Source organism: Ovis canadensis, chromosome 6 (genome assembly GCF_042477335.2).
Source record: "Ovis canadensis isolate MfBH-ARS-UI-01 breed Bighorn chromosome 6, ARS-UI_OviCan_v2, whole genome shotgun sequence".
In the NCBI taxonomy this organism is placed as follows: Eukaryota; Metazoa; Chordata; class Mammalia; order Artiodactyla; family Bovidae; genus Ovis; species Ovis canadensis.
The window spans coordinates 113,802,399-113,873,892 of record NC_091250.1 but is presented as its reverse complement, the minus strand read 5'-3'; the positions used below and the strand labels follow the sequence as shown (position 1 = coordinate 113,873,892).

General features: G+C 43.6%; 2 protein-coding genes and 1 pseudogene across 9 annotated transcripts; 2 read left to right on the top strand and 1 right to left on the bottom strand.

The window, feature by feature from the left end:
• Positions 1-13,097: 13,097 nt before the first annotated feature.
• Positions 13,098-50,297, bottom strand: ENOPH1 (enolase-phosphatase 1). Of its 6 annotated transcripts, none has more exons than XM_069594549.1 (7): positions 49,921-50,282; positions 24,825-25,029; positions 24,457-24,558; positions 22,519-22,721; positions 20,607-20,739; positions 17,632-17,755; positions 13,098-14,203 (listed from the first exon to the last, which is right to left on the bottom strand). In XM_069594549.1, exons 2-7 carry the CDS (start codon positions 24,912-24,914, stop codon positions 14,064-14,066), a joined length of 792 nt encoding a protein of 263 aa, XP_069450650.1. In that variant the 5' UTR covers positions 24,915-25,029; positions 49,921-50,282; the 3' UTR covers positions 13,098-14,063. The 6 variants fall into 6 exon arrangements, with proteins under 6 accessions (XP_069450650.1, XP_069450651.1, XP_069450653.1 ...); XM_069594550.1 differs by lacking the exon at positions 49,921-50,282 and adding an exon at positions 28,327-28,449; XM_069594552.1 differs by lacking the exon at positions 24,825-25,029 and having other exon boundaries at positions 49,921-50,297.
• Positions 49,262-57,161, top strand: HNRNPDL (heterogeneous nuclear ribonucleoprotein D like). 3 transcript variants are annotated; one of them, XR_011257837.1, is made up of 9 exons: positions 49,310-50,950; positions 51,748-51,916; positions 52,013-52,174; positions 52,641-52,772; positions 52,921-53,035; positions 53,571-53,741; positions 54,043-54,134; positions 54,507-54,611; positions 55,341-57,161. XR_011257837.1 is itself a non-coding variant. In XM_069594541.1 (8 exons), the coding sequence occupies exons 1-7, from the start codon at positions 50,508-50,510 to the stop codon at positions 54,111-54,113; spliced, it is 1,263 nt and encodes a 420-aa protein (XP_069450642.1). In that variant the 5' UTR covers positions 49,262-50,507; the 3' UTR covers positions 54,114-54,134; positions 55,341-57,161. The 3 variants fall into 3 exon arrangements, 2 of the variants coding, with proteins under 2 accessions (XP_069450642.1, XP_069450643.1); XM_069594541.1 differs by lacking the exon at positions 54,507-54,611 and having other exon boundaries at positions 49,262-50,950; XM_069594542.1 differs by having other exon boundaries at positions 49,642-50,950; positions 54,507-57,161.
• Positions 57,162-70,245: 13,084 nt separating this feature from the next.
• LOC138442845 (growth hormone-inducible transmembrane protein pseudogene) overlaps positions 70,246-71,494 on the top strand; it is a 2,122-nt pseudogene continuing 873 nt past the window's right edge.

Genomic DNA, 71,494 nt, shown 5'->3' with positions numbered 1-71,494 from the left:
TTTGAACACGGGCCCTTTAAATCCATTGCACTGAAAGGGACAAGTTGTCTGTCCACTGCTTGACACCGTATGACTCACTTGGCAACTTTCCAGTTCCTGTGGCTGCCTAGCAAATTACCGCAAAATGTAGTGGCATAAAAACAACTGTGTATTATGCTCACCGATTCTGCGGGTCAGGAATTCAGACAGCGCACAGCAGGGACAGCTCATTTCTGCTCCATGAGGTCTGAGGTCTCAGCTGGAAGCCTTGAGGGCTGAAGGCTCAAAGCCTCTGAAGGCTGGTTTATTCATATGTCTGCAGATTGAGGCTGGCTGTCCGCTTGGGACCTTTTTTTGAAAATATTTACTTGGCTGAACTGGGTCTTAGTTTATTTATTATTATTTATTTATTTATTTGGGCTTCCCTGTTGGCTCAGAAGGTAAAGAATCTGATTACAATTCGGGAGACCCAGCTTTGATCCCTGGGTCGGGAACATCCCCTGGAGAAGGGAATGGCAACCCACTCCAGTATTCTTGCCTGGAGAATCCCATGGACAGAGGAGCCTGGTGGGCTATAGTTCATGGGATCACAAAGAGTGACTAACACTTTCACTTTATTTGACATGAAGGATCTTTAGTTGTGGTATGTGAATTCTTAGTTGCAGCATATGGGATCTAGTTCCCTGACCAGGGATTGAACCCAGGCCCCCTGTATTAAGAGCTTGGAGTCTTAGCCACTGGGCCACCAGGGCAGTCCCAGCTTGGGGCCTCCTTTCCTCTCCCCAGGGTCCTCTCCACCTGGGCTAATTTGGGCTCTCACAGCATGGTAGCTGGTTCCCCAAGGCAAGTGTCCAACCCCTAGCTCCTGAAAAAAGTCTATAGAGGCTGTATCCTTCTCACAGTCTAGCCTGGAAAGTCCGAGTGTCACCTCTGTGGGCCTCTTTCGGTTGGAGCTGTCATAAGCTCCCACCCAGACTCAAGGACGGAACAAAGGTCGCCACCTTCTTGGTGGGAGGAGTGTCAACGTCATATTGTTGAAGAGCACGGTGGAGCAACAGCAGTGAGAATGAAAGGGTAAGGGAAGGCTTCCTGGAGCAACAAAACAGTGTGTCTGACTCCAGACCAGAAGGTTGTATGTTTACATCATGTTGGGGTCAAAGTGTTAGTGTTGGTATGACAATATGGGGCTTCCATGATGGTTCAGATGGTAAAGAATCTGCCTGCAATGTGGGAAGACCCAGGTTCGACCCCTGGGTCGGGAAGATACCCCAGAGAAGGGCATGGCAACCCACTCCAGTATTCTTGCCTGGAGAATCCCATGGACAGAGGAGCCTAGTGGGCTACAGTCTATGGGGTCACAAAGAGTCAGACATGACTGAGCAACTAACACACAAGGAACCTCAAAAGTCTTTCCCTCCAAGGGATTTCCCTGGTGGTCCAGTGGCTAAGATTCCAAGCATGCAGTGCAGGGGTCCCAGGTTCGATCCCTCCTCAGAGACCTAGATCCCTCATGCTGCAACTAAGAATTCACGTGCCTCAACTAAGAATTCACACGCCGCAACTAACACCCAGTGCAGCCAAAGAAACACATTAATTACAAAACAAGTCCTTCCCTCCAAGGAAGCGCAAATAAACTGGCAAACCCTGTCAGAATCAACTTTTTCAAAATCCTGGAAAGTAAGTAAAACCTTGCAGCAGCCCAGAGGGAAAGGCGTAAGGCAAAAACAGCTGAATCTCAGTAAAAACAGAGAGGATGGTGGTGTTTTAACTCTCTTTGGTCCCAGCCCTGCTCCCAGGCTCAAGGGTGGCCTTGACAGTAACAGCCTGTATTTCTGGTACAGGTAAGAGCAGAAAAATGGACCCCATTTGTTGAGAGTTGTGGCTGTTCGCTTTGAGCTATGTGTTAGTTCAAGCAGCAGTTAAAAAAAAAAAAAAAGGCATAGACTGCTTGTTGAAGTTTATTTTTTCACAGTCTGGAGGCTGGCAAGTCCAAGATCAAGGTTCTGGCCAATTCAGTTTTCGGTGAGGGCTCTCTGGGGTCTCTTCCTCCTCTTGTAAGGACATAAATCCCATTGGATTAGGGCCCCCCTGTGTGTGTGTGTGTGTGTGTGTCTTAGTCGCCCATTTGTGTCTGACTCTTTTCAACTCCATGGACTGTAACCCACCAGACTACTCTGTCTACGGGCAAGAATATTGGAGTGTATAGCCATTCCCTTCTCTAGAGGATTTTCCTGACCCAGGGATCGAACCAATGTCTCCTGTATTGCAGGCAGATTCTTTACTGAATGAGCCGCTAGGGAAGCCCAGGGCCCCACCCTGATGACTTGACCTAACCTTCGGTTTCAGTTCAGTTCAGTCACTCGGTTGTGTCTGACTCTTCGCGACCCCATGAACTGCAGCACGCCAGGCCTCCCTGTCCAATGCCAACTCCGAGAGTTTACTCAAACTCATGTCCATTGAGTCAGTGATGCCATCCAGCCATCTCATCCGCTGTCGTCCCCTTCTCCTCCTGCCCCCAATCTTTTCCAGCATCAGAGTGTTTCAAATGAGTCAGTTCTTCACATCGGGTGGCCAAAGTATTAGAGTTTCAGCTTCAGCATCAGTCCTTTCAATGAATATTCAGGACTGATTTCCTTTAGGATGGACTGGTTGGATCTCCTTGCAGTCCAAGGGACTCTCAAGAGTCTTCTCCAACACCCCAGTTCAAAAGCATCAATCCTTTGGCACTCAGCTTTCTTTAGAGTCCAACTCTCAAATCCATACGTGACTACTGGAAAAACCATAGCCTTGACTAGACGGACCTTTGTTGGCAAAGTAATATCTCTGCTTTTTAATATGCTGTATAGGTGACTTCCCTGGTGGCTCAGACGGTAAAGCGTCTGTCTACAATGCAGGAGACTGGGGTTCAATCCCTGGGTCAGGAAGATCTCCTGGAGAAGGAAATGACAAGCCACTCCAGTACTATTGCCTGGAAAATCCCATGGACAGAGAAGCCTGGTAGGCTACAGTTGATGGGGTCGAAAAGTCAGACACGACTGAGCGACTTCACTCACTCATAGGTTGGTTATAACTTTTCTTCCAAGGAGCAAGCATCTTTTTAAATTTCATGGCTGCAGTCAGTTACCTCCTAAAGTTCCCATCTCCAAAGGCAGTTACAATGAAAGTCAGGACTTGAACATATGAATCTGAGAGGGGTTGGGGGCAGCAGGCGGAGGGTCTGGAAACACAGTTCAGTCCATGACAACCATCTGGTGGCTTCTTGGGGGGACTGGCTCAAAGCATTCGCCTTTATCTTGCCTAACTAAGAATTCCGCCAGGGTTGAGGCAGCTACCCTACCCAAGGGCAATTGTCAAAAAATGTGCCTGGTGGTGCAGTGGATAGGAATCTGCCTTCCAATGCAGGTTTGATCCCTGGTCTGGGCAGCTTCCACATGCCCTGGAGCAATTAGGCCCCTGTGCCACAACTACTGAGCCCAAGTGCTGTAACTACTGAGGCCCCTGTGCCTAGAGTCCGTGCTCTGCAACAGAGAAGACACTGCAATGGAAGCGCACGCACGCAACAGAGCAGCCCCGGCTTGCCGCGACGAGAGAAAGTCCACACCGGAACCAACGAAGACACAGTGCAGCTGAAAATTAACAGATGAAAAAAAGAAGTTTAAAGTCAGTGGATTAGGCACCGCTACCTGGAGTACTGTAGAACACCTGGGACTAAGGACATACTGACTAAAAAGCTTGAGAGGAAAGGGTGGAGAATGAGATACTTCAGCAAATAAGGGCTGTGAAGAGTGCTGACATGTTCCTGGTGTTATGGGTTGAATTGTGTTTCCCCAAAAAGATCTGTTCAAGTCCTAATCCCCAAGAGCTCAGGACGTGACCTTATTTAGAAACAGAATTGTTGCAGATGCAGTCAGTTAAGATGAGGTCATCCTGGAGTAGGGTAGGCCCCTAATCCAATCTTCTGGTGAGCCTGTAAGTCAGTCTGTGAAGACGCAGACACACAGGGAGAAAGCCACTGGAGGCAGAGAGATCAGAGTGATGCCTCTGCACGCCAAGTAACGCTGAGCATCGGCAGCTGTTGGGAGAAGCCAGAGACAAGGGGCAGATTCTCCTTCGGTGCCTCCAGAAGGAACCAGCTCTGCCGACACCTTCATTTCAGAGTTTTGGCATCCAGAACTGTGAGAGAATAAACTTCTGTTGCTTTAAGCCACCCCATCTGCGGTTCTTTGCAGCCCTAGGAAACTAATACAATATTGTTGTTGTTTAGTTGCTAAGTTGTGTCTGACTCTTTTGCAACCCCATGGACTGTAGCCCACCACGGGATTTCCCAAGCAAGAATATTGGAGTGGGTTGCTATTTCCTTCTCCAGGGGATCTTCCCAACGCAGGGATCGAACCCATGGCTCCTGCCGCATCCCCTGCATTGCAGGCAGATTCTTTCCCACTGAGCCATTAAGAAAAAATATATTTGTTGTTTCTAACTCCTTTTTTTTCTCTCATATCTGGTTTAAAGGACAACTGCATAAAGAAGTGATTATAAATCTGTGTTCATGGGCACACAATAAAGATGTAATTTGTGACAGCAATATAGCAGAGGGATGGCAGAGAATGGAGTTATATATAAGCAGAGCTTTATATCTATTAAAATTAAGGTAGTGCTAATTAGAAATGGATTGTTGTAAGATGTTAATTATCACCACCCAGAGAAACCACTAGGAAAATACAATAACTCAAGAACATAATATAAAAGAAACAACAAGGAAATTAAAATGGCAACTAGGGAATACGTATTTAACACAAAGGAAGGCAATAAGGGAGGACTGAGGAACAAAAAAGATACAAGAAAGGCAGAAATGAATTTTGAAGTATATAATGCAGTATTGTTGACCATAATCACCAGTGTTACATGTCAGACCTCCAGAACGTATTCATCTTCTAATTACAAGTTTGCACCCAATAGAAAAACGACAGAAGAAAGTCCTTCCAGTAATTACATGAAGTGTGGAAAACTGAACTCAATCAAAAAGCAGGACTGGCAGAATGGATTTTTAAAATATAACCCCACTATACACTATCTACACAAAACACATTTTCAAGACAAAGGTAAAAACAGATCAAACATAAAAGGGTAAAAAAAGACATGCCATGTACACAGTAACCAAAACAGGACTGCAGTGGCTATACCAAGTTCAGGTAAAGAGAGGTTCAGACAAAAACTGTTACAAGAGACAAAGATGTTTACTCGCTATAAGGAAGAGCCAATCTAGCAAGAAGATTACAAACATATACAGACCTAAACCAGAGCACCAGAGTAAATGAAGCAAAAACAGACAATGAAAACAAGAAATGGTTCAACAATAATAGATGGAGAACTGAATACTGCACATTCCACAATGGAAAAAGCAACTAGAAGGCTCAATACTATACAGCAGTTAGACCCAGTGAACATCCACAGAGCACTCACTCCACCCAACAGTGGCAGAAAACAACATTCTTCAGGGCACAGAGAACGTTCTCCTGGATAGACCCCATGTTAGGCCACAAAACAAGTCTTGATGAATTTTAAAAGATCAAAACCATACCGAGTTCTCCAAGTACAATGGAATGAAATAAGACATCAGTAACAGAAGGAAATTTAGACAATTCACAACTGTGTGGAAATTCAACACCACACTCTTAAAGGATCAATAAGTCAAAGGAGAAATCACAAGGGAAACTAGAAAACACTTTGAGACAAATGAAAATGAAAACACAAGATAACCCAAACCTACAGGATACAGTGAAAGCAGTATGCAGAGGGAAATTCACAGCTATAAATGACTGCATTTAAAAAAAAAAAAAGAAAGATCTCAAAGCAGTAACCTAACTATTCACTTTAAGCAACTAGAAAAAGAAGAGCAAACTAAACTCAATACAAGCAGAAGAAAGGAAATAATGAAGATTAGAGTGAAGATAAAACAGAGAATTAAAATACCCCAAAGTTTGTTCTTTGAAAAGATCCACAAAGTTGTTAAGTCTTTAGACCTCATATTCTCTCTTCAGCTTAAACTAATCTTACTTTAAAAGAAAAAAATTATTTATTTTTGCTGTGTGGGGCCTTCACTGCAGCACGTGGGCTTAGCTGCCCCTTGGCATGTGGGATCTTAGTTCCCCAACCTGGGATTGAACCTGCATCCCCTGCATTGGGAGGCAGATTCTTAACCATTGGACCACCAGGGAAGTCCCTAAATTCATCTTATTTTTATTCCTACTACTCCCCTGAGACTGCATCTGCCTAATCCTAGCACCACTGCTGTTCTCAACTGACTTGCTGACCAGCACTTGACACGTCTGAGCACTCTCTTCTTCATTTGGCTCACAAGTCACTCCCTGACTTTCCTTCCTCTGTGCTCAATCCTTTTCCAGCTCCTTTTCTGACTTCTCCCCTTAGCTTGATCTGTAACGTTAGAGCCCAAGGGTTTGGTCTAGACTTTCTATCAACATTCTTCTTACATGTTATATTTTTAAAGGATAAATGACTTAGGTTTTGATAGCATCTTCAGAATGAACTCATTAATCTGATTTCCAGCCAAGGCAAGGCCCTCAGTTCTAGGCTTAATTTCAACTGCTTGCTGGTCATGTCTACACTGGCATTTCACACTTTACATGCTACAACCCCTCAAGCTAAAAAATAGAAAAGTTTCTCTTCCAAATCCAATCAATAAACAAGTGCTATCATTGATGCCTCTAAAACACACTCTCAATGTGTCCACTTCCATCTATTTCCACTTCTGCCATCCTAAGCCAAACCACCACCATCCTTGACCTGTATTACTGCAATAATCTTGTCTTAGATCTAGCAAATTGTCTCTCAAGCACCATTTTATTCACAAACTGGAGACATTATAAACCTAAAAACATGTCCCAGACACTCTAATGTGTAGGAGCTCTAGGTTAGAATTAGATACTGTCCATTAAATGTACTAGCACAAAGTTAATAAAGAGAAGCAAGACTGAGAGGCAACCTTCCTATTGGTATTGCTGTTGGTAAGCAAGGTGGCAAATTACCAGTGTTTGGAAGAAGCTGTAACAGGCTAACTTGGTGTTCCAGTGTCTGGCCAGCCCTGAGCAGCAATGTCAGTGGTGGCAGGAGTCTCAAACTCTGGACTCAACTACTGTGGGTTTCCTTCCACCCTGTAATCCAGCAGTACCACCTGCCACTCCTCCTCCTCTAGTCCTTCCCACTGATTTCACAAATGTCTCGCTCTGTGTTTTAAATCCCTCTCTGAATAAAACACCTAAAGCGGCTTTTGCCTTGGCATTCAACTCTGATACATCTAATTGGTTTTCCTGCGTCCACTCTTGCCCACCTATGATCCATTCTCCATCCCACAGAGAATTCCCTTAAAAATGTAACTCAGGGCATGCCATCTCCCATTTAAAATTCTCTGGGAGCTTCCCACCACCTGCAGAAAACAACCCCAACTCCTTATTGTAGTACCAAGGCCTGATGATTTAGCTCCACCCACTTCTCTGATGCCATCCAGCTACTGGCCTGCGCTCAATTTTTGAAATAAGCCAAGCTTTGCCCTAGATATTTACGACATGCTATTCCATCTTCATGGGATAGTCTTCCTTCCAGCTCCTTACTTATCTAGTCTTTCATGTTCAGATTAGATGTTACCTTCTTATCATCTTCCTTATAAAAAGCCACTGTGTGCTATTTTCTCTTCAGGGCACTTGCTCGTGTCTAATTTTCTATCATGTATTGTTTATTGACTGATTCCTCCAAAAATGAACATACTGAGGCTTCCCTGGTGGTCCAGTGGTTAAGAATCTGCCTTGTAATGCAGGGGACACCGGTTCCATCCCTGATCAGGGAAGATCCCACATGACTCTGGACAGTAAAGCCCACAACTGCTGAGCCCGGGCACCTAGAGCCCAGGAGCTGTAACTAGTGAAGCCTGTGTAGCCTAGAGCCTGTCCTCCACAAGAGAAGCCACCGCAATGAGAAGCCTGCACACCTCAACTAGAGTAGCCGCTGCTTACCGAAACTAGAGAAAACCCTCTGCAAGCAACGAAGACCCAGAACAGCCAAACATCAATTAATTAAACTTTTTAAAAAATGGATGTACCCTGAAAGTAGGGATGGACTTTATCCCCTTACAGCACACTGCAGATGCTTAATAAATATTTGTATGAATAACTTGGGTAAAATCTGCAGAGTTAATTTTACTTCTGTTAGAGTGTCTCCAATGCTTTGGCAAAAACTACAAATTATTCTTAAACATGAGGTTGAAGATAACAGCAGTTTACCATTTGGGCACAGGTGGTGGAAATAACAAACTCTACTGGCACATACTACATTCAACTTTGTACTCCAAGGTTTGTGTTGTTTTTTTTTTTTACCCCAAACAAGTTCATTTTAACACTGCATCTAGAAAAAACAGTTATCCAAAATCACTGATTTTTTTTTTAATGTAACTTAGGGAACAAAGAAGGAAGAGAAATATTAGTGGCTAGATTTCATTCAGTATTACTGCTGTTTTTTCCCAAACTACTCTGACTTCTGTAATATCATGTTATGAATTTAAGGATAAATACTGTCATGGCTTTAAGGATAAATGCACTTATTTTGGGAGAAGGAAATGGCAATCCACTCCAGTGCTCTTGCCTGGAGAATCCCGTGGACAGAGGAGCCAGGCAGGCTACAGTCCACAGGATCACAAGAGCCAGACACGACTTAGCAACTACACCAGACCATCATAGCTCAGTTGGTAAATCATTTTCCTGCAATGTAGGGGATCCAGGTTTGATTCCTGGGTCAGGAAGATCCCCTGGAGAAGGCAATGGCAGCCACTCCAGTATTCTTGCCTGGAGAATCCCATAGGCAGAGGAGACAGGCAGGCTGCAGTCCACAGGATCGCAAGAGTCAGACACGACTTAGCGACTACACCACCACCGCCACACTCATCTTGGGGCTTCCCTGGCGGTTCAGACAGAATCCTCCTGCGATTCAGGAGACCCAGGTTCGATCCCTGAGTCAGGAGGATTCCCTGGAGAAGGGAATGACCACCCACTCCAGTATTTTTGCCTGGAGAATCCCATGGACAACGGAGCCTGGCGGGATAGTCCATGGGCTCTCAAGGAGTCGTACACGACTGTCTGACCAACACACACACACACTCATTTTCTCTCTTAACGCTACCTCCCCGTGCGCGCGCGCACACACACACAAAACACACACACCCCTGTTCTCTCTCTTAATGCTACCTCCTAGCGCCATCTGCTGTTTTCTCGGGAGGACGCACTTGCTAGTCCCCAGAGAAACAGCACCATCTGCTGGACAAAGGCTGCCGTTGCACCTGTCTTGGTGAAAAGTCACCAGTTAAGCTTAGCAACTCAAGCCAGCCTTGCTGAAGGCCAAACAGGAAGCCCTGCTACCCCAGAAGTGCTGATTAGAGAAGCCCTTTTGCGTGAGGCTTCTCTAAGAAACCAACTTTATCGATCCAAGATTGAAAATCAGTGCTCCTGTGGGAGGGAGCACAACTGGGCTTCGTGGCTCAGATAGTAAAGAATCTGTCAGCAAAGTGGGAGACCTGGATTTGATCCCTGGGTCAGGAAGATGCCCTGGAGAAAGGAACGGCTACCCACTCTAGTATTCTTGCCTGGAGAATTCCATGGACAGAGGAGCCTAGTGGGCTAGCGTCCACGGGGTTGGATATGACTGAGCAACTAACACAAAACAGATCCGGATTAACAGGAATAAAAAGAGCCACAGCTTTAAGAGGCCTTTGTCCCCTGATATCTCTGCAGGCAAAAGTGAAAGGGAAAGTCAGTCAGTTGTGTCCAACTTTTTTGTGACCCCCATGGACTTCTCCCCATGGAATTCTCCAGGCCAGAATACGGGAGTGGGCAGCCTATCCCTTCTCCAGGGGATCTTCTCAACCCAGGAATCGAACCTGGGTCTCCTGCAACTGAGCTATCACGGAAGCAGGCAAAACGCTTAGCAAATTTAGTAACTTTGTCTCTTTCTGGAAATTCCAGAGGTGAGATTTTTCTCCTTTTCCTGTTACTAAGGATCATGATTTGACTCAGACTCAGCTTCTAGCTCACTCCCCATTCTCCGGGTATTTTTCTTCCTCAGAACCAGCCTATTTGATAAATCAAGTTCTTCTAAGATCCTCTTCCATCACATTAATTATGAATGCATTCCTTAGGACCTCAGAAAGATCCCACTCATCTTTTTTTTACTCCCTTCCTTCCCAGCCCACGCTGACAAACTGAATCTGATATTTCAGTTTTCTCTTAATTTTTTAATCTGTTTCTATCAACTACTCACCATAAATTAGTGTTTCTGGTACCCGTTTTGAAATTTTTTAATTGGAGGATAATTGCTTTACAATATTGTGCTGGTTTCTGCCATACAACAATGTGAATAAGGTATACACGTGTCCCCTCCCCCCTGAAGTTCATGCCCACCCCCTCATCCCGCCCCTCGAGGCTGTAACAGAGCACTGGGCTGGGCTCCCCGTGTTATGCAGCAGCTTCCCGCAAGCTGTCCATTTCACACGTGGCAGTATATATGTGTCAACGCTACTCCCTCAGTTCATCCCACCCTGCCCTGCCCCACCCCACGCCTACAAGTCTGTTCTCAATGTCTGCATCCCTATTCCTGACTTACAAATAGGTTCATCGGTACCATTTTTCTGGATTCCATGTATATGTGTTAATATGATATCTAGTACCCTTTTTATTATGCATAGTAAATGCTTCTAGCCGCAGACTGAATGCTTGCGTTCCCCCTTCCAACCCCAAATTCTTATATTGAAGTTTAACCCCCAAGGTGATGCATTGGAGGCAGGACCTTTGAGAGGCCTTTGGAGCCAAGAACGGGATTAGTGTCCTCATAAATGAGGCCCAAGAAGCTCCTCCACCCCTTCTACATGCGGTGACAGCGACAAAGACAGCCAGCGGCGAGGGGACAGGCCTCTCCCCTCGTCTCTCATCTTCTCCTGCAAGAACACCAAAATCGCAACGAGCTGCTGAACCACCATCAACAGGAGGATGTTGGAACCCACCAAACAAAGATATTCCCCTGTCCAAGGACAAAGGAGAAGCTGCAACAAGCCAGTAGGAGGGGGCGCAATCAGGTTAAAATCAAACTCCATACCCGCTAGAGACTCTTGGAGGACACAAACAAAACCTTTTGCATACCAGGACCCAGAGGAAAGGAGTTGTGACCCTGTAAGAGACTGAGGCGGACCTGCCTATGAGTGTCCAGGAATCTCCTGTGGAGGCGTGGGTCAACAGTGGCCTGCTGCGGGGACAGGGGCGCTGGCAGCAGCCGTCCTGGGAGGCACAGTATGTTGGCGTAAGTCCTCTTGGAGGAGGTTGCCATTAGCCCTACCATGAAAGAAAAGTGAAAGTTGCTCAGTTGTGCCCCACTCTTTGCGACCCCATGGACTTCTCCAGGCCAGAATACTGGAGTGGGTAGCCCTTCCCTCCTCCAGGTCGAACCCAGGCCAGGGATCGAACCCAGGTCTTCCCCATTGCCGGTGGATTCTTTACCAGCTGAGCCACAAGGGAAGCCCGAGCTCTACCACTGAGGTATCATATGGCAGCTTGATACCAGGACTGGGCAGCCTCAGGCACAACTACATGGAGGGAGCACAGCCCCACCCATCAGCAGAAAACTGGATTAATGGTTTACTAAGCATGACCCCGCCCACCAGAGCAAGACCCAGGCTCTCCCCAGATGATGAATTCACCAGCTCCTCGGTCTTGGACTTCCCAGCCTTCAGAACTGTGAAAACTAGTTTTGCTGTTTCGAAGCTACCTAGTCTCTGTGACTTTGCTAAAGCAGCCTAGAGGGACTAAGCCACTCTCCAGCTTAATTCTCCACTGGCTAGAAACTGAGCATTCTCCTTTTCATTTCTTTCTAATCTAGTCCCTGGTGTATAATTTTCTCTCATTCCTCCCCTACTTTTCCAGTTGTTTCTCTACTCTCATTAAGAGATCCCCTTTCTTTTGTCTTCTCATAAGCTTTTTCAGAATCTGTATGAAGTTCATCCTTTAATTACCATTTGTGGCTTTACTAACACAAATTACTCCCATTTCTAAGATTTACTTATAGTAGTAACTCTTCTATATCTTCACATATCTTGCAAAGACCCTGATGCTGGGAAAGACTGAAGGCAAGAGGAGAAGGGGACGACAGAGGATGAGATAGTTGGATGGCATTACTGACTCAATGGACACAAGTTTGAGCGTAGTCCAGGAGATGGTGAAGGACAGGGAAGCCTGGCGTGCTGCAGTTCAGGGGGTCACAGAGTTGGACATGACTGAGCGACTGAACAATATCTTCACAGTCCTTAGATTTCTTAACTAGCTACTACAACATAGAAACTATTGACATAAAACCTTTTATGTTCCCTGTCCTCTCCTATTTGCAAGCCTACTAAAAGTATTACTCCAGAATCATTTTTCTTGATTTATTAGGAGAACAGTTGCCTCCTTCAAGCATTATCTTATATACCTCAAACATAAGATTCTCAAAAATCTTAAGAAATCCACTTATTTCTTGAATGTTTACTATCCAAATGAAATAATAACTACTAAGGTTACATATTGGAGAAGGCAATGGCACCCCACTCCAGTACTCTTGCCTGGAAAATCCCATGGACGGAGGAGCCTGGTGGGCTGCAGTCCATGGGGTCGCTAGGAGTTGGACACAACTGAGTGACTTCACTTCCACTTTTCACTTTCATGCACTGGAGAAGGAAATGGCAACCCACTCCAGTGTTCTTGCCTGGAGAATCCCAGGGATGGGGGAGGCTGGTGGGCTGCTGTCTATGAGGTCGCACAGAGCTGGACATGACTGAAGCGACTTAGCAGCAGCAGCAGCAAGGTTACATATATATATATATATATATATATGTATATATATATATATATATATATATATATAAAATAATAGTCAATGATTTTCTACTGGCATTCCATTAAAATGCATACACGCATAAACACCCATATCACAAACACACACTCAAAATGAAAGCAAAAGCTAAACTAAAATTCTTATTTATCCAGTCTCTCTTCAGCTACTTTTCTGCTTCTGGCAGTAAGCAAGCTTCCATAAAATTGAGTGAAGAAGAAAATGCTTTTATTAATCACATGAAACTGACATGACATCCCATTAGGCTGAACCAGGATAAATAAAGCTGTTATAAAATTTACATTTCTTGTATCCATTTCATATTAGATATCAGGGCTCTAGGTCTTTTGGACAAATTTCAGTAAACCATTTATTTTTTAAGAGTAAACAGGAATTAACATCTGTTCTCAAACTGTGCTAAGAAGTAGTTAGCTGGGCATCTCTGAAATCTGTAACAACGGGCAGGATTAGGGCTGTTTGGTTAAACCTTAGGAAGCACATTTCTATTTTAGCTGTTACATTAGTGCATCTTTTCCACTGGTAAGACAAATGCTTGCTATGGGTACCACAGTGATCAGCAAGTTTCTTAAGTAATAAACACTTGGTTAATCAAGACTCACATGCATTTTCTTTCCCAACTCTGCTCTCTTCTGGAGCAGAAACAAATAACAAATAGCTTTGTCATTTGTAAACAGAGAGATTAATAGTTTCAAATTAGGTTGTTGTAATCTTAAACTCACAATTTAAAAGGGGAAGTAGATTATTATTAGGAATGTCTTCGAAATACTTCTAGTTTCAAAATAACAAGCCTTCTGAGAAACCACTCAAACCAATCTATTTTGATCCATGACTTAATAAACATTAACACATTTGACCTGTTCAGTCATAACTTCTTCTCTCAACTATACGTCGCCCTGCATAAGGGTTAGAGTTGTGGTCCCAAACAATGTCTACATATAGAGCATCTTTAAAATAAGTCTCCTTTTCACTGAACTGAGATTCTTTTTTCCACTATGTGCTTGTGGAAGGAAATTTGAACATGCACACACTTAACAAACCCTCCGTGTGTGTTTATCTGTATTTTTTAAGCAGACGCCTTTCACCATTAGAATGAAACCAGACGACAGGGACGACGCTGTGCAGACAGTCTGGTCTCCCTCGGGGTTCCTCCTCTAGGCTGAGGAGGGCAGGCACAGCTCACTGAAGGAGGTGATGAGGCTGAAGTGGGTCTTCTCATCATCAGTCAGCCCTGCGTTGCCTGGTCTTACCACCACAGCTACATGCACGTCCGCCTCCTCAGCAGCGCCGGCCTCTGCGAGAAGCAAAATGCGTGTCGGAAACAGCAGGATAGGATGCTTGGGATTTGCTTCAAAGCGATCAGAGGGAGGGGGGAATGCAAGAAACAAGTCTTGGGACTTCCCTAATGGTCCAGGGGTTAAGACTTTGCCTTCCAGTGGAGGGGGTTCGATCCTCGGTCAGGAAGCTAAGATCTCACATGCCTTGTGGCCAAAAACACCAACACAATAAAACTGAAGCAATATAGTTAAGAAATTCAACAAAGACTTACTTAAAAAAAAAAAAGCGTTCGTCTCAAAAAAAAAAAAAAAATTATTAAAAAAAGAAAGAAATCTGGTCCAAATTCTGTAATTGTTGAAGCTAAAAAACAGGCACACGGGGACTTCCCTGGCGGTCCAGTGGCTAAGCCTCTGAGTGCCCAGTGCAGGGGACCAGGGCTCGATCCCTGGCCAGGGAGCTAGATCCCACATGCTGCAACTAAGTCCCAACACAGCCAAATAACTAAATAATCTTGGGAAAAAAAAAATAGGCACATGGGGGTGGAATTATTGTTTTAAATAGCTCTAAATTTTTCCATAAAACATTTTTTTCAAATACGTAACTGCACTGACAGACCAGGAGGATGGTGTCTCTTAGACTTCTGAGCTTTATTAAGTGCTTATGAACACACAAAGACAGAGCCATGTCCTGCCGACAGCTTTCTTCTGTTCCCTCCCATCAGTCCTCCAGAGACCTGAGCTGTTTCCCAGAGGGCAGGCTGTCAGGAATAATTCCAGTTAAACAGATATGGGACAAATGGAACCCCAGGATCTAATCAGGCTAAAATACCTACTTATACCTGGAGCCCAAAGATGTCCTAACCCCTGGCTAGACTGCCCACCATTTTTGCCTGGCAGATTCCTTCTCTTTGAAATTCAGCTCAAGTATTCTATCTTCTAGAGCCACCACCATCTGTATTAGAGCATCCTAGGTGCTCCTTGTATTTAGTTCCATCAGGACAATATGAGGGACATCTCAAGTGGCGCTAGTGGTAAAGAACCCACCTGCCAATGCTGGAGACATTAGAGACGTGGGTCCGATCCCTGGGTTGGGAAGATCCCCTGGAGCAGGAAACGGCAGCTCACTCCACTATTCTTGCCTGGAGAATCCGATGGACAGAGGAGTCTGGAGGGCTACAGTCCGTAGGGTCGCCAAAAGTCGGACATGACTGAAGCGACTACGCATGCACAGGATAATCTGACCAGACACGTACTACCTGCTGTCTCTCTTCTCAGTGGACTATGAGTGCTTTAAGATTAGTGACAGCATGGATATGCTTAGTCACTCAGTCATATCCGACTCCTTCCAACACCACAGCCCACCAGGCTCCTTTGTCCATGGGGATTCTCCAGGCAAGAACACTGCAGTGGGTCGCCATGCCCTCTTCCAGGGGATCTTCCCCAACCAGGGACTGAACCCAGGTCTCTCACATTGCAGGCAGATTCTCTACCATCTGACCCACCAAGGACGCCCATAGCATGGATGGGTAGAAATAAAAACAGGACTAGTCAGAACTTCCCTGGTGGTCCAGTGGTCAAGAATCTGCCTGTCAATGCAGGGGCCATGGATTTGATCCCTGATCCAGGAAGATTCCACATGGCGCAGGGCAGCTAAGCCTGTATGCCACGGCTACTGAGCCTGTACACTCTAGAGCTGGTGCTCTGCAACGAGAAGCCCCTGCAGTGAGAAGCCCGCGCAAGTAACTAGAATAGCCCCCACTCGCCGCCACTAGAGGAAGCCCAAGTCAAGCAACAAAGACCCAAACAAACAAACAAACAAACAGGACTAGTCAAATGAAACCAAGTAAGCTACACATTGCGGGGGCTACTATCTCCAACATGTCTTGGGTTACAATCCCCTCCTCCTTTTGTTTCTATCTGAAAGATAATAGCTAATACCTTACATTAAATTAGCAGCTACTATATGCCAGGTACTATGCTAAGACCAGAAACAGGAACAAAACGAAGGTCTTGTCTTCATGGAGCTTCCGTTCCCGTCTTAATCCTTCCAACAGCCCTTAGGTAATTAGCACTATATGCCCATCCCCATTCTACAGATACGAAAACTGAGAGCTAGCCAGAGGCAGAGCTACCGTTTGAAATCGTGTGTCAGACTCTATGGTCTATGCTCTAGAACGAAGGTCAGCAAATGATGGCCTACCACTTGGTACCGTAAATAGTTTTACTGGAAACAGCCAGGCCCACTCACTTCTGTACTGCCTATGGCTGCTTCTGCACTTCGAAGACCAGAGTTGAGTAGTGGCATGGCCTGCAAAGCCTAAAATATTTACTGTCTGGCCCTTTACAGAACACTACTATCAACTCCTGCTCCAGAGCACTACTGCTCTGAGTGGTCCCCGGACCAGCAGTGTGGCAATCACCTAGAAGCTTGTTTAAAATGCAATGACTCAGGTCCTCGATGTGCAACTACTGAATTAGGACCTGCAATTTAACAAATGACTCCTCTGCACAGAGTGTGAGGAAATTTCAAGGAAGGGAAACTGGCAAGAGTGGCAGCACTGCACGCGGACGTAAAATCCACGTGCAAATGGGGGAGGAGTAGAGACAGGACTCAGGCCTGCGGCCAGAGACGGGCAGACAGGGCAAGAATCCGAAACACGCTCTCTGGAATTCAGATCTGCTGTAATAAGAATCCCCGGTAGTTTCTCAACCGGTGGGAAACAGAGCAACAGAGTGCATTAATTAAACAGTGACAGGCTTCCCTCATGGCTCAGATGGTGAAAAATCTGCCTACAATGCAAGAGATCTGGGCTTGATCCGTGGATCGGGAAAATCCTCTAGAGAAGGGAATGGCAAGCCACTCCAATATTCTTGCCTGAAGAATCCCCATGGATAGAGAGGAGCCCGGCAGGCTACAGTCAGTCCATGGGGTCGCAAAGAGTTGGACACGACTGAGCGACTCGCCAACTTTCACTCTAAGCACTAAGAGTAAATGGGGCAGAGCTGTCTCTTCTATGTTCCCACCTTCTGTGAAAGGACTGTCACCTCCCAGAGAAACAGTGCTCCACACTCCCCTCCTCAGATGCATTCACTCAGCAGCAGAGGCGCTGCCTTCCATGCACCCCGAGTTTCCAAGCACAGTTCCCAAGCACCCCTGCCTCAAGCACAGTCCTCTTGACCAGCAACCCAGATTCTCAACCAAGCTGAGTCGTCACTGTCCACGTGGGACTTGACACAGGTCAGTGACCGTTTACATTACATCTCCTACCAAGATCACCACCGGGCAAGTCTTGTCTGTAAGCATCTACTTGCACTGCTTCCTTTAGAGACCTGTCTCATTTCTCATGGCTCCCCATGGAAACCTTCTTTATGAAGGCAAAGGGTTTCCAGTGCCAGGCTCAGCTCCCAACCTGGAGTGTACAATGCAAGAAGTCAGATTACTCACCTCGGGAAACATCCGTCAGAAACAAGATGTTGTTGGTTGAACAGCCAATGCTGCTGGCGATCTTTCGGTAACTCTCACTCTCCACTTTGTGTCCAATCTTGGTATCAAAGTGACCATCCACAAGCTGAACACACAGGAGGAGAAACAAAGATGCTATGAGCACATGTGCAACCCAGCCCCTCTGGTTCTCATCCCTTTTCTTTGAAATACTCAACAATCATAGTCACTTCCTCCACTCAAGAAATATTCCCTGTAGGCCTACTTCCTAGAGAACTCTGTGGAGGCTATGAAAAATAACGCAAGGTTTTACAGAAATAAACATCTGGAAGAAGAAAACTACTGATTCAATGTATGTAAGATCATTCTGTAATCTTTTCAGCTTTCTTTCATTTTCAATTTTATATCCAAAGTCTTTTACATATATATGTCCTGCTGCTGCTGCTGCTAAGTCGCTTCAGTCGTGTCCAACTCTGTGCGACCCCAGAGACGGCAGCCCACCAGGCTCCCCCGTCCCTGGGATTCTCCAGGCAAGAACACTGGAGTGGGTTGCCATTTCCTTCCCCAATGCATGAAAGTGAAAAGTGAAAGTGAAGTCACTCAGTCATGTCTGACCCTCAGCAACCCCATGGACTGCAGCCTTTCAGGCTCCTCCGTCCATGGGATTTTCCAGGCAAGAGTACTGGAGTGGGGTGCCATTGCCTTCTCCGATATATGCCCTACTTTCTACCATTATAATACTATATGCACTCCAACAACCTATGGACTGGGTTTCACCTCTGATGAAAAGGTTCTCCACATTGTCCTTTTGATGCCAGCATGAACGGATTTCTCTAACCTGCCATAATTATTAGTAAGCTGTTATCTTACTTCCAAGAAACTTTGATTTTCTAAGACATTTTGAAATTATATCCAACCCAGTATTTTATCTAGCATTTTTGAGCAGTAATAGTGGCAGGCTTCCCAGGTAGCTCACTGGCAAAGAATCCACCTGCCAATGAAGTAACTGCAGGTTTGGTCCCTGGGTCAGAAAGATCCCCTGGAGGAGGAAATGGCAACCTGCTCCAGTATTCTTGCCTGGGAAATCCCATGGACAGAAAAGCCTGGTGGGCTACAGTCCACGGGGTCACAAAGAGCTGGATACGACTGAGCACACACACATTATATAATGCGATCTCTTGAATATTTTCAGAACTTTACCCAAACTAAAGATAAGCCTAACTAAAAACCCTCAAACTAAAAACAATCACTCAGAGAAATTAAGGTGTATTAATATTATGATTTTTCAAGTTAAGAATGGTTTTGTATATTTTCTTTCTCAAGTCTGTCTCACAATGAGCAAGTGGAGAATATTCATTACTGAACCTAGTAGGTAATTATTATGTCCTGTCTCCTATGACCTGATTGTTTTATCAGAGATAGCAGAAAAGAAGCTTAAATCTGTATTCAGAGGAGACTAGTTACCAAACAATGAAAGGGTTTTATCAATGAAAGCATTTAATATTTGATTTAGAACTAAGATGAAAAGAAGGAAGGTAAAATGAGACTGTGACAATCTCCAAAGCCAAATCTTTCTCTGCATATGGTAAAGGGTCAATAAATATTTATTTTAAAAAAAATAGCTAGCTGAGTAAATCATTGTGTAACATTAAGTTTGGCCTGTATTCAGTTACTCAGCATTTCTTTCCCTTTCGTAATGACCATCCCGTCCACCAGGGGGCGCAGAGACAGTGGGAAAGAAAAGGTAGCCAGGCCTTTCTCAGGTACAAGAAGCGTTCATAGGTGGCCTTAAATTATTTTGTGCAATAACATGGCCAGTTTTCTTCGAGAAGAATGAGGATTCTGCTAAAATAAAATCTGTCTCCAAAGTACTGGAAACAAATGAAACCACCGTGTCCTCTCAGGCACTCAAGAATCTGTGTGCCCTTTTCTGAGACCCAGGGTCAGGAAGATCCCCTGGAGAAAGAAATGGCAACCCACTCCAGTATTTCTTTCCTGGAAATCCCACGGACAGAGTCGTCTGGCGAGCTACCCAACACGGGGTCACCAGAGCTGGACATGACTTAGCGACTACACCACCACCACAAAGGAGATCCAACCAGTCCATTCTGAAGGAGATCAGCCCTGGGATTTCTTTGGAAGGAATGACGCTGAAGCTGAAACTCCAGTACTTCGACCACCTCATACGAAGAGCTGACTCACTGGAAAAGACTCTGATGCTGGGAGGGATTGGGGGCAGGAGGAGAAGGGGATGACAGAGGATGAGATGGCTGGATGGCATCAATGACTCAATGGACATGAGTCTGAGTGAACTCTGGGAGCTGGTGATGGACAGGGAGGCCTGGCGTGCTGTGATTCATGGGGTCGCAAAGAGTTGGACACGACTGAGCGACTGAACTGAACTGATCATACATCTTACCTGACACCTTCAACAACCAAAAGCCATTGGTTTCCCTTCCTCTGGGCTGACAATTTTCTAATAATGACAAGATAGCTGGTTTATAAGCTAACTCAGAGGTCTTATCTAGCTGCAATAAATAAATGTGTATGTGGATGGATATATAGCTAGATAGGTCGATCTATATACATATGTGGATACATATAGCTAGTTTTAATACTAGTCACCAGAATCACGTGGGGTGGATATTTTTAAATGCACACGCATGACCCTCACCCCAGACCTTCCGAGTGAAGATGTGCCACGAAGGGGAGCCCAGGGCTCTACATCCTTAACAAACTTCCCAGGTTCCTTACAGGCAGCTAAGTGTAAGAACTTCTTACAAAGTGGTACAAAGCCTGGGACCATGGCTACAGCTCACCCTTCCATAATGTATTCCCCATTTTTTCCACTTTTTCCAACTTGTACAGCATATGTAAAGGCAATTACCTAATGCTGACTTAGTTTCTAACTGTAGCACTCACAGTCACTCTTTTATGCTTTGACGGTGTCCAAAAAACAAAGTAATCGGGCCAACTACCTCAAGAATGTCCCCCTCTGTAGAATGCCCGAATAATAGTTTCTGCGCCTCCACACTCCCTGAAGAATAGACATACACCTTCATTCCAGCCTCTCGCCACTTCCTGACAGCTGGAACCACGTCTTCAAAGAACCTAGAGGGAAGAACACGGAGGTGAAGTGCAGCAAGAGGTTATTCCAGCCGGATGAAAACCAGTCACACAGTTGCCACGAGTTTCTCTATTTGTGTACAAATGGACACCAGGGAAAGCACTCCACGAGGCTGTGTGAGCTCCTGCAGATGTCATGAGCATGTCCCCGGAGTGCCACAGTCACAGATTAGAAGCAGTTTCAGTGGAAAGAGGAAGAGTTTTTGACACACAGTCACCCTAGTGACAGTAAAAAGTGATTATGGACAGAGAGAGAAAATAAGAAAGCAAGTGTCTGAAGTCCTAAGGAATTCAAAAAAGCAAAAAAGAGTAATATTGTACTGCTGTGTAATCTTTGATTAGTTCATGACTAGAAAAGGTTATGTCCAGTGTGCCTTAAGAAAGCACAGAAATACTTTTAGAAAGATCTGTAGTCCAACAACTAAAAAAAAAAAAAAAAATTGGAGGACTCAAAGCTATTTGTCTTCGATTAGCTAGAAAACAGAACTACATTTCTTGAGAACTAAGAAAACTTCAAGTTTTACTCTACAGGAAAAAATTATGGAACAAATCAGTTAAGAGACATGTACCGCCTCACATTTGCTAATCAGCAAAGCGTTGCGTCTGGTTTTCTGGGTCCTGACACTAACCTGTTCACCAATTCCCTGTTCTGTTCAGGGAGGGAACATCAGAGGAAATGGGTGAAGAGAGAAGCACAAGAAACTTGGGAGGTGTAACCAGTCTGTTATAAAGGATCACCTGGAAAATGTCAGAGAAGTCGTCTGCTGTATGAAACACAACTCAATATATTACACAAACTGAAGGAAAGGGATCAACGATTTCATTCAAAACCAGTTCCCATAATTGTGAGTTACTTCGTATGTTACTTTTCACTCAGAGGCAGGACTATTCTATGTTGAATCTACAGACTGATATTGCTCCAGAGCAGGGCTTTGAAGTCTAAGCTGATTTATTTCAAGCTCTTGGTTTTATAATTAAGGAACTAACTCTGCGAGAAGGCAGGGCTGACTCCTGTGACATGGTCTCCTGGCTCCACTCCTCTGGGTGTTTTACAGTGTGAACTGACTGATGTTGACTTCCACATCACTGGCCTATCCTGAAATTCTCAAGCATCCTTAAAAGGTGGTAGCCACCTTGTAAAGCACCTAAAGGAATGGCATCTCAATCGACAGAAAAAAGAAATATAAGCAGCTAGTAACCGTCTTGGATCGTAGGCTTTACATCAGGCAATGCCCTAAAATCCTAATAGATGTGACTTACTAAGACTCTCTTAGCAGTTCAGGACTCACGAGGCTCCTCCGGCAGGAGTGCTCTGACCCCAGGGTCTGTGGAAAAGTGGCACTGCCGACTGAGGAACCTCGCGGTGGCAGGTGCATCATTTCACAGCATCTCGCTTCTCCAACAGAGCAGAAGCAGGTCATCCTCACAGTCCCGGGAAGCACCCAACGGCGCTGTCACTCATACCCCAAGGATCGGGTATGACTGAGCTCAAGGGAGTCGCCATTTTCTAAGCCTGGGGTTAAAAGTTTCCAACCACCACACCAAGCCAGATATAGGCCCGGGCAATTTAGCTGGGTGAACTAAATTTATCCCAGCTTTGGGGAAAAAAAAAAAAACAACACTCACTCGTTGGAGCAAAAAGAATGCTGATTTTTTAGCTACTTTGCAAGTCACGCAACTTGCACTGAGAGAGAAAACTAGTGGAAAGTGCACTCGCTTTAGGGGGTAGAGGAAGTGTTGAGAGTCTCTTGAGGAGCTACGCACTCTGCCTTCATGTGCCCAGCCTTGAACGCCGCCCTCCACATGTGGCCCTGCAGCTGCTTCAGCGCCGTGGTCTTCCGGTCCAGGGACATCTGCCAGTACACGTTATCCACCACGGCCTGGATCATCCACCGCGGGTCGTCCGCCCCGCTACCAGAGGCTGCTGGGATCGGGACAGCCCCATCCAGGTGGGAGTCCTCTTCAGCCTTTAAAAGTCATCAACAACACGAAATCTGTGACGAGATCCCTTACACGATACCTGAAAACTAGCAGACCAACTTTCCCCAGCTACCATGAGCTCGAGCACCATCACAAATTAAAGAATCCTAGGCTTTGGGACTGAAATGAATGATTCCTAAAAAACAGTGGATTATAATTAATAAGTTTACAACAGCTTTCCTGTATCACTAAAGCTGAAACTTAAACTGAGAGGCATGTTGCATGTGAGAACAAAGAGCACAAAATGATAAAATGTTATAATTATAAGACCTGGTTTGTTGATTCACTTACTAGGATCAAACCTACTAGGACCAAACCAGGGCTTCAGTTAAATCTGATCATTTTCTCTGCACTATAACTAACTACGGAAGAAATCAAGAAAATCTTAAGTTTATGCCTAGAATTCAATGAAAAGAAACTAGTGACTCGATGCCTGGGGTTGGTTTACATACAATCTCCTGCAATCAGCCCACATCTTGCAAACCCTAATAGCTATTGAGCCTGTGACAATGTGTACGCCCAACCCCTAAAGATGCAATGATTCATGTACTACAATGGGGGAATACATGTTTCCACAAGAAGCGCTGAGACACCAAAAAAGGTGAAGAGGGGAATGTTTCAGACTAACCCTGAGTTATGTGGAAAATTTAACAAACCCAAACGCCCCATGCCCCAAAGTGTGTGATTCTCTTCAATCCAAACTCCTAATATGAAAGAACTTACACAGCCTCCCACATTGTCCCATGTAGAAAATTAAGTCCAAAAAGAATTGCCAGAGAGTTTGCTCTGCACAGTATGTAAGACCTTTGCCAGTGAAGTAGTTTTAATAAGAAAAACAACAGAAGAAGAGTTCCACAGAGCACAGTGGTAGGAGTCAGAGCAGAACAGAGCATGTGAACGGAAGGCAGGTATAGAGACTGGGCGGACGGGCATCCCCGGTGGCTCAGTGGTAAAGAATCCGCCTGCCAATACAGGAGGCACGGGTTTGATCCCTGGTCCAGGAGGAGCTCACATGCCAGGGAGTAACTAAGCCTGTAAGCCACAACTATCAAGCCTGTGGCTCCAGAGCCCAGGAGGTGCGGCGACTGAAGCCCACGCACCGTAAAGCCCCTGCTCTGCAACAAGAGAAGTTGCCACTGCAATGAGCAGCTCTCGCACCACAGCTAGAGAGTAGCCCCTGCTCACTGCAACTAGAGAAAAGCCTGTACAGCAGTGAAGACCCAGTGCAGCCAAAAAATAAAATAAATAATAGATTTTAAAATGTTTAATTAAAAAAAGACAACTGGGCTGAGAGTGAGCTGGGGTGAGAGGTGTGGGCCCAGGAGTTCTGTGGCCGGGCAGCAGGGCCCTATGCCATGGGGAGGAGGCAGTGGAGAACGAGGTGATGAAGTGTGGTCACCAGGAGACATTCGTGGAAAATGTGATAAAATGGCACAAGACCCTTCGGCATGCCACCCAGAAATGACTTAGTTTTATAAATACGTGATATGTGTATGCAACTGAAACAGCTCCAGAAAGAGGCGACTGTGGAGACAATGAACTGCCACGATCTGGCCGTTTAATTATGTGGATTCCTAAGCAGACAAGTCACGGCAACTTCCACGCTCTGTGAATCTAGAGCGCTTATTTTAAAATAAGCCCAGAGCATATTCTAAGCCTTCAGGCATCCGCGGCTCTAACACCCTTGGGAATGTAGAAGCAAGGGAACAGAAACGTCCCAACCTGTTTCCTCAAAAGACTGACATCCTGTTGGCACTCCTCTTCTTCCCAATGTGTCTGCAGATACTCTTCAACATTTTCTTTCACGTAAGGAAATAAAATGTCCTAGATAAAAGTGCAAAAGAAAAAAAAACAAGCGTTAGCTTTTAGTTGCTTGTATGAGATCAAGTTCTTCAACAATCTCACCTCACCTAAGTCTAGCAAATAAGACACTGAAAGTTTCATTGAAAATATGAAAATTGCTGCTCTGGGCAGAAGGGTTAGAGAAACAGATGAACTAGATCAAGAGTCAGCACCTGCAGCCCATGTGCCAAATTCCATCTCCTCTCGTTTTTGTAAACGAAGGTGTACTGGAATACGGCCACACTCACCAGTTTACTGGGTGTCTGAGGCCACTTTGGGGCCACAATGCGAAGGCGAATACTTGCAACCAAGACCATATGGCCTTCAAATCTCAGCATTCAGTATGTAGTCCTTTACAGAAAAAGTCAGCTGACTCCTAAACCAGATGGCGAGACCACACGTCCTCGAGGGCAGGGATCAAGACTACCCAGTTTACACTGCGGTGCCTGGGACCTGGACAAAACAAATATCTGCTGACAGAAAGATGTCCACGTATAACAAACCCTTTAAAAATACCTGATCACCATAATTCCTGTTTGGAAATCAGAATACCTACAGAATAGCCTATGTATGTTGTTTTTTTTTTTTAATTGGGGTATACTTGCTTTACAATGTTATGTTAGTGTCTTCTGCACAACAAAGTGAATCAGTCATATGCGTATGCGTACATATATCCCCTCCCTCTTGGACTTTCTTTCCACTCCTCCACACCATCCACCCTATACATTCTGAGGTGGAAAACAATCGAGAAATAAAGAACCGGTAAGTAACCCACGCACTGGGAACATGATTTCTCTTAGGTCAAAATTTTTATATTTACTTGTAATTGTAGCATGTGTGTCTTTTCAAACCCAATGTGACACATTCAATAAAAATTAAGTGTCAACGATACGCTAAGTGGGGCTTCCCAAGTGGCGCTAGTGGTGAAGAACCTGTCTGTCAATGCAGGAGACATGAGTTCAATCCCTGGGTAGGGAGGATCTCCTGGAGGAGGGCATGGCAACCTACTCCAGTATTCTTGCCTAGAGAACCCCATGGACAGAGGAGCCTGGCAGGCTACAGTCCATAGGGTCACACAGAGTTGGACACAACTGAAGTGACTTAGCATGCACGCATACGCTAAGACAGGCTAGTGGGCCATGGAGAAGGGGACTGAAAAGATAAACAAGTCACAATCCCTTTTTCTCAATAACTTTCTCAAGAATCTAGTTGGGGTGGGGGCGTGGTGGGGGGGGGGGATAAAACGATGCAGTCACTCTATAAAGGAATCTGGCAGTTTCTTTAAAAGTTCAACAGCTTATGATATGACCCAATGATTCCATTCAATGTTCCATCCCAAGAGAAATGAAAACTGTTCACAAGAATTGGATGTGAATGTGTCATGAAAAAGTGGAAGTGTCAGTCACTCAGGCGTGTCCGACTGTTTGTGACCCCATGGACTGCAGCCACCAGGCTCCTCTGTCCATGGCATTCTCCAGGCAAGAATACTGGAGTGGGTAGCCATTCCCTTCTGCAGGGAATCTTCCCGACTCAGGGATGAAACCTGGGTCTCCTGCATCGCAGGAAGATTCTTTAGTATTCAAGTCACCAGGAAATGAGTCATAGTAGTGAAAAAGTGGAAACAATCCAAATGGCCATCAATCAACTGGCAAATAGGTAAACAGGAAATTCATAAAACAGAATACTGATGCATGCTACTGCATGGATGAACCTCAGAAACATCATGCCAAGTAAGAGAAACATGATACATAACCATATTCGGCATGAGTCCATTTATAATGAAGTGACAAAAAAGGGAAATATCTAAAACAGGTACTAAATTGGCGGTTACGCTGGAGTGAGGAGTATGCAAATGGCCACAGATGGGGTCATGAACCTTCCTCAGCTACACTGTGATACATTACCTCCAGGTGTAATAACCCTCTTTTCTCATCTGAGAATTAATACAGGTCTGTTCACAGAAATTTTGGAAAATACAGAAACAAAATAAAAATAATGATAATCTCATGATCATCTTTCTTTAGAGAATTTTTTAAATAAAGAGACTTCTCTGGTGGTCTAGTGGCTAAAACACCATGCTCTCGATGCACGGGGCCCGGTTTTGATTCCAGGAACTAGAGTCCACATGGAGCAACCAAGACCCAGTGCAGCCAAGGAAATAAATAGATATAAAAGAAAAAAAAATACTACTTTTGAAAAATTAGTGAGGGGGGTGGGGGAACTATAATGCGGTGCAATGAGTGAGACAGAGCATGAACAGAATGCTTGGCAGACCCAGAGCGTGATGGCCCTGCAATAGTTTTAGCAAGGATCAGCCTGGAAAAAAAAGGAAATGAACAGATGCCGTGAATGCAGACACCAGGTAGACAATTCAGACAAGGCCTTACATTTCAAGGGAAAGTCTATAATCAAGTTGAACCCAAGAAGTCTGCTTATTTAAACTGATTTACTCATTTATTTATTCAAACATGTCCTGAATGTCCAGCACAAGGGCAGGCCCTTGCATAAGGGCTGAGGATATAATTGTGAGCAAAACCCACACAGGATCCCGAATCTCAAGGAGCCAAGTGGCAGAAACAGAACATTAAAGGTGGTACTTTAATAAACAGTACAAACGAGAGGGGTAATATTAAGGCATAAAACAGGAAAGTCTGACCTGTGAGGGAGGTCAGGGAAGGCTTTGCTGGAGAAGTGACCCCAGAACTGTGATCTAAAGCAATGATCCTCAAAGCGAGATTCAGTCCTGGGGGTCTGGGAACCCTTTTAGGGGGCTCCACGAGGTCAAACTATTCTCATAAAAACACTAAGATCATTTGCCTTTTCCACTTTACCAATGAGTGATGCTACAAGAGACCCAATGTAGACGAGAATCCAGCCATCTTCCTAGCCAGTTTATAAAATGCAAAACACTGTCTAAAACAGTCTTCTAGCCACATTTTCCAAAAGAACGGGAATATTTTTCATAAAAATGTATTATTTATTGGGGCTTCCCAGGTGGCACTAGTGGTAAAGAATCCACCTGCCAGGAGGTGTAAGAGATGTGGGATCGATCCCTGGGTTGGGAAGATCCCCTGGAGGAGGGCGTGGCGACCCACTCTGGTACTCTTGCCTGGACAAGTCCATGGACACAGGAGCCTGGCAGGCTATGGTCCACAGTGTCACACAGAGTCGGACACAACAGTGCACACACACATATACTGTTTATTAATGTTAACAAAGTAAAGGGGCTTATCGTTTAAAATGAATCAGTATTTTTAAATTTCTGTTTCAACTGCTAACATGGTAACTGTTGATCAGTATAACCCACATAAAAGCTCTTTGGGGCCTCAGTAATTAAAAAAAGAAATTATTATTTTTATTTGGCTGTGTTGGGTCTCGGTTGTGGGTCTTGGGCTTTCCCTGAGCCATACGGGATCACAGCTCCCCAATCAGGGCTTGAACTCACGTCCCCTGCACTGGAAGGTGGACTCCTAACCACTGGACCACCAGGGAAGTTGGGTCCTCAGTAAATGTTAAGTATACAAAGAACTCTTGAGAATAAGAAGTCTGAGAACCACCAAAAGAAGATAGGCCTAATTCGGAGAGGACGAGAGGAGGATTCCACACAGAGAGAATGGTGTGGGTAGGAAAAGGCTCCGGTAGGGTCACCTGACAGAAGCCGGGGGTTTTCAAATGTTTCTGCATCACCTGGGAATGTGCAGAAGCCCTGAAGAAAAGCAGTTCTCGTCCCTGCAAAACAGACTCACTTACCGTAAAATAAGAATGGGCTCCAATTCATGAAGCGCCAGCACGTGCTATTACAGGGTCATTGTGCCCGACAGAATGCCTGGCTTCTGCAGATTAGTGCTAGCTAGTACCAGCCCGCCACCCAGCGTGGTGCTGAAAAGCACTATCTGTGTCCTCTCCCTCCCTTCCCACTTCCTCCTTATTACTTCTGGATTGTGAGATTTTAACTAGTAATACTACTACAAGAGTGAACAAGGGCAAAAAGAGAAGAAAGATGCTGGTTGAAGGGGAGGGGGTGGAGGATGGGCAACAAAGATGGAGAGAATTAAGAGATACAAACTTCCAGTTATAAAATAAATAAGGAAGTACTGAACAGCATAGGAAATACAGTCAATATTAATGTAATAACTTTGTATGGTGACAGATGGAAACTAATCATGGTGATCATTTTGTAATGTACAGAAATATTACTATGTTGTACACCTGAAACTGATTTAATATTATAAGTTTGTGATTCTTCAATTGAAAAACAAAAAAAGGAAGCTAGCAGACTTTTCATTTCCTGCTAACAAGGGATGATATGATTAGGACATAGTTAACAGATTGTTATGAACAAAACCATGTGGGTTTTTTTTTTTTGGTTTTTTTTTTTGGTGGGTATAGAATTTTTCTGACTGGAACAAAAGCTTGGCTCCATAACCAGATTTTTGTTTTTAATTTCAGAAGACTCAATTCTAAGTTCAACTTAAATTGCACTCCTAAATGAAAATACACAACACAAGAAAATTATTACGGGTTTTTTCTTTTTTAAAATGGTAGGACTCTTCATACTATGTTATTCAAATTTCACCTGCCCCAGTAAAAACAAAGAAGTCATTCAGTTTCGTTTGTTCTCATGTGGCATTCCGATAGCACTCAGCAGATTCTGAAGCATACAAACAGTGTGATCAGGCAAAATTTTCAGCATATTTGACATAAAAGCTTTGTTTAAGCTCAATAAAAACTCATTCTTGATCTTAAAGAAGGAAAATAAGCTAAGATTAATAGCTTTTTTTTCTGCAAGAGATGTACTGATATATTTCTTAAAAAAAAAAAACAAAAACCTTTTATTGATGTATAGTTGATTTACAATGCTGTGTTGGGGTTTTTTTGGCCACACCCTGTGGCATGTGGGATCTTGGTTCCCCATCCAGGGACCAAATCTGCACCCCCTGCACTGGAAGGCAGAGTCCTAACCGCTAGACTGCCAGGGAAAGTGTTAGTCACTCAGGCATATCCAACTCTGCGACCCCATGGACTGTAGCCTGCCAGGCTCCTCTGTCCATGGAATTCTCCAGGCAAGAACACTGGAGTGGGTAGCCATCTCCTTCTCCAGGGGATCTTCCCGACCCAGGGACTGAACTCGTGTTTCCTGCATTGGCAGGCAATCTTTACCCTTTCCCATATATTTCTGATTTTCTTTAAATAGTCAAGTTTTCCCAGGATGTTCCTCCTCATGCCTTCCTTTCTCTGGCTTAGCATCTCTCCTGCACGCATGCACCATGGCAGGACTGTAAACCAGCCCTTCCTTGAGAGAGTGCCATCTGAGATGTGGCAGAAGGAAGGTGCACACACAGAGCTCTTCCTCTCCTAGGCAGACACACATGTGCAGAGAGGAAAGCAAAAAAAGTGCTTACGGTCACACTGGGGAGGCTGCAAATTAATGGAAACGTCCTAAACCATCATTAGCTAGAGAATATAAGCGCATATTCACACTCTATAACATTACTTAGCAGTTAACAATGAATGTACTAAAATTTTGTATTTATTAATATGAACAGAAACTCCAACATATGAATAAAACCAATACAAAGTGGGATGTACCAAGGGCTTCAAGTATAGCTGTAATGATTTCTTTCTTTAAGATCTGAAATAAACATCATATGAAACTTTAGTTAGCTTTGTAGTGGGTGCACAGTTATTGCACTAGTCTTTATCCTTGCTTATTTTAAATGTGTTACAATTGAAAAAAACAAACCAACTCTGATCCCTCATGCTACACCTTTCTCATCCGGTCCTTCTCCTCCAGCATCCTGCCTCCATTATTCCCCAACTTCTGAGCAACTGAAAATACTCCCCAGGGAAAAGTTTTGGTCAGATTCAGGGCCACTCAGAGTTGGAAGTCCTCAAAGGCTTTTTAAACACATACAGTGCTATACTCCTTGGGCTCCACAAAATCGAATTTCCTATATCCAGCTTTATTGGTACCAAGAACAATTCATCAAGAGCCTGTTAATCCTGAGAGCAGGTACAGACCCCGGGCAGTATGCCAAACCAGGGTTCTACCTCTTTCTTTCACTAACAGTGTTTGAGTAACTTATCCTCTTTGAGCCTACTTTCTCATGTGCTAAATGGCGATGATAACACCAAGCAGTCACTGTGGTCACTAGAGGTAATTAGATAGATGAAAACACCCAGTTCCTTACCACTAATTATATACTCCAGCACAAACATTTTAACACAGCAAGATCACCTTTACCCCAATTTAGTGACAAATGATAGCAGAGAAGTCCCCAGAGAACAAATCACAAAGATAACCAATTCATTCCTTCAGCATCTACTGAGGATTTACTGAGTGCCACACGTTTCTCATTATATTTATTTTTATTTACTTTTTGGCTGCTCGGCATGTGGGGTCTTAGTTCCCAGACCAGGGATCAAACCCGGACCCTCTGCAGTGGAAGCACAGAGTCCCAACCACTGAACCATCAGGGAAGTGCCACCAGACATTCCTGTACAGACCTTTTCCTCGGAGAACTCACAGAAATAAAAGGTCCAGATTTCAAGCGATCCTGCTTAGGAGAAGCTTCAGAAATTAGAATCGACTTTAGAATTTCTGAGCATCCAATCTGCCTCTTTCCTCTATACGCAAAACTCCCCTCTGCACTGACTAAGCACACAAAGGTAGACAATGAAGTTAGAACTCAGGGTAACTGGAATTGGGAGGTTAGCAGGCTGAACAGTCTATTTTAGTGTGAGTGTTACTGTATAACATAAAATTACATGGGGCAAATAACTAAACTGTGAAGATTTTACCCTTTCTTTCAACATCCTTCAGTTCAGTTCAGTTCAGTTCAGTTGCTCAGTCGTGTCCGACTCTTTGCGACCCCATGAATCGCAGCACACCAGGCCTCCCTGTCCATCACCAACTCCCGGAGTTCACTCAGACTCACGTCCATCGAGTCAGTGATGCCATCCAGCCATCTCATCCTGTCGTCCCCTTCTCCTCCTGCCCTCAATCCCTCCCAGCATCAGAGTCTTTTCCAATGAGTCAACTCTTCGCATGAGGTGGCCAAAGTACTGGAGTTTCAGCTTCAGCATCATTCCCTCCAAAGAAATCCCAGGGCTGATCTCCTTCAGAATGGACTGGTTGGATCTCCTTGCAGTCAGGCCTCCCTGTCCCTCACCATCTTCTGAAGTTTGCCCAAGTTCATGTCCATTGCATTGGTGATGCCAACCAGCAACCTCATCCTCTGATGCTCTCTTCTCCTTCTGCCCTCAATCTTTCCCGGCATCAGGGACTTTTCCAAAGAGTTGACTGTATCAGATGACCAAAATACTAGAGCTTGAGCTTCAGAATCAGTCCTTACAACAAGTATTCAGGGTTGATTTCCCTTGGCTGGTTTGATCTCCTTGAGGTCCAAGAGACTTGCAGGAGTCTTCTCTAGCACCACATCTAGAAGGCCTCAATTCTGTGGCATTCTGCCTCTTTTAGGGTCCAGGTCTCAGAACCATACATGCCCAGTGGGAAGACCATAGCCTCGACTATACGGACCTTTGTCGGCAGAGTATGGTCTCAACACACTATCTAGGTCTGTCATAGCTTTCCTGCCAAGAAGCAATCATCTTCTGATTTCATGGCTGTAGTCACCATCTGCAAAGATTTCAGAGCCCAGGAAGAGGAAATCTGTCATTACGTCCACCTTTTCCCCTTCTATTTGCATAAAGTAATGGGGCCAGATACCACGGTCTCAGATTTTTAACTAATATTTAATTTTAAGCTGGCTCTTTCACTCTTTCCTTCACTCTCATCAAGAGGCTCTTTAGTTCCTCTTCGCTTTCTGCCATTAGAGTGGTATCATCCGCATACCTGAGGTTGTTGATGTTTCTCCCGCCTATCTTGATTCCAGCCTGGCATTTCTCATGATGTGCTCAGCGTATAGGTTACAAACAGGGTGACAGCTGACAGCGCTGTCGTACACTTTTCTCGATCTTGAACCACCAGCTGCTCCATATGGGGTTCTAACTTGCTTCCTGACCCGCACATGGGTTTTTCAGGTAAGATGGAGGAGGAGGATGGAATGGAGAAGGGGAGAGTGGCAAACCACTCCATTATACCTGCCACGAGAACCTCATGAACTGTGTAAAAGACAAAAAGATAGGACACCGAAAGATGAGTCCCCCAGGTTGGAAGGTGTTCAATATGCTACCGGGGAACAGCAGAGGAGAACTACTAACAGCCCCAGAAAGAATGTAGCGTCTGGGCCAAAGCGGAAATGACGCTCAGCCGTGATGTGGTGATGGAAGTAAAATCCGATGCTGCAAAGAACAGTACTGCATGGGAACGTGGAATGTTAGGTCCATGAATCAAGGTAAACTGGACGTGGTCAAGCAGGAGATGGTAAGAACAAATCCTGACATCCTAGAAATCAGTGAACTAAAACTGGACGGGAACAGGCAAATTTAATTCAGATGACCATTATATCTACTACTGTGGGCCAGAATCCCATAGAATAAACAGAGTAGCCCTCATAATCAGTAAGAGTTCAAAATGCAGTACTCGAGTGCAACCTCAAAAATGACAGAATGACCTCAGTTCATTTCTAAGGCAAGTCATTAAACAGCACAGTAATTCAAGTCTATGCCCCAACCGCTGATGCTCAAGAAGCTGAAGTTGATCGGTTCTATGAAGATCCAGAAGACCTTCTAGAATTAACACCAAAAAGAGATGTCCTATTCATCACTGGGGACTGGAATACAAAAGTAGGAAATCAAGAGGCACCTGGAGTAACTGCCAAGTTTGGCCTTGAAAAACAAAATGGTACCAAGTAAGAATGTTCTAAAAACAAATTTTTTAAAGCGGGTAGTGGGACTTCCCTGGCGACCCAGTCAAGACTCTGCTTACACTGCAAGGGGGCACGAGTTCAACCCCTGATCAAGGAACTAGGATCCTGCAGTGCCACACAGCATCGCCAAAAAATAAATAAATAAAGCTAATGCGTATCGCCCAAACCTGCCCACTGAAAAATTTCAGGCTTTAAAAGTAATTCGAGAACAGCAATGATAAATTCTTTAACTTCAGTTATAATCCACTTATAGACAATTTCACAATTCTACAATATGAAAAAAAATGCTGTAATGAACCCAGGATTCTACAAACATGTAAGTATTTTTAGTCTACCAGGCACCTAAAGGGTTGTTACAGTTTAGTAGTATGTATAAGGCTTCCCTGGTGGCTCAGCTGGTAAAGAATTCGCCTACAACGCAGGAGACCTGGGTACGATCCCTGGGTTGGGAAAATCCCCTGGAGAAGGGAAAGGCTACCCACTCCAGTATTCTGGCCTGGAGAATTCCATGGACTGTATACTCCATGGGGTCACAAAGAGTCAGACATGACTGAGCGACTTTCACTTTCACGACAAAAGGGGTTTCCCTGGTGGATCAGATGGTAAAGAATCTCTCTGCAATGCAGGAGACCTGGGCTCAATCCCTGGGTCAGCAAGATCCCCTGAAAGAGGGCATCACAACCCACTCCAGTATATTTGTCTGGAGAATCCCATGGACAGAGGAACCTAGTGGGCTACAGTCCATGGGGTCGCAATAAGCTGGACACGACCAAGATACTAACACACACATGACAAAAGGCTATAGAACTAAACGACAGTATTTGCCTTCCAGGGGACTAGGATTATCAATAAATCCTACTAAATGCTAGTGGGGGTACTATGCAAGCAGCAGTTTATATTACTCTACACAGCCCACTGATAGCATTCTGAAAGAGCTCCATTAAGGGCCACATCGCTGAAGATCTAATTAAAGAAGCTGCCTCATAAATGTTTAGAAGTCTAGATATGGATTTACTTTATTATCAAGTGGCTGTTTTAATGAAAAGGTCATAGAATCAATAAAAGTAAAATTGTTGCTATATTTACTCATGTCCCCTTTGAAGAAAATGGGCAATAAAAAGGTAATGGGTGATACTTAGAGTACTACAGCTATTTAAAGAAACTATTTTAAAAGCTTTCCAAAGGGACCACAGGGTGCAAATGATTTATAGGATTTGAGAATTTAACATTTTCCAGGCAGAGAGTTAAACAACACAAAGACAATATTGGTGACCTATTATTTCTGTATTAATCCCAGAGGATAAAAAAACAAAGGAAAATCAAGTCGCTTGATGGGTCCTAAGAACCAATCACATTCTTTAAATAAGAAATGAAAACACAGGGTAATCATATTTTGGGGACTATCTAAACAGATAACAGGAAATCTAAGAGAATATGGACATAACAGGTTACAAAGGTTTTCTCTGGGACATGAGATACCAAGGGAGGGGAAAAACTTTTTTTTTTAAGGTATCTATTTCTACAATGAAAGAGTATAGTCTTTTTTTAAATTGAGACAAAATTGATACATAACATTGTGTTAGTCGCAGTTATGCAACATATTGGTCTCCCCCTGGCTCAATGGTAAAGGATAAGCCCACCAATGCAGGAGATGCAAGTTTGAGCCCTGAGTCAGGAAGATCCTCTGGAGAAGGGAATGGCAAAAACCCACCCCAGTATTCCTGCCTGGAGAATCCCACGGACAGAAGAACCTGGTGAGCCACACTCCATGGGGTCGCAAAAGAGTCGGACATGATTTAGTGACTAAACAACGAAGACAACACGTCGGTTGAATGTTTGTATATACTGAGAAATGGGCACCACGGTGAGTCTTGCTGACATCCATCACAGTTAAGCAAGTTTTTTTCTTGTGATGAGACCTTTTAAGATCTGCTCTCTTCACAGTCTTCAGGTACACGATACAGCATCATTAACTCTAATCACTATGTTGTATACTGCATCTCTACAACTTACTTACTTTGTAACTGGATATTTGCACCTGCTTGAACATTTCTAACAATGAGGAATCTACTGCTTCTTGAAGTGGTCCACACCATCCATCAGATAGATTCAACAGTTGTAGTATTAGAATTGCTCCTTAAATATCCTTCCTGAAGACCATACTTGGTAGAGGAACTACCAAGAGAAGTTTTGCAGCTCTGGCTGCTACAAAGGGTCATGAGGGCTCAGAAATGGCAAGTCTGCTGTCTATTTTCATGGGTTAAGCAGAGATAATCACTCCCCTTTGAAAGCTGAAACCTTTAGGAATGAACACTAAATATCTTCATCTGCATTCAAAAAGAATATATGTGATGCTGTAAGACAAACTTGTCTTCTAAATCCCATTAAGACGATTAAACTGTAATTAAAGAAATATAAACTGTAATCTAATTAACTGCAATGAATCACATCTCACAAGGGAAGGTCGTCATTATTCACAAGTGCTAGTAGTTGGGATAGGTCTTTAAAAGCAGCAGAGAGAAAGAACATCAACATCCCATAAGTTTCAGAGCAGGAACCCTGACTGGCCCTAGGACAGAGTCCTAGCCCCTGTTGAGTGTGGAGGGGAGGGAACTGACATTTACTTCCTTGAATCCACCTATATTGGTGCAAGGTGACTCTCTCTGAATAAATGAAGCAGCTGAGATTCAAAAAGGTTTCACTGCTGGTACAGTAAAGCCAGGACTCAAACCCAGGTCTACTGAAGCCCAATGCTTGAGTCTATCCAGCTCTGTGGGTTCATGACTTCAGGGAGGATCACCCAACCCCCCAGATCCCGGTATTATATTCCCTACAGAAATTTCTAATACAGCTTTTCTCAAAGAGATTTGCACTAAGAAAAGAAACGAGAGATTCTGGCTCACCTGGCAGTACTGTAACTGTTCCAATAAACAGGAATAATGAGTAATTACAGCAATAGTGGGAACAACTGCCAACACTAACTGAGCCTTCACCGTTCCAGGCACTTCTCATTCCACAGTCAATCCTCAGTGATCTTGTCTAATCCATGATTTTAAATGCCATCTGTTGCCATGCTGTGCTAAATCACTTCGGTTGTGTCTGATGATGTGCAACCCCAGGGACAGCAGGCTGCCAGGCTCCTCTATCCATGAGATTCTCCAGGCAAGAATACTGGAGTGGGTTGCCATTTCCTCCTCCAGTGTATTTTCTGACCCAGGGATCGAACTCACATCTCTTGTCTCCGGCACTGGCAAGAAGGTTCTCTACCATTTTGCAGTTAGTTCAGTTGCTCAGTCGTGTCCGACTCTTTGCGACCCCATGGACTGCAGCACGCCAGGCTTCCCTGTCCGTCACCAACTCCCGGAGCTTGCTCAAACTCATGTCCATCGCGAGTGATGCCATCCAACCATCTCATCCTCTTTCTTTACCACCAACACCATCCATATACCCATCTGTTGCCAATGACCCCTAAATCCACAGCTTGAACCTGGACCTCTTCCCTGAACTCCAGACTGATTTTTTTCTTCCAACTACCTTCCCCAAATCTCACTTGGATATCTGAAATTCAAACTCCTGTTTCTAGCCCTTAATCCTGCTCCTCCCACAATGTCCCATCTCAGCCAAGTGGCAGCTCCATCCTTCCAAGATGCTCAGGCTGAGAGCCTTAGAGTCCTCTTCAACTCCTCTTGCTCTCACACTCCACATCCCACCAATTCATCAGCAAATGCTGTCAGCCCTATCTTCAAAATACACCCAGAATCTAATCACTTCTCACCATCTGCCACTGCTCCCAAGCACTCCAAATCTACTCAATGCATTGATTAATGAGTAACCTGAATCACATCATTTCAATCCTCAAAATAACCCCATGAAACAAGTGCTCTTATTTCCTCCATTTCACAAAGGTACATAAAGGTTAAGTATAAACTAAGAAACTATAGTTTATCAATCAGGTCTTTTTCCTTTTTTGGTTCAAAGAGTCAGATCCCCTGAGCCTGATCTTCTGGTCAAAGGGGTCTGATTAGTTTATAGAGTTACAACGACTTGGTCCCAGCCAAGGCCCAGGGCAGGAGTCAGCCAGCCTCCTGGAGCGCGGCAGCACCAACACCAGTCTGACCACGAGCTCCTCTCTGAAATCCCACCCAGGTCCCAGTGCCAGGATTCCCACTAGTTTTCAAACTACATGTGTTAGTCTCTTTTTATTCAGTATCAGCTCCACACTTTTTTTAAGACTTAAAAAAAGGAACTTGAAAAAAGGAACTTGTTGGAAGGTCACATAATGAATCACTGAAAATCAAGTTAAGAAATGAAGCCCTCACGTGCATACCCAGAAGACAAAGAACCCTTTTCTGTATTAAAGAATTCTGTCTTTGAAAAGCAATCCGTGTTTTTGAAAGTGGAGTCCCCTGGGAAGGGTCCATTGAGGTTCCAGAAGGGCCTCTGAGGACAATATTACTGACTTTCCATGTGACGGAGGACCGGACACAGGAAGATAAGGGTGAGCTGGCCACCACCCTTCTTCTGACCCCTACCTCCACCAAAACCAATAATGAAAATTAAATGAGTTAATAAATGTGAAAATCAAAAGCTGTATGCAAAAATAAGCCTTTATTGTAAAAAGAATAGCTTTTTTGTGAGTGTGGAGGAGTTACATAGGGTGAGCTTTAAGGATAGAAAATTTAAGAACCACCAAAGAAGGGAGGTCCTTTCAGAGCTAAACACAGGATAGCCTTAAAAAGTTTATCTGAACAAAAGAAAGGCTTACCTATCTATGTATTTTCAAAACAGGGGTTATTTATTAGAATTGGCACTTTCACGGAATTGATCTGACTACATATACTTCAAGGATCTAAGAGACTTTAAGCATAGGGAAAAAAAAAATCAGAATATTCACCAAACTAACTGCTCGGTGGTGGGAGCAAAAGGGGCATTCATTATCTACACTGTACTCTTCTGTAATGTCTGCAGTTCATAATAAGCATTAATTAATTTCCGTGGAAAAATTAAGGGGAAAAAAAACACTCCTCTATCCTCACATTAACAGATACAAGTCTCCAAAGAACAGTGTATTTAGCTCTTTAGATATTTGTTAATAAAATTTACTTTATGGTGTTTTAACTTCCATTGTTAACTAGTTTCTCTAAAACTCATCAGTTTTAGAAATGCTGGGTCAAAGAAAGTTCTAATATCACTCTAGAAACACAACAGTTACATAGCATGCTGTGCAAATAAGATAAAATATCACCTTGAGGGAATCTGAAAGAGCAAGGAGAGCAGAAGTGGGAGCAAACAACGCCAGCCCTCCCGGGCCCAGTCTGGAAGGCATCGTAACGCCATCAACAAGCACTTGCTGAACGCCGTATGTGCGAGCACCGTGCCAGGCTCTGCTCTCAGCCCTTAAGGAGCTCTCAGCACGGCGGCAAGACAGCACACACAGACGACACCGCAAGGCAGCATCTGCTATGATGGCAAATACACGGCACTGCGGGGCAGGGAGAGACAGGACTCGGAAATTCCCACTTAAACCCAAGTCCTTTGAAAGCAGAAGCAGGTATCACCTGTATATTCCCACAGCCTAGCACGAGAAATACGTTTTAAACATGTTTTAAGTCAATGGGTACATGGAACCAAACTGCACTTGGAGAGGAAAAGGTGTGACATCCCAAGCTAGAGGAATGGTGGTGGCATGAAAGATTGGCATGACCCAAATGGGCATCATCAGTTATTTACAAAAAAAGAGCATAAAGGAACTGAGGCACAGAAAGTTGGAAAAGCTGACTCACTCAAGTTGAGGAGCTGAAACTATCTTTGACCCAACAGGAAACCCAAAAGGATTTCAATGGTGCAAAGACAATCTGTTTTATGTACCTGTCTTCCTTACTTGATTCCTTAAGGGGGGCAACTGCATCTTTTAAGAATTTTGGTTTCCTGGCAGCGCCTGGCACATGAAAGGTATTCAAATAAATGTGGGGAAAAGGAAGGGAAGACTGATCAGCTGGAAACATTATGCATGTGCCATAACATGGAAGGTTCTAGAAGAGTAAGAGATCAGAAATTAAGGCTGGAGGTGTTTTCTAATCCATCTCATGATATACTCAGGCTCAATACAGTGATTCTCCAAAGGCTCCTCCCCTTGTTTCAAGTTGAATCAACAAAAATCCTCTTGTAATCCACCATGAGTATATCTCCATGTAGGAATCCGGAGCAAGGGGAGGTTTGGGGGAATAGTCATCAAACCAGGAAATCCTGCCATGCCAGTGCAAGTTGTCTGAGAGCAGTCATGTTCTGTGCCTCGTTCCTGACCTATTTCTGCCCAGAGCCACAGAAGCACAGGTAGAGGCAATCACAGTGAGTTTCAGTACATGTTAGCGCCCCCTTTTCCATACTGACTCTTCACAAGTGCTTTCTGTCTCCAAACAGTCTGATACTTCCTGCATTGTAATCCGTGTTTCTACTGGGCTTCATATTTTTCAAAGTCCGCCCCCTCCCAGTTCATGACTAAGTTATTTATTTAAGCCATCTCCTGCCATAAGCAAAAGGACAGATTAGTGTAATGGTCATCAAGTATAATGGTGCTCACTGGATACAGAAAAGTATATGGGACCTTAAGCTCACCTTCATGGCAAATAGATGGGGAAACAGTGCAAACAGTGAAAGACTTTATTTTGGGGGGGCTCCAAAATCACTGCAGATGGTGACTGCAGCCACAAAATTAAGACGCTTTCTCCTTGGAAGAAAAGTTATGACCAACCTAGACAGCATATTAAAGAGCAGAGACATTACTTTGCCAACAACAGTCTATCTAGTCAAGGCTATGGTTTTTCCAGTGGTCATGTATGGATGTGAGAGTTGTACTGTGAAGAAAGCTGAGCGCCAAAGAATTGACGCTTTTGAACTGTGGTCTTGAGAGTCCCTTGGACTGCAAGGAAATCCAACCAGTCCATTCTGAAGGAGATCAGTCCTGAATGTTCATTGGAAGGACTGATGTCGAAGCTGAAACTCCAATACTTTGGCCACCTGATGCGAAGAACGGACTCATTTGAAAAGACCCTGATGTTGGGAAGACTGAAGGTGGGAGAAGGGGACGACAGAGGATGAGATGGCTGGATGGCATCTCCGACTCAGTGGACATGAGTTTGGGTAAACTCCAGGAGTTGGTGATGGACAGGGAGGCCTGGTGTGCTGCAGTCCATGGGGTCGCAAAGAGTTGGACACGACTGAGCCACTGAATTGAACTAATGGAAGCTCACCTTCTTGTATCCAGGGATCAAAGTTTTTTGTATCTATCTCATTCAATCTTCTTCTCTACCTTGTGAGCATGACAGATCCTATTCCCCCCATTCTTGGAGATGAAAAAGGCTGAATCTCTAGATTGAAGGAACCTAGGCAAAGTGACACAATTACAGCATCAATAGAAACAAACGTCAGAAAAGCATACAAACGAGAGTGAGTGAGTGAAGTCGCTCAGTCATGTCCGACTCTTTGCGACCCCGTTGACTGTAGAAAACCCACCAGGCTCCTCCATTTATGGGATTCTCTAGGCAAGAATATTGGAGTGGGTTGCCACTTCCTTCTCCAGGGGATCTTCCCGACCCAGGGATCGAACCCAGGTCTCCCACATTGCAGGCAGATGCTTTAACCTCTGAGCCACCAGGGAAACCCATACAAACAAGATTCCATTGTTAAATTGAATCAATATCTTTATCATTTTGATTTTCAATGAAATGAGTATCTGCTACTTCAAAAAAATTCTACTGATAGGATCAAAGATTTTTCTGCTTAATTCAGATTTTCTAATGCAGAAGATTAAGTTTGAGACATCTTTTCTCTTGGTCTTATTCAAAATACTGCCAAAAACTCTGTACTCTAAGGTAAAACTCCAGCTCCTACATATTGTCTTTACCAACTTCCACACCACCACAGTCCTTAAATGGAATCTTAAAAAAAAAAAAAAGTATAATCCCAGGGGCAGTCCAGTGGTTTGGACTCAGTGTTTCCAATGCAAGGAGTGCAGGTTCTATCCCTGGTTGGGGAACTAAGATCCCAAATGCCACACTGCAACTAAGCACACACAGCAATTAAGACCTGATGCAACCAAATAAGTAAATAAATATTTAAGAAAAAAATAAAAGAAAATTGCTTTGGACTTCCCTGGTGGTCCAGGGGCTAAGACTTCACACCCACCCTGCTGGAAGCCCAGGTTTGATCCCGGGTCAGGGAACTGGATCCTGCATGCCACAACTAAGACCCAACACAGGCAAACACATAAATAACAATAAAAAACACTCCGAGCTTCCACTGCAGGGGCCGCAGGTTCAATCCCTGGTTGGGGAAGTTCCACAAACAACAAAAAAAAAGAAAGTTATTATTACAGTTCAGTTTCTGGAAGACAATTTGCAAAAGCTGGGGAAGTGGCCAGTTGCTTATTGCTTTGTTATTTGCCAGTTTATTTCATTATCTTGCTCTCTTTTGTCAATTTACTTGACTTCTGAGAGGTTTTGGTTCTGTTAATGATGGCAGACCTCCTTTAATTCACCTACACTATCTTGGTGTGCTCTGTCACCTCCAATGAGCCATTAGGAAAGAGGGACGCTAACAGATCTTGGTTTCGGGATACAGCCTAACTACTCAGAGTTCAGTCCATGGACCAACAGCATCAGCATCACACAGAAACCTGTTCAAATCTCAACTTCCATTCCATATTATTCAGCCACTAAAAAAAAAAAAAGAATGAAATCTTGCCATCTGTGATAACACAGATGGACCTAGAGGGTATTACGCTAAGTGAAATAAGGCAAAGACAAATACTGCCTGATTTCACATATCTAAAAAACAAAGCAAACGAAGGAACGTAACAAAACGGAACAGACTCACAGACAGAATAAACAGGCGGTTGCCAGAAGGGAGAAATCCGGAGAAATTAATGAAATAGGTGAGTGAGATTAAGAGCTACCAACTCCCAATTACAAAATAAACGGGGATGAGATGTACAACATGAGGAACATAACCATTTATACTACAGTATGTTTGTATGGTGACAGATGTTAACCAGACATATCATGATGATCATTTTATAATGTACAGAAATACTGAATCACTATGACACCTGTAACACACACAGTACTGTAGGTCAATTATACTTCCACTGAAAGCACTACGGGATTTCACTGGTGGTCCAGTGGTTAAGACTCCGTCCTCCCAATGCAGGGGGTACAGGTTCGATCCCTGGTCAGGAAACTTAAGATGCCTGGCCAGAAAAAGAAAGCAAACAAACATGTATACACTGGAAGGAAATGCACCAAAATGCAAATAACACTTATCTCTGGTGGGAAGGGGGCCAGTGTGAATTATGCGTGATTGTCAATTTTTACTTTATGCTTTTATGTATTTCCGTTTTCAATGAACATGTACTGCTTGTAAAATTAGAAAACAACAAATGTCACTAAAAATGAAAAAAAAAAAAAGTACCATTCCAGATCTTCTGAATCAGAAACTACTTAGCCAGATCTCTGGATTATTTGTCTACACATTCAAGTCTGAGAAGCACAGATATAAAGGGCCACTGGCAAGGGTACTCACCACGACCCACTTAATATACTCTCTAGGAACAAATATTCTAATCAGATTCATACTTTCAGTTAAATAGAAGGTTCTTAATTATTCAGTTCAGTTCAGTCGCTCAGTCGTGAACCGCAGCACGCCAGGCCTCCCTGTCCATCACCATCTCCCGGAGTTCACTCAGACTCACGTCCATTGAGTCCCTTAATTATTACAAAGACTTTATCTTCAAGCACTAAGTCTTGAAGTCTTCCTAAGACATAAATGAAAAACATACCCCACAACTGCCACTCATCCACTACTCTCTGAAAAGGTTTGTTGATAATGAATGAAATACTGATGGAAATATATTTATTTATTTTATACAGGGGGCTAAATATTCATTCCTTGCTTCCCAGGTAGCTCAGTAGTCAAGCATTTGCCTGCCAAGGCAGGAGATGCAGGAGACTTGGGTTCGATCCCTGGGTCAGGAAGATCCCCTGACGAGGAAATGGTAACACACTTCAGCATTCTTGCCTGGAAAATCCCATGGGCAGAGGAGACTGGCAGGCTATAGTACACACACAGGGTCACAAAGAGTCGGACATGACTGAGTGAGCACAATCCTTGAGCACAAGTATTCATTAAATGTTCACATCAGCCTTATGAGGTTGCTACCCCCACAGTACAGGACATTGTACAGGACATCTGTACCCAGACTCAAAAGACAGTAAATAACTTGCCATAAATCATTCAGGGAGCCAGAAGCTAAGCCACACTTGCAGTCACCAAGCTCATCCTGATAAATACTACACTCTGTCCAGCCAATCCCTGTTATTTAAAGATACTATATTTACAAATTCTACCTACTAAAATTTATTCATAACCTCCAAATCATGATCCACTGAACTTTCCCACTTTTCTGACAACAGGTATGTACATGAGCAGAAGAGCAAAACTTGTGAAAAACCAGTTGCCCAAATTCCCACTATAAGGTGATGCTTTGCCTTACCTCACCTCTCATATTTTAAACAAGCATCCTTTTCAGAGTGTGTTTGCCACTACATTTTCACATTTTGTGCTTTCTGTTGCTGACTGCCCACAAAGTGCTCAAGTGCTGTCTAGTGTTCCTAAGGCAAGAAGACTACCTCCCGGAGAAAGCACATGTGGTTAGAGAAGCTCTAGCAAAGCCTAGGTTACAGTGCCATTGGCAGTGAGCTCAGTGTTAGGGAGTCAATGATATGTATTAAGTAAGACAAACAGAAACACACAAAACAAGGTTACCTAGCCATCAGCTGCCACCAGAGGCTCACAGGAACCGCTCCCTTCATCTTCTCCAAGGACAATGTTTCAGTATTTGCTAAGGTGGTGTTTGCAGTGACTTCATAGATCATAACTGCCCCAACTGTTGTTACAAGTACTAATTTGACGTGTAATGACAGGAAAAGCACCAAATTATAGAGCATTTTCAGAAACAAGAGATCATCTTCCCCAACTCAAAAACAATACTTGAAGGTTCCTGACAGGACAACCACAGGACTGGAATGGTGTTATTTCGCAGCTTACAGACTAAAATCATTGGAATAACACAATGCAAAAAATCAGAAAAATGAGTATTACATCACCACGGACAAAGATCTGTGGTGGCTCCATGGGGTGCAGGCAAGATGATTCAAAGGGATAAGGGAAGAAAATACAAACCCATTCATTTATACTTATTTAAACCTCATCTTTAAATTCTAATTTACTTTATAACTTAATAACAGTACACAATAAATTCTATTGGTTATGCCTGCCCCAACTCTACTGATGCTGTGTGTGTAGTCAGTCATGTCTGACTCTCTGCGACCTTTTAGACTGTAGCCCGTCAAGCTCCTTTGTCCATGGGATTCTCCATGCAAGAACACTGGAGTGGGTTGCCATGCCCTTCTCCATGACATCTTCCCAACCCAGGAGTTGAACCTGTGTTTCTTGTGTCTCCTACACTGCAGGCAGATTTGTCACCCATTGAGCCATCGGGAAAGCCCGCTGATGGTTTATATAACCAAAAAATGCTGAGTGATCACCACCATAGAGGATCAAAGTCAGTGCTTGAAAAGAAAAGGCATGTTCTGCAGTGAGGGGCAGGACTGATGGCTTTGAGGACTCAGATGCACTGGGAACCATCGAAGGAAAGCTGGGCTCTACTGCTGCTCTGCCCCCAACTAGTTGTGATGACCCTCACAAAGACATGCCTCTAGGCATTCATTGATTCATATGAGAAATTAATTAGCTGGTTGTGACACTGACTAGATGGCCCAAACTAGGAACCCTTCTCGCTCCAGAAATTTGACCATTCTGACTCGAAGAAAATAAGATATATTAGCAGTTAAGTAAAACCACTGTTTATTATTGTCTGTAGCCTAAGCGTTAAAGGCATGCCCTGACAGAGCATCAGGCTGCTCACAGAACACATTTCCAGACTGGGAAGATTCTATGGAATCCTGTAAGATATCTAGGAGTTAGTGCATCTTATAAAGTTATAAGTTGCATCATAGACACCTTCAACTTTAACTACTCAGCAAGGGGAAAAAGAGAGAGAGAAAGGGAAAAAATAAATAAAACCAGTGCTGCTAACCTGTCTGCCCTTCCACTCACAGAACGTATTCTGTTCCCTGAGACAGTCTCAGTTCCCCAGTGTCTCTGACAGCATGAATGGTTCAGTGTGAGCCTAGTGTTTGACACAATATGTTTTTCATCTACGTCACCTAATCCTAAACCAACTACTTCCTCCAGTGCTCAAGAGAAGCAGCAGCAATGTTTCAACTCTGAAGGAAAAATGGCTGCATGGGATTTACAGAAAGAAGGAATCAGTCTCCAGAGAGGACTGGCTTCCTAAGGGTATTTCAAAGGCATTTATTTTTTAAACCTTTTCTTTAACAATGCTGTGATAGTTTTAGGTGGACAGCAAAGGGACCCAGCCATATATATACCTGTATCCATTCTCCCCCAAGCTCCCCTCCCACCCAGGCTGTCACATAACATTGAGCAGAGTTCCCTGTGCTGTACAGTAGGTCCTTGTTGGTTATCCATTTTAATTACAGCAGTGTGTACACATCATCCCAAACTCCCTAACTATCCCTTCCTCCCCTCTCCCCATCTCCCCAGCCCGAAACTGTTTGTTCTCTAAGTCTGTGAGTCTCTTTCTGTTTTGTAAGTTCATTTGTATCATTTCTTAGATTCCACATACAAGGAATGTCATAGGATATCCTTCTGATTTACTTCACTCAGTATGACAATCTCTACGGCAATTTTTGACAATACTCAATTTTCACAGTGTATACTGATGGTAGAACCAAACCCCCAAATAAAGTATAGTTACTCTGTTCCAAGGGTGTACTCCTAAACCTATCACCAAGAGGTGGTGTAAACTAAAATTTGCCACCATATGCTTTTATGGTATTTTTTACTGATTAAAGTGCTCTCGTGTCAGCTGTGTCATTTAACACCCACAAGACCAGGCAAAGAAGACTGAACAAGCACGGTGGGTCTGTCCCATTTCAGAGATGGAGCGCAATAATGGAAAGATTAAGAGGTGCTGTGTCAAGACAATTTGGTTTCAAATCCCAGGCATACCGTTCAATTTTTCAGAGCCTGTTTCCTATTAGTAATATGCAAACAGTGCACACAACCTGACTTGTAGTCAAGTATACCAGTTGCATCTCAATGTTTCCTTTTATCTTTTCCACACTAAAGCCCAAAGTAGAACCGAGGTCCAAGGATATAATTTAGCATCTCTTTAAAGGGTATTCAAAAGATACAGACACTGTGTTAAAGGATTTCTTGGTTCAAATAAATTTGTGAAATGCTAGTCTCTTGAAGGTTCACAAAGCATTATGTGTGCAAGTGTGTGTATGATATAAAGGATGTGAGAAGGTGTGCAATAAAGAAACCTGGTTAAACACGCACAGACCATTTTCTCAAAATGCATTTAGTAATCTTTTTCTGTATAGTTACAATAAACATCCACAAAGACCTAATGTTCTTCTGAACATACTCTCAGAAACACTGGTTTTGATCATTTAATGCATAGCAAATAGACAATAATGATGGGGCTTCATTATTCACAGAAAAACATCCTGACACACACATACTCCTAAATGCTCTCAGAGGGTTGGGAGTGAGGTTTAGAACATGAACACATTTTACCAAAATTCCCCAGATTATTCTTGATATGAATTACATGATAAATTTTAAGACGAATTATATATTGCAGATATTAAATTTATTTTTATGTTATGACATTTATGAAGAAATACTGGCAGGAACATATGAATGATACTCACTCACTGTACTGAGAAACAAGATCAGCAACTGACCTCAAACATAACAGATTCAGTCTGATGATACAGGACTATGAATCTGTTTGCAGTACCATCTTCATAGAATACATGCTTCCAAAATGTTTATTAGCATACTTTAAAATCACTCTGCCATTATTAAACATTAGTTTTGAAATTATAGCCATCCATGACTCATGTATTTGAGACAGATCAGATGATTACCATTCTAGTCTAACTTTTGGAGAAGGCAATGGCACCCCACTCCAGTACTCTTGCCTGGAAAAACCCATGGATGGAGGAGCCTGGTAGGCTACAGTCCATGGGGTGGCTGAGCGACTTTACTTTACTTAAATAGACAATTATAGTAGTTAACATGAATAAAAATAATAACTGATTATAGACAAAGCCTAAGAAATTATCCTTAAAACAAGATCCTTGAGTGATTTTTTTGCAGTCTGGTCTCAAACGCAAAAAAAAAAAAAAAAAAAAAGAAATCTATTTAGACCATTAAGGCATTTTTATTCTCAGAAAGATCTCAGAATAAGTCTGTCATAAACAAAGATTCCAAGAAGTGGCTCAGCTCATCTTGCAGAAGACACAGTGGATTTAAAAAGGAGAGAGAGATGTATTATTTTTTGCTATAAAATTGATTTGCATGAGGTATCTTCTCCCTAAATAGATTTTCCAAGAATGGTACATATGCCATATTACTACTTGTCATCATTCCTGGTTTTCTGATAACAGTGGAAAGCAAGACTGTGACTTGTAAATTATGAACCATAAAAATGCAGAATCCTTCTTTTCCTTGAAAACTACAAGAAAGGAGTTATTTTGTCACAATCAACAAGAGAAAGAAAAGTCGACTCAGTTATCAACATTTGGGCAATTCTGAATATTTCTGCAGAAAGTGTCACGTGTACTTAAAAACTTGGAAAAAAACCCTAGATTTCTTAAGACACTTTACTGGATGTCAAGGTATTGTGATCCTTCTAAAGAATTTGTAAGTGGTTGTCACAGTGGAGACCTAAAAGTGTACAACAATTTTATTTTATAACCTAGATCAAGAAAAACATTCTTCACAGGTAACTTTAAAATTTTTTTTAAATTAAAACTAAGACTTTCAGTTTGCTGAAAGACAGGTTTTCCCTACTTTGTAAACGGTATCTCAATTATTGCACACAAGCACTTCTATGAGAACTTTTATCTTAAACCTCTAAAAGTCAAATAAACAGAAGACTAGGCCTGAGAGATCCTTTTTAAAATTATATTAATATCTGATATTTAATCATCCTGACAAATACAACACATATAAAAAAGGAACCTGCTCTAATGTAAAGTTTTAAGTTTGTGAACTAGTTGTAGACAACTTGGTTAGCACTGCTATCCTAGACAACTTTGGGTAAGAACTTTGTCTCCTTTTTAAAAAAAGGAAAATGGACGGAATCTAGACCGTTGCTAACCTAGTCCAGGAACATTCAGTGAGAGGCTCGGCCACGAACAGCAAGAGTGTGAAAAGGCGAAGAATAACCATTACTGCCTAAGACACCAAGGCTACCTGAAAAGTCATCCTGACACTTCAGTCTTTCCATTTTGCGAGACTGGAAGCCTCAGGGACTACTAGATCGCGGCCGCCGACTCCCCAGGTCCATATTGGCACGAGGCTGTCACCTGGGCGACGGGGCGCACACCTGCCCCGCGGGCGGCGCCCACCTCTCTTCACCTTGCCGCCGCGGACCTGCCCTCCTCCGCCCTTCTTCACCACCACCTCCGTCCCTTCCCACCCACCTGCAAAAAACCGAGGGCAGCGATGGGGCAAGGTGAAGATGAGGAGAAAAAGCATCCAGCAATCCGCCGCAGACTACCTCCTCCCCACCCCAGAGTCGGAGCAAAGCCACACCGTCTCTCCCACTCCTCGTGTCTCTAGTGCAAGGTCTGCGATACTTTCAACATTTTTGGTTTAAAGCGTAAGTAACTTCCCCGCTCCCTTCCGCCCCTCACCTTCACGAAAGCAATCGGGGTTGTGGTACCTTCGATATCTAACAGGATCACAGTGACTTCGGCGGGCACCGAAAGCACGACCATTTCCCCACCCCACCGACTGCTACCAAGAGAATCGGCCTACTGGTAGAGAGGGCGGAGGGCGGCGCCGGCAGCGCCCCCAGCAAAGGGCTGCGCTTCTGGTGGCCCTGAAAAAGGGTCCCGGAGCGGATAACCGCAGCGCGGCCTGACGCACGAGGCGGAGAGGACTGGTCAGCGCCTCCGGACGTAGAGAAATCCGCAGCCCAAGGACCCTGAACTCGCCAGCTGCCCAGGGCGGGAGGCCCAGACCACGTGGGCAGAAAGAGAGGGCGGTCCTCACGAGGTTCCGAGGGGGCGGGGCGAGGCACGGTGCCGACGTCGATTGGCCGCTAGAGGGCCTCGAACACGATCCGTCAAAATGGGACCTCGCGTGGGCGGGAACAAAGAAGCGAACGCGGGAGACGGGTGCGCGGGCGCGCGCTCTCCGCAGACTGGTTGAGCGAGCGGGAGAGGCTCGGGGCACGTGCAGACGGGAGCCCCGCGAGTGGCGCGCCGGGGATGTGAGTGCCCCTTGCCCTCTACGGCACCTAGCCCCCTCCCTCCCCGCCCACTGCTTCGGCTTTGGCATTTTTTACAGTAATCCATCCGGGTCCGAGCCCCTCCTCCCGTTCCTCAGCCACCGAAGGAGGCCGTTCAGGTCCCGGTCAGCTGGACAGCGTCGGCCGATCGGCTAGCGCGAGGCCCGCCGCGCCCCCCTCGGCCCGCGCGCCTTGGGCGGCAGCGGAAGAGGCGTCCGCGCCGCGCGGCCGCCCGGAGAGGCCGCCGCGCGCCCGCTTCCTGTTCGGCTGGTTCCAGCCAGCTCGAGGACAAAACACGCGTGCGCGCGGCGGGCGGACGGCCGGCGCGCTCGCCGCCTCAGCCGCCGGCGCCGGGCGCAGTCCGCCTTTTTCCGGAGCGGCGCGGCTACGGTGCTAATCGATAGCAGCAGCTCTGCGCTGGGGGAACCGAGGGCGGAAAAAGGCGGGGTTGACGGCTCTTGGCTGGGAGTGGGCTGGACCGGACGCCAGAGACAAAAGGCTCTCAAGGCAAGAGGGACTGTGGCGTTGCTCGGGACTCTGACCCCAGGACTTCTCGCCCCGTCGTCGTTTCTCTTCTGACGCGTCTCCCTTCCCAAGCCCGCGTCCCTCCACTCGCGACCTCGCTTCTCAGCAGGAGGGCCGCGATGGAGGTCCCGCCCCGACTCTCCCATGTGCCGCCGCCATTGTTCCCCTCCGCTCCCGCTACTTTAGCCTCCCGCAGCCTTTCCCATTGGCGGCCGCGGCCGCCGCGGCAGCTCGCCCCGCTCCTCCCTTCGCTCGCTCCCAGCTCCGCCCGGCAGGGGGCGCGCCGGGCCCAGCGCCACGTCACCGCCCAGCAGCCCTCCCGATTGGCGGGCGGGGCGGCTATAAAGGGAGGGCGCAGGCGGCGCCCGGATCTCTTCCGCCGCCATTTTAAATCCAGCTCCATACAACGCTCCGCCGCCGCTGCTGCCGCGACTCGGTCTGCGCGCCAGCACCTTCCGGCCGACCACTCCGCCGCTATGGAAGACATGAACGAGTACAGCAACATAGAGGAATTCGCAGAGGGATCCAAGATCAACGCGAGCAAGAACCAGCAGGATGACGGGTACCGCACGCTTCTCGCCTCTCCCCTCCTTTCCCCTCCCCCAGCGCGCCGCACGCGCCCTTCGTCCCTCGGGAGCCGCGCGCTACCCTCCCCCCTCACCGCCCCCATTCTTGCCCCGAGTCGATTCTCCTGCGTGTCCGCCGGACCCCACTAGATCGGAGGGAAGAGGAAAGTAGGAGACGGACGGGGGGACTGGAGAGCCCCGCGGAAGGTGGGGGAAGGGCAGCGGGTTTGGAGGCGGAGGGCGGCGGCGTCCGGGGCCAGAGTGCGCAGGCGCCGCGTGGGGCCTGAGGGGGAGGGGCCGGGCCGGCCGCGCCGCACGCTGCAGCTGGCGCCGCCTCTTCACTGTGTCTGTTAGGGCTCCGGGCAGTTTTTCTGGGGAGGGTGTAGGGGGACCCTTGGTTTGGGAACCTGTACGCGACTGGTGCCCAGATCTCCAGTATGCGTGATGATGAGTTGTTCAGGTGGAACGTTGACTTGACAGCTGAGGAAGACGGTGAACCTGAGTAGTGGGCGTTCAGTTTAGAAAGTTGCATTTTACTAGTTCGGAACGGTTTTTTAACGTGTTTGGTTGGCCTCGCTTAAACTTTGCCTGATGCAGTGTGGAGAGCAAAGATTTGGATAAGTGACCTTGATGGAATTTGGGGCTTTTTGTGGTCTTTGGTTCCTGTGTGTTTGTAAACAGGTGAAATTACTTGTACATGGATATGAATTTCCCCGCGCTTAGAGTTTGTAGTAAACGTAACTTTAACCGTTTTAGCTACTGCTGTTTGTAAATAAACAACTTTTATTTCTAGTAAAATGTTTATTGGAGGCTTGAGCTGGGATACAAGCAAGAAAGATCTAACTGAATATTTGTCTCGATTTGGGGAAGTTGTGGACTGCACGATTAAAACAGATCCTGTTACTGGAAGATCACGAGGATTTGGATTTGTGCTTTTCAAGGATGCTGCTAGTGTTGATAAGGTATGAACCTGTTTGCATCGTGCTTTTTGTGTGCGTTTTGCAAGTCGTTCGGAGGGTTGATTGTATGTTGTCAGATCACGTAAATCTGTCTTCTAGGTTTTGGAACTGAAAGAACACAAACTGGATGGCAAATTGATAGACCCTAAAAGGGCCAAAGCTTTAAAAGGGAAGGAACCCCCCAAAAAGGTTTTCGTGGGTGGATTGAGCCCAGATACTTCGGAGGAACAAATTAAAGAATATTTTGGAGCCTTTGGAGAGGTGCGCTGTGCTTTTGTTTATGTGTATTCTCATTCGATACATTTATATAATGTTTTGTCCCTGGCCCAGTTCTTACAGAAAAAAGAGTTCGGTCAGGGTGGAATTAAATCATTGCTCAAGTCCCTCCCTTATCACTGCTTTATGTGTTAAAATGGAAACTAGTATCTAAATTAATGGAAATTAATAGTTAATTTATTTCAGCAAAAAGGTGGATGCTTTGGTGTGGTCAGGATTGGAGTGGCATCTGTGGGGTACAAGAGGCTGTTGAGGTTTTCCTCTCCCCTCTAAATAAACGCTTTGTAGATAAGCCAGGTTACTCTAGTTTGATGTTGATAATGAAGCAGTTTATACAGAAGTCAATTCATAAGAGTAACATACTTTGTTGAAGCTTGTGAGTGTCATTCTAAAATATTTTGGTAGCTTTTTACCTTTACTGGGTGATCTTGAGTGTGCATCTTGATTTCAGATTGAAAATATTGAACTTCCTATGGATACAAAAACAAATGAAAGAAGAGGATTTTGCTTTATTACATATACAGACGAGGAGCCAGTAAAGAAATTGTTAGAAAGCAGATACCATCAAATTGGTTCTGGGAAGGTAAAGCCATTTGGATTCTATTCAGTGAACAGTGGGGTGGGTTTCTTTGTTTTAAGGGAATTTCATAACCTGTTTTGAGAAGGAAAAAAATGGCTTGACATTAGAACAGTGGTAACAGTTTTGTCTTCTTTTTATCTTTTGTTTTTAGTGTGAAATCAAAGTTGCACAACCTAAAGAGGTATATAGACAGCAACAGCAACAACAAAAGGGAGGAAGAGGTGCTGCAGCTGGTGGGCGAGGTGGTACTAGGGGTCGAGGCCGAGGTGAGACCTAATTCTAGGGAAATGAGGCAATGGTTTAGGCTATCAACTGCTAAATATGAATAAGCCCATTGGAGAGTAAAGCCAAATTTAAACTGTTAGAGCACGCTCATTTTAGTCCATGGGTTTTTGTTTTACTGGTTTCACTTCTTCAAAGAATAGCCACTCTGACAGTGTCAGTACTGATGGGAAAATAGTCCCATTGAATGTAATAAGATTACATGATACACCTTGGCATGACAGGTTTTCTGTGGCAGGAGTCCTTGTTCTAAACATGCTTGCTGTCCCCTTGATTTTTTTTATCCCCCATTAGATTTAGGAAGCCTGATACTGGCACAGTTGGACTTGATAGACACACACACACCCTTTTTTTTTTTTTTTTTTAAATAACTGTAGTGATATTTTCTTGACCAGATAGCACTGTAAATGTCCATTCTTCCTTTTTAAGATTTCCAGGGTGAGGGACAGGAATGCATCATTTTATTTTAGGATTGGGGGTCAGAAGTTGTTTCCTAACAATCATTGTGCATTGTTTCAGGTCAGGGCCAAAACTGGAACCAAGGATTTAATAACTATTATGATCAAGGATATGGAAATTACAATAGTGCCTATGGTGGTGATCAAAACTATAGTGGCTATGGCGGCTATGATTATACTGGGTATAACTATGGGAACTATGGATATGGACAGGGATATGCAGACTACAGTGGTAAGAATATTTATTTAACTTCATAAACCAATGGTATTATGATTCATCTCAATTCTGAGATTGTGTTATAGACGTGTTTAGAGTTAAATTTTTGAGATGTAATAGTCACGGGGTTATACTGACTTAGTGACTGGTTATTATGAGCATTCTAGAATGTGGTATGTGCCTAATTTATAGTAACTTAAAATGTCTTAATTCTACTATTTGGCATGCAGAACTTTGCATATCTAATAGCTTTTAAATATATAGCAAAACCATATCATTAAAAGCTAAGTGTAATTTTTTTGTCTTTTCCACATAGGCCAACAGAGCACTTACGGCAAGGCATCCCGAGGGGGTGGCAATCACCAAAACAATTACCAGCCGTATTAAAGGGGACACTGCAGAAAACAGGTGTGTATCAGAGTTCAAGAAACCAGTGGAAATGTCTAATTTAATTTAAAGATCAATAGACAAATGAAAATGAGTAAAAACAAAATACCACGTAGCGTGTTTTTACTAAATTGTTAAATTTTTACTTGCTTTATGAGCCTGTTTTGCCTAAAATGTCTATAGATCTTTAACTTTAAAGTTTTATCTCACTTTCTTTAGTAATAACAGAAAAACTTAAGAGTTTTTCTGTTTGCTTTGTGTACCAGGTGGTCTAGAGGAATAATTAAACTTTTTAGAACTATTAACAGGTAAAGTACTGAAATGGGTACAACTTAAGGAAAACAAGAATGTTGTCTTCTAACTCTGACATTATACCTTGTTTGTACCCGCCAGCGGGAACTTCATTGCAGGCCGTGTGTCACCCTGACCACGTCTATCTCTGGGGGTCGCACGTTGCGGGCAGAGCGCAAGGCATACACCAGAAAACGCTGTCCTGTGGTATGGTCTCTTCCAACTTCATGTACCAGCGTAAAGATTAAAGTGGAAAACTTCAGACTTTGGCTTCTTTTTTAATCTTTTTGAAGATTAAGTGTCTAAACTTAACTTAAATGGTTTTTTACAGGAGTTAAAGTACATAAATGCCTTTTTACAGCTTAATCATTTTGGTCTTCTGTTTAGTGTTGTATTTCAATTGTGGAGCCTCATTTTAAGTGTTCATTCTTTAAGATTTAATGCTTGCTTTTTCTTTTTATAGCTAATAGTGAAATCTACAAACCAAAACAAGAACTTTAAAATCTGGGATTTAAATTAAAGATCATATGCACATAGCAATTTGTTGCCTTGAAATACAAGCGTGTTAGAAATTCATGTTTGTAATAGAATTTTACATGGCTTACTAGAGACACTTCTAGTAAACCTTGCATCTAGCACAGTTCAATCTGTGAATATGAAAAGATTGTAAAAAAAAAAAAGATTGTGTTCCCTGATTTTTTAAGTAAATTTTAATATTTTTAAGTAATTTTAATATGGTATCATATGGGAACTTCAAAGTGAGATGATGATGATGATTATAATTACCCAAACTGCATTTTGCCAATGAATTTGCATGTGATCTTTAATTATTGAAGAAAAGAATAAAGTGAGAACTTAAAACAATTCATGAAAGTGGACCTTAGAAGGCTTGCCGGAGTTGCACAAGTCTAATTGCTATTTTGTTTTTGTTTTTAGGAAGAGATTGCTAAAGTAACCATCTTGCAGGAGGACATTGAAGATTGGTCTTCTGTTGATCTAAGATGATTATTTTGTAAAAGACTTTCTAGTGTACAAGACACAATTTGTGTCCAACTGTATATAGCCGCCAATTAGTTTTCTTTGTTTTTACTTTGTCTTTTGCTATCTGTGTTATGACTGTGGATTTGTGTTTATACAGACTTTATTTGTATGATTACATGTTAAACCTCAAATAAATGCTTCCTTATGTGATTGTTTTTCTGCGTCAGGTACTAAATAGCTCTGTAAAAGTGTAATTTTAAATCAGCAATAATTAACGCACAGTTTATTTTGTAGGGAGTCTTGCTCCATAGGAAGAGAGAACTGGTCCTTTGTGAATAGCCAGCTACAGTGTCTGCTCTGCTCCCCTTGTTTGTTAGATGCATTCTGTGCTCTTAAAGACTTCGTTTTCCTCTCTAACCGAGGCTTCCATCATAACCTTTAATGTTGTTTCCTTTCTGCCTATCTGGAGACATTGTCATGAAAGTTTCTGTGGCATAGTTATACTGTTGTGATTAGTGGGAGCTTTCTAGTAGACCATGAGTCTTTGGTTGTATTTTGGAAAGTAAATTTTTAATGGCACAAAGCATGCTGGTAGCTCCTTTTATGAAGAAAATGTTCTGCTTTGTTCTTGTCTCCGGAAAGGCATTTTTTAATGGTGTGTTTTATTCAGTGGTCTGCTAGAAAGAGCTTTGACTGATCATAATACCATAACTTTGTTTTCTTCATTAAAATGTCCAGATATACCCATTGTGGGGTGGGGGTGCTAAAACTGTGCTATAGGAGCTACGGGTTAAGAATATCAGATATAGTTAGATTTTACACAACAATTTGGGCAAATAGGTATGAAGTTATTAAAAGTTGGAACAAAAGTTAGATTAAAAGATTAGAAGTAGTAGCTGAGTAAATTAATTGTATTCTATTCTGTTGGTTTTATGTCACAGCAAGCACCAAACTGAACAAAATGTTTTCTCTTGGGGCATTGTTAGGAAGCTGTACTAGGTGTTAACTGTTAGATGGTGTGAGTTCTTAGAAGGCATGGGTAGTAGGTTTCAGTCATTTTTATATGCGATTAGTGCATGAGCTGAGTAGTTGAGCATATTCACATTCAGACATAAAAGAATAATGGAGAAGGATAGCCCTTGATTCTTATGTAAATGCAAGTCTTAAGTGTGACCAAGTCATGTCATTACAACACATCTTCCTGGTGCATTAAAAAAAGAAAACCTTTTCTCTCTAGATTTGGGAGGATATCCTAGATAAGTTCAGGTTTTGAATTTTACATTCAGTGTAGTTAACTGAGTTTAATGTTTTCGGTCTTGTTGCTTTGGTTTCATGTTCGCCATTAGGATTGGCATACATGTTTACTTGTGGAATAGTTCACCTCACCTTCAACCAAGTGTAAATTTTTTAATGCTAATGAACCTGCCTCTTGTTTTCTTTGGTGCCTGCAACTTTCTTTATTCCAGTGATGTTTGTACTTGATGGGCTATGAAGTTATAATGCTTTTGGCCTTGTTTTGCTCCTGTTTTGCTATTTGACCTTAAACCTAAGCCAAGTACCAGTGTTGGCTATTGCAAGGGATTGTTTATTCTTTCAACATGCAACCTTAGGGGACAGAAAGGAGATTTTCATTTTAAGTTATGTTGTCAAGTCAATAGGTGCAGTGTCTTTAGGGCAGTAAATCTTGTAAGTTCAAGTATATGATTAGGTGACAAGTTGACATTGAGATTGTCCTTTCCCTGATCAAAAATGAATAAAAGCTTTTTTTAAACAAAATCCATACTCTTCAGTCAAGTCTTCATATATATGATTTTGAAGAAATACACTACATCTAGAGATTGTCTGAGGTCTTTTAGGAAAATGAAGTACCTATCACAGACATAATTAGCCTGTATTTTTCTTAAATATACTTCCTGAGTAGTTTTGACCAAGTTGTGTGTGTTCCTCCTTACCCTAAAAGACACCTTAATTTAACAGTATTATTGCTCAGCATGTTAATATTCTGTAGTCTGAGATACATTTACATGGTTAAGAGTTAAATTAAGATGTTCATTGAGATACTAACATGGATAAACAGCAGTCCATTCTCTCCCATGTATCTTTTTCATAATGGTGAAGGGAACTGGATCCTTTGTCAAAATTCGATACAATGTCAGCCATAAGATGCTGTTTGACTAATTACATAATTGCATTTTTAATGCTGTTTTTAGTTACAGGAGGTAGAACTAATGGTGTGTTTCTACCATTTGGGTTTCTCCTACCGGTAATGCAAAATCAAGAAATGGCATTCCATAAAAATATACCTCAGAATTTTCAATTTAACAGGGCTTTCCTGGTGACTCAGCTAGTAAAGAATCCACCTGCAGTGTGGGAGACCTGGGTTCCATCCCTGGGTTGGGAAAATCCCCTGGAGAAAGGAAAAGCTACCCACTCCAGTATTCTGACCTGGAGAATTCCATGGGCTGTATGTAGTCTGTGGGGTTGCAAAGAGTCACACATGACTGAGTGCCTTTGGCTTCACTTTCAACTTAATAGAATTGCCATCTACTGTGGTTTCTAGTTTTGTGGCTGCCCTGTTCTGCACATGGCATTTTAATTTAGATTTAATTTATTTTGTCTTGAAATAGTAAAATTAGATGTGAGATTTCAGCAGTTTTGGTTGAAGCAAAAATAGTTAATCACCTTTGCTCAACCACTGCATTTTATAAAAATGTAGCGAAGAGTTTGCTGGTGGTTTGGATTTCAGGGAAATGCTGAACATTCTAAAGATTGTTTGTGTTCCTTTAAATGGCAGTTAAATTTCTGACTTTGTCTACTCAGGAGGAGTAACCCTATTTGGGGAGATAGATCATAATTTCAGAGGGTGACAGGGTTTAGGTGTGATTGGGGAAGGAATATTCAGTGATCTATGATTTCTTAAAAATTTCAAGTAAGTGCTTAAGGTTTTCATTTATCAAAAAACAGCACATGGTAGAAATACATGAGAAATACTACTACAGACAAGTTCTCACACTGTTTGAATGCTTACCTCCTTGTGAGTGAGTGAGTGAGTGAAAGTCACTCAGTCATGTCCGACTCTTTGCAACCCCATGCACTGCAGGCTACCAGGTTCCTCCGTCCATGGGATTTTCCAGGCCAGAGTACTGGAGTGGGTAGCCTTTCCCTTCTCCAGGAGGTCTTCCCAACCCAGGGATCGAACCTGGGTCTCCTGCATTGTAGGCAGCTTTACCATCTGAACCACTGGCCTAGCTGGTAATTACCTCCTTTTGAGAATGACCAAAAATGTGTTCTCTTCAGACAACAGAAGACATAAATATTGATACATAAACACTTCTGAAAAACATACACTTGTAATTGACTTGTGGGATCTTAGTTCCCTGACCAGGATTGAACCCAGATCCCAAACAGCTGAACCGTAACCACGGAAAGAAAGTGAAAGTAGAGCCGCTCGGTTGTGTCTTGACTGTGACCCCGTGGACTATAGCCTACAACGCTCTTCTGTCCATGGGATCTTCCAGGCAAGAGTGCTGGACTGGGTTGCCATTTCCTTCTCCAGGAGATCTTTCCAACCCAGGGATCAAACCTGGGTCTACCTGCATTGTAGGCAGATGCTTTACCATCTGAGCCACCAGGGAAGATGGCTGGAAGTAACCACTAGGTTGGCAGGTAATTGCCAGTATTTGTTGTTGATGAGGTTGCCCAAGGGCAGTTTCTCTAGAAGTATCTACTCAGAAATTGTTGGCTGGTGAACATATATACAGGGTGGTGGGTGAGACAGGAATGCCCAGCCCTGCCTGCAAAATAACCTCTGGAAAATAATCCCGATTCTTCAAGTTGAAGGAGTTAGCTACTAGAAAATTAACTCATTTCTTTTGGGATCTATTACAGTCCTATCAGGCATCTCTGAGGCTTAGGTTCAGTGTTTAGGAGTGATCTTACTAAAGCTGGTGCCAAGATCTTTTGTAAGAAAGCAAGATTTTATTACAGTTGATTTATTCTGATGAAATAGGCCTAGATAAACTAGAGCAACTACTTAACTCCAGTGAGAGCTATCCTGTGGGATTGACTGATAACTTTGGTTGCATTTGAACCAAGACATTTGATACATAGAAGAACTTCGTAGGCCATACAGAGGGGCCAAGAGGGTGTGTCAGTGAAGACTAACATATAGTGTACTTCCAGTATTTTTCATTATCAAGAAAGCCTTCTCATGGCCTATATGTTGAATGGCTATGTGTCACATACTGTTCTCGTTATGTAGTGACATTTCTATTAAAGGCATATGGCTGTCAGAACATGTACAGTGATACTCAGCATTATACCATCAATTTATTGATGCCAGGTAAAATAAAGCAAGTATTTCCATTAGCTTTTACATGTATATTTTAATATGTGATTTTTTTCAACCAAGATTTTTAAAAATTATTTTTGGTGGCACTGTGTTTGTTGCTGCCTGAGGGTTTTCTCTACTTGGAGTGAGTGGGGGCTGCTCTTCACTGTGGTGCAGACCTGTCATTGTAGTGGCTTGACTTGCTGTAGAGTACAGACTCTAGGAGTGTCAGCTTAGTAGTCTTGGCTAAGGAGTTTAGTGGCGCTGTGGTATGTGTTATCTTCCCAAACCAGGGATTGAACCCTGCCTCTGCAAGCAGATTCTTAACTATTGGACCACCAGGGATGTCCTCGTGACTTACGTGAGACTTTTTAAAAATACTGGAAATAGGACTTACCTGCTGGCCCAGGGGTAAGAATCTGCCTGCCAATGCAAGGGACATAGGTTTGATTACTGGTTTGGGGAGATTCCATGTGCAGGGGAGCAATTTCAGAAGCCTGCATGCTCTATGGCCAACAAGCAACAACTAATGAGCCTTTGTGCCACAACTGCTGAAGCCTACATGCCCTAGAGCCAGCAAGTTGCAAAAAGCCAGCAGCAAGCTTGCATACAACAGCTGCCAAAGCCCCTGCACCCTAAAGCCCAAACTCCAAGACACCGCGACTAGAGAGTAGCCTCTCTTCACTGCCTGAGTGCAGCAACGAAGACCCAGCATAACTAAAAACAGTTAGGAAGCAGTGTGTAGATGTAAAAAAAAATTGTTTTTAGTAAGATACTGAAAACAAGTCCAATAATTTTTGCTACTCTGGGGTTTAAGAACTATATACTCAGTACATCATTGGAGATAGGAAAGAGAAAAGTCACTTTTTAGTATGTAATTTTTTATAATTTGGAAAAATAATAAAATACTTGTACAGATAGAATTATAATTTTTAAAAATTACGCATTTGAATGACCAGAAATAGACCCCCAAATTACGCCTTTGATCTCATTTTAAATGTCTATTTTTTCATATATATATATTTTTTTAGTTACAATTATGTAAAAATAGGACTTAGAGCCTGTCATAACTAAGAGTAACTTCACATGAATAACTTCACATATTCCTTCTTGGCGTGGGGGGGGGGGGGGGGGGTGGGAGTAGCTGTACCACTATTAGTTCCCTGATGACCAGAGATCAAACGCACGCCCCTTGCGTTGGCACAGAGTCCTGGCTGCCAGGAAAGTTATCAGACATTCTCAACCAGGAAATGATACAGGCATTAATTGCTGTTCTCTTGACAACTTCATGGGAAAATAGAGCAACCATCACAGTTGAACTCCATTTAGGAGTTGCCATAGGAAAGAAGAAAAAGCACTATGTGAAGATGTCAGAGTTTCTCAAAATTAAATCACTGCTAAGATCATACCCTATTCTTTTTTGAATTTGCAATACATACTTACATTTCTGTGCATTAGTGCACTCCTACCTGTAGTGTAAACTGTATGCAGATATACATATATATAACTTCATGAGTTATAAAAGTCACTCAGGCATACTTTGGAAATACTACAAGTACTGTTTCAGATTATCTCAAGCAATGAGGTGAGTCACACAAATTCTTTGGTTTCCCAGTGCGTATAAAACTTGAGTTTACACTATAGTCGACCAAGTGTGTAATAGCATTATGTCTAAAAATTGTGTACACCTTAATATAAAAATATTGCTAAAAAGCTCTAACCATCATCTGAGCCTTCAGCAAGTAGTCTGCTGCTGGAGGGTTTTGCCTCAATGTTGATGCTGCTGACTGATCAGGGTGGTGGTTGGTGAAGGCTGGGAACAGAAATGAGGTTTGCCATATTGAATGATTTTTCCTTTCATGATTAATTTCTCTATAGCTCTTAATGCTGTTTAATATTGTTTAGAGAGTCCCTTGGACTGCAGGGAGATCCAACCAGTCCATTCTAAAAGAGATCAGTCCTGGGTGTTCTTTGGAAGGAATGATGCTAAAGCTGAAACTCTAGTACTTTGGCCACCTCGTGCGAAGAGTTGACTCTTTGGAAAAGACTGATGCTGGGAGGGATTGAGGGCAGGAGGAAAAGGGGACAACAGAGGATGAGATGGCTAGATGACATCACCGACTCAATGGATGTGAGTTTGAGTGAACTCTGGGAGTTGGTGATGGACAGGGAGGCCTGGCGTGCTGCAATTCATGGGGTTGCAAAGAGTTGGACACGACTGAGTGACTGAACTGAACTGAACTCACAGTAGAACTTCAGAATTGGAATCAATCCTCTCCAACTCTGCCACCACTTTACCAACTAAGTTTATGACATATTCTAAATTTTTTGACTTCACAGAATCTTCAACAAGAGTAGTTTACATCTCAAGAAACCACTTTCTTTGTTCATCTGTAAGAAGCAATTCCTCTTCCATTTTACTATGACACTGCAGTAATTCAGACATATCCTGAGACTTCACTTCTAATTTCCTCTTGTCATTTCCACCACATCTTCCTGCTGAAGTCATGAACCCCTCAAAGTCATCCATGAGAGCTGGAATCAACTTCTTGCAAACTCGCATCTGACATTTTGACCTCATGAAGCACAAATGTTCTTTAATGGTATCTAGAATGGTGGATCTTCCTCACAAGGTTTTCAATTGACTTTGCCCAGATCCATAAGAGGAATCAGACATTGCAGGGACTGATGCTGAAGCTGAAGCTCCAATACTTTGGCCACCTGATGCAAAGAGCCAACTCATTGGAAAAGACCCTGATACTGGGAAAGATTGAGGGCAAGAGGAGAAGGGGACGACAGAGGATGAGATTGGATGGCATTGCTGACTCGATGGACGTGAGTTTGAGCAAGCTCCAGGAGATGGTGAAGGACAGGGAGGCCTGGCATGCTGCAGCCCATAGATTTCCAAAGAGTCAGACACCACTGAGTGACTGAACAATAGCCTTACCAAATGGCTTTCTTCAGTAAGACTTGAAACTACTTGATCCATGGGCTGCAGAATGGGTGCTGTGTTAGCAGTCATGAAAATAGCAATTATCTCATCATGCATCTCCATCAGAGCTCCTCAGTGCATTGTCAGTGAGCAGTAATACTTTGAAAGGAATCGTCTCTTCTGAGGAATAGTTTTCTCAACAGTGGACTTAAAATAGGAAACCATGTTGTCAATAGATGTGCTATCCTCCAGGCTGTGGCTATTTATAGATCCACAAGAGATGGCTCCTTTCCTTAAACATCAAGAACCAGCCTCTGCTGGCTTCAAACTTTTTTTCTGCAGCTTCCTCACCTCTCTCAACCTTCAGGGAATGGAAGAGAGTTAGGGCTTTGCTCTGGAGTAGGCTCTGGCTTGAGAGACTCTTGTGGCTGGTTTGGTCTTCTGTCCAGACCACTCAGATTTTCTCCGTAACAACAGCAAGGTTGTTTGGCTTTCTTATCATTCATGTGTTCACTGGAGTAGCACTTCTAATTTTCCTCAAGAACTTTTCCTTTGCATTCACAACTTGGCTGTTTGATGCAAGAGGTGCACTATTAAAGCCTATCTCAGTTTTGGACATGCCTTCCTCATGAAGCTTAATTATGTTTAGCTTTTGGTTTAAACTGAGAGATGCGTAACTCTTGATTTCACCTTAACACTTAGAGGCTACTGTAGGGTTGTTAACTGGCCAATACTGTTGTGTCTCAAACAGCAGAGAGGCCTGAGGAGAGGGAGAGAGGTGGGGGACTAGATAGTGGTGCAAGCAGAACACACACTTTAGGACTCCCCTGGTGGTCCAGTGGTTAAGAATCTGCCTGCCAATGCAGGCAACATGGGTTTGATCCCTGGTCCTGGAAGATTCCACCACAACTGCTGACGCCCATATGTCCTAGACACACAGTAAGAGAAGCCACAATAATGAGAAACCCATGTACAGCAAGAAAGACCCAGTGCAGCTAAAACTTAATTATTAAAAAAAAGCACACAGTTATTGATTGCATTCTTAAATGAGCATGGTTCCCAATGCCCAAAACAATTACAGTTTTTAAATTGAGGAACACTGTTGGCAGATCACCATAACAAATATGAAAGTAATTTTTAAAATTTTAAATCTTTTGACAATTACCAAAATGTGATGCAGAGACACTAAGTGAGCAAATGCTATTGGAAAAATGATACCAATAGTTGTTCAGTACAGGGTTGCCACAAACTCCATTTAAAAAAAGGATTAATAACATCTGGAAAAACACAAGTGCAATAAAATGAGGTACTCATGTATAATTTTTCAAAAAGTATTTACTTGCCTCTGGATTCAGCAACTATGGCCTAAATAGTTCAATCCTTCTAGAGAAAATTAAGCAGGATAAAAAAAAAAATTAAGTCTTAAGAGAATTAGGATCATGGCATCTAGTTCCATCACTTCCTAGCAAATAGATGGGGAAAAAATGAAAACAGTGGCAGATTTTATTTTCTTGGGCTCTAAAATCACTGTGGACGGTGACTGCAGCCATGAAATTAAAAGAAGCTTGCACACTGGAAAAAAAGCTGTGACAGACAAACCCAGACATCACATTAAAAAACAGGAACATCTTTGATGACAAAGGTGAAAGTGAAAGTGAAATCCCTCAGTCGTGTCTGATTCGTAGCGACCCCATGGACTGCAGCCCACCAGGCTCCCCCGTCCCCGGGATTCTGCAGGCAAGAACACTGGAGTGGGTTGCCATTTCCCTCTCCAGTGCATGAAAGTGAAAAGTGAAAGTGAAGTCGCTCAGTCGTGTCTGACTCTTGGTGACCCTATGGACTGCAGCCTACCAGGCTCCTCCGTCCATGGAATTTTCCAGGCAAGAGTACTGGAATGGGGTGCCACTGCCTTCTCCAGGGAATTTTCCCAACCCAGGGATTGAACCCGGGTCTCCCACATTGTAGACAGACGCTTCACCGTCTGAGCCACCAGGCAAGTCCGTCTAGTCAAATCTGTGGTCTTTCCAGTAGCCATGTACCAGTCTTTCCAGTCAGTTATAAAGAAGGCTGAATGCTGAAGAACTGATACTTTTGAACTGTGGTGTTGGAGAAGACTCTTGAGAGTCCCCTGGACAGCAAGGAGTTCACACCAGTCCTAAAGGAAATGAACCCTGAATATTCATTGGAAGGACTGATGCTGAAGCTGAAGCTCCAGTACTTTTGGCCATCTGATGTGAAGAGCTAACTCATTGGAAAAGACCCTCATGCTGAGAAAGATTGAAGGCAGGAGCAGGGGATGACAGAGGATGAGACAGTTGGATGGCATCACCGACTCAAACTCTGGGAGATAGTGGAGGATAAGGAAGCCTGCTGTGCTGTAATCCATGAGGTCTTAGTCAGAAATGACTGAGCGACTGAATAACAATAGAACTGGAAGAGTTGAAAAGGTAATGGGAGAAAAATTTTAAAAATTAAAAATTAAAAAAAAAAAGGTAACAGGAGATTTACCTGGCTAAAATCTGACAGAAAATTAAAACCTAGAGAAGCAAACATAGCACTCAAATCTAGGTTTGATGGCCTCACTGGACTAAGGGCACAGAAGCCAAAAATGTAGGTCCAATCCCCAGTGGAGACTCTGATACTCCATTGCTCCTTTAAACTAACAGCTTGCAAAGGGCTACACTTTCCAGGCGAGGGATAACCTAGGTTCCTCATCTGGGTGGTTAAGTCAACTTCAATCTCAGAATTTAGATTAAGATAGTGCTAGGAAAAGTAATGGAGAAGGCAATGGCACCCCACTCCAGTACTCTTGCCCAGAAAATCTCATGGACGGAGGAGCCCGGAAGGCTGCAGTCCATGGGGTGGCTGAGGGTTGGGCACAACTGAGCAACTTCACTTTCACTTTTCACTTTCATGCATTGGAGAAGGAAATGGCAACCCACTCCAGTGTTCTTGCCTGGAGAATCCCAGGGACAGAGGAGCCTGGTGGGCTGCCGTCTATGGGGTCGCACAGAGTTGGACACGACTGAAGTGACTTAGCAGCAGCAGCAGCAGCAGGAAAAGTAAAGGGCTTCAAGAGCTTGAAAGAATCAAATGAAAATCATTATTTCATCCTGGGTTTCTGATTGTTTCTACAAATATTTATTCAAACATCATGACCCATAAATAAAACCAGCACAAGTGAGAATCAGCACACACAGTGTACAATTCCAGGAATCGTCAGGCCTCCATGCTTATCATGTTGAAATAATATATAAGCTTGAAAATACCTCCAGGTAAGAGGAAACTATAAAAACACGACAGTAGATCTGATAAAGAATCAAACAGGACTTACACAAAACAGCACAATAAATGAAATTAAAGGAAAAGATAGGTGGGTCTAACCACAGATTGGGCACAACTTAAGAATACAGAACTGAAGGATGAATAAGAAGTAACAATCCAAAATGTAGTATGGAAAGAAGAAAACAAGAAAATTGCCGTAGAGAACCAGTGACATTAAGGACACAGTGGATAGATATAATATGTTTAATTGGAAGTTTAGAATATGAGGCAATATGGGGCTTCCCTGGTTGCTCAGTGGTAGAGAATCCACCTGCCGATGTAGAAAATGTGGGTTCACTCCCTGATCTGGGAAGATCCTACATGCCTCAGAGCAACTAAGCCGATGTGCCACAACTATTGAGCCCGCGATCTAAAGCCTCGAAGCCACAACTACCAAAGCCCGTGTGCCCTAGAGCCCGTGCTCTGCAGCAAGAGAAGCCACCACAACGAAAAGCCTGCTCACTGCAACTAGAGAGTATTCCCTGCTCCCCGGAAACTACAGGAAAGCCCATGCAGCAACAAAGACCCAGCACAGAATAAAAGGCAATGAAGAGATAAATGGCTGAAATTTTTTTCAGAAGCTTTGGAAGACAATCTACTGACTCAGTATACCAACAAACTGTAAGTAACAAAAAATACTGAGAAATCTTTACAAAGACGCATCATGGTGAAACCAAAATATTTGACCACAAAGAGAAAATCCTTAATACAGCTATATCTAGATCCAACCACCAGTAAGCAGGAAATATGAGAAATAGAGACACGTGTTAAACTAGCATGAGGATGCAATGATCCAAATCTAGATTGTGGGAAATTCAGCTATTAGAATGTCCCACATCTTCAAAAAATAAATGACATAAATAATTGGGGAGTGGAGGTGGTTCAAATGGTAAGCAAGCATTTAAAGTGCAAATCACTATTTCTTTAATTATGACATAGTATGGGTTTCCCCGGTGGCTCAGTGGTAAAGAATCTGCCTGCCTGTGCAGGAGAAAGGAGTTCAGTCCCTCCTTTGGGAAGATCCCCTAGAGAAGGAAATAGCAATCCACTCCAGTATTCTTGTCTGGGAAATCCTATGGACATAGGAGCCTGGCAAGCTACAGTCCATGAGGTTGCAAAAGAGGGGAACATGACTGAGTGACTGAACAAGTATGGATTTTATGGAAAATGGAGACTGCCTCCCCATATTTGGGGAATTCCCATCATATAAGTCTTGGTGAGAAGCAAAAAGTACCACTTAACGTCCTACTGAAAAAAAATCACCTTTCCAAGTCCTAGAGCTAAAGCTGGGAGCTCGAAAAACATGCAGACCCCTGAGGCACTACTCATTCCTTCTGCTTTTATCTGCTCTTTCTGTTGCTCAGTTGCTAAGTCCTGTCCAACTCTTTGTGAACCCACAAACTGCAGCACACCAGGCTTCCCTGTCTTTCACTATCTCCCAGAGTTTGCTCAAACTCATGTCCACTGAGTCAGTGATGCCATCTCATCCTGTTGCCCCCTTCTCCTCCTGGATTCAATCTTTCCCTGCATCAGGGTCTTTTCCAATGAGTCAGCTCTTCAAATGAGGTGGCCAGGGTTTTGGAGCTTCAGCATCAGTCCTTCCAATGAATATTCAGGACTGATTTCCTTTAGGATTCACTGGTTTGATCTTCTTGCAGTCCAAGGGACTTTCAAGAGTCTTCTCTGGTACCACAGTCTGAAAGCATCAGTTCTTCAGCATTCAGCCAACTCTCACGTTCATTCAAGACTACTGAAAAAAACATAGCTTTGACCATAGGACCTTTGTCAGCAAAATGTTGTCTCTGCTTTTTAATATGCTGTCTAGGTTTGTCATAGCTTTATCTTCCAAGGAGTTCAGTTCAGTCTCTCAGTCATGTCCAACTCTTTGCGACGCCCCATGAACTGCAGCACGCCAGGCCTCCCTGTCCATCACCAACTCCTAGAGTCCACCTAAACCCATGTCCATTGAGTCAGTGATGCCATCCAACCATCTCATCCTCTGTAGTCCCCTTCTCCTGCCCTCAATCTTTCCCAGCATCAGAGTCTTTTCAAATGACTCAGCTCTTTGCATCAGGTGGCGTCATTGAATTTCATGGCTACAGTCACCATCCACAGTAACTCTGGAGCCCAAAAAAATAAAATCTGTCACTGTTTCCATCACTTCATGGCAAATAGATTCAGAAAAAAGTGGAAACAGTGACCGATCTACTCTTGTCCAAACGGTCTGATCAGGCTTGTGTCTGCCTCCTTCCTGAGGAAGCCAGAGGTCCTATCTGAACAGCCTTCCTACAGCAGTGTCCCACTCCAGGGGGCTAGGCGGGAGACCCAGACCAGTGCTATCTCCTGGGATACTGACACAGCGGCCAAGTTTCTTGGCACTGGAGCTGCCACAGTTGGTGTGGCTGGTTCAGGAGCCAGCATTGGAGTAGTTTTTGGCAGCTTGATCACTGACTATGCCAGGAACCCGTCCCTGAAGCAGCAACTCTCCCCTGTGCCGTTCTGGGCTTTGCCGTGTCTGAGGCTAGGCGGCTCCTGATCTTCTTCACCATGCGAGATTCCTTGAGGTCACCTACTTATCCCTGCTGCTCAACTCCAGGCCATGCCCAGTGCTTTACCATTAAACACAGCATTTCTGGGACTTCCCTGGTGGTCCAGTGGTTAAGACTTCACCTTCCAATGCAGGGGATGAGAGCTCCATCCCTGACTGGGGAGCTAAAATCCCATATTCCTCCAGGCCAAAAAACCAAAACATAGGACAGAAGCAATACTGTTAACAAATTCAGTGAAGGCTTTTTGTTAAAGTCTGGTCCACGAAATAAATTTTTTAAAAATAATAATATTGAAAAAAAGAACTACACATCATACATTGAGTCACTTTATAATTTTATCTCTAAAGAACACTGATCATAATTAAACCTTGTGTAAATAAAAATAAATAAATAAATGCAAAAAAAATGGTCCACAGGAAAATAAGTCTTAAGAAAAAGTTTCTCTAAAAATAAAAAAACTTTCCCATCCTCTCTTACAGCCGGTGCACAGATTTATGACCTCAACTCTTATCAGAGTTCTCCTATAGCAGACGTTGAAACAGACAGAAGTGAATGGAATTGATTCAGTGGGATCAGTACTAGGACAGGTGGCCACCGTGGTGGTACTCCTTTTCCAAGAGAGCAGTGGTGTATTAGCAGCAGCATCCAGATTCCAGCATTGATGGCATCAGTGCTGAAAGCAGCAGGTTCGTGGACAGCAGGAGCGGCAGCAGGAGAAACAAGAGGAGCTTTATGGAGCCCATTCTGCGGTGTGATTTTGGAAATAATTCCTGGATAAGAGTTCCCAGTGTGGCTTTCCAACTCTCCTAGAGAGTCTAAGTACTAAAATAGTCATTATTAAATTGACTTTTAGTTAAAAGAAAAAGAGGAAAGGATATATAACAGATGAATTAATGGAAGCAGTGCCAGAATAGCAGATTGAGGCCGTCCAAAATCTCACTACTCCATAAAAGAAATGAGAACAGTGGCTAAAGTTGTCAAAATCAACTTCTTCAGAACTCTGGAAATAAAGTCTTGCAAGGATCCAAAGAGAGGTCTTTTGGCCTAAAACTCAACATTCAAAAAACAAAGATCATGGCACCTGGTCCCATCACTTCATGGCAAAGAGATGGGGAAACAATGGAAATGGTGAGAGACTTTATTTTCTTAGGCTCCAAAATCACTGCAGATGGTAACTGCAGCCATGAAATTGAAAGACGCTTGCTCCTTGGAAGAAAAGCTATGACCAACCTAGATAGCATATTGAAAAGCAGAGACATTACTTTGCCAACAAAGGTCCGTCTAGTCATAGCTATGATTTTTCCAGTAGTGATGTATAGATGTGAGAGTTGGACTGTAAAGAAAGCTGAGTGCCCAAGAATTGATGCTTTTGAACTGTGGTGTTGGAGAAGACTCTTGAGAGTCCCTTGGACAGCAAGAATATCAAACCAGTGAATCCTAAAGGAAATCAGTCCTGAATATTCATTGGAAGGACTGATGCTGAAGCTGAAACTCCAATCCTTTGGCCACCTGATGCAAAGAACTGACTCCTTGGAAAAGACCCTAATGCTGGGAAAGATTGAAGGCAGGAGGAGAAGGGGACGACAGAGGATGAGATGGTTGGATGCCATCACTGACTCGATGGACATCAGTTTGAGCAAGCTCCGGGAGTTGGTGATGGACAGGGAAGCCTGGCATGCTGCAGTCCATGGGGTCACAAGGAGTCGGACAGGACTGAGCGACTGAACTGATGGGAAAGCTGGCCAAGAACTCAAGTAGGCAACTTTGGAACCATCATTGGAAAAACATTTAAAACTGGTCAGATGAGAAGATGTTTTTATGGCTGGAAGGGCTGCTGTTGGTCTTGGTGCTTTGTGCGTTGATGACTTGGGAATGTCTAATGAGATTGAAGCCATTGAAAAGGCTATAATTTGGCCTCAGTATGTGAAAGAAGTCATTCCATTGTATGTATTAACTCTTAGCAGGAAATACTGGCTCAACAGCTTCGTCTGCTTTGGCAGTGAAGAAAACTCCTTCTCTCAAGAACTTCATGATGAAAGGCTCTTCAGTGTTGACTGGTGCAACTTTTGCAGCCATAACTGGAGCTGGAATGCTGGTACAGTCAATATCATATTATTGGAACCCAGGCCCAAAACATCTTGCTTGGTTATTACTATAAGGTGTGATTAGTGCAGTGGTGGCTCCTCAAAATATTATGAGGGCCTCTTCTCATCAGAGCAGAGGGGTACACTGCTGGCATTGTGGGGGACCTTTCCACCTTGGCCACATGTCCACCCAATGAGAAGTTTCTGAACATGAGAGCACCCTTGGACATGGGCCTAGATCTTTTCTTTGTGTTCTAACTGGGGTCTATGTTTCTTCCACCTACCATGGTGGCTGTTGCCACTGTATACTCGGTGGCAATTTATAGTAGATTAGTTCTTTTCAGCATGTTTCTTATGTATGATACACAGGAATCAATCAAGTGTGCAGAAGTAGTACCAGTGTATATAGTTCAAAAAGATGACCCTATCAACTCAATGCTGGGAATCTACATGGAGACATTAAATATATTTATGCTGGTTGTCAGTATTCTACCAACTGGAGGCAACAGAAAGAAGTGAAGTGACTCAGCTTCTGACTTCCTTAATACTTCAGATATCTGGCTTCATAGGGGAAGATTTTCCCTAAATAGGGGCTTCCCAGGTTGCACTAATGATAAAGAACCTGCCTGCCTCCATCATTCAGGAGATGAAGAGACATAGGTTCAATCCCTGGGTTGGGGAGATCCCCTGGAGGAGTGTGTGGCAACACACTCCAGTGTTCTTGCCTGGAGAATCTCATGGACAGAGGAGCCTGGCAAGCTATAGTCCATAGGGTTGCAAAGAGTAGGACAGGACGGAAGCGACTTAGCACACATGCAGACACATAGTTTGTGCAAGCAGCTTTCATTGAAGTTTAGAAGACAAGAACTTGCCAACATGTTTCAGGTGTT

Excerpts from the sequence above, each read along its gene's own strand:
- ENOPH1 (XM_069594549.1), bottom strand. The coding sequence starts at position 24,914 with ATGCTGAGATTTGAAGGCCATATGGTCTTGGTTGCAAGTATTCGCCTT. Across the intron at positions 22,722-24,456 it reads TCAGTCTTTTGAGGAAACAG|GCTGAAGAGGACTCCCACCT; the intron begins GTTGGGACGTTT and ends TGACTTTTAAAG. Across the intron at positions 20,740-22,518 it reads GCTGGGCACATGAAGGCAGA|GTTCTTTGAAGACGTGGTTC; the intron begins GTGCGTAGCTCC and ends TCTTCCCTCTAG.
- HNRNPDL (XM_069594541.1), top strand. The coding sequence starts at position 50,508 with ATGGAGGTCCCGCCCCGACTCTCCCATGTGCCGCCGCCATTGTTCCCC. Across the intron at positions 51,917-52,012 it reads ATGCTGCTAGTGTTGATAAG|GTTTTGGAACTGAAAGAACA; the intron begins GTATGAACCTGT and ends TCTGTCTTCTAG. Across the intron at positions 52,773-52,920 it reads ATCAAATTGGTTCTGGGAAG|TGTGAAATCAAAGTTGCACA; the intron begins GTAAAGCCATTT and ends TTTTGTTTTTAG.